Source organism: Bicyclus anynana, chromosome 12 (assembly GCF_947172395.1).
Source record: "Bicyclus anynana chromosome 12, ilBicAnyn1.1, whole genome shotgun sequence".
Taxonomy (NCBI): Eukaryota; Metazoa; Arthropoda; class Insecta; order Lepidoptera; family Nymphalidae; genus Bicyclus; species Bicyclus anynana.
In genome coordinates, this window is record NC_069094.1 from 9327737 (window position 1) to 9399825 (window position 72089).

The 72089-nt window shown below is 35.8% G+C and overlaps 1 protein-coding gene across 2 annotated transcripts; it reads right to left on the reverse strand.

Annotated features, from left to right (window-relative positions):
• Nucleotides 1-3439: 3439 nt before the first annotated feature.
• On the reverse strand, nt 3440-55955 carry LOC112053715 (disks large homolog 2). Of its 2 annotated transcripts, none has more exons than XM_024093232.2 (11): nt 55747-55955; nt 46429-46929; nt 27409-27485; nt 25508-25705; nt 21902-21982; nt 20909-21106; nt 17377-17518; nt 15335-15404; nt 14403-14646; nt 12626-12789; nt 3440-11322 (listed from the first exon to the last, which is right to left on the reverse strand). In XM_024093232.2, exons 2-11 carry the CDS (start codon nt 46757-46759, stop codon nt 11319-11321), a joined length of 1509 nt encoding a protein of 502 aa, XP_023949000.1. In that variant the 5' UTR covers nt 46760-46929; nt 55747-55955; the 3' UTR covers nt 3440-11318. The 2 variants fall into 2 exon arrangements, with proteins under 2 accessions (XP_023949000.1, XP_023948992.1); XM_024093224.2 differs by having other exon boundaries at nt 12626-12792.
• Between the last annotated feature and the right edge of the window lie 16134 nt (nt 55956-72089).

The following is a 72089-nucleotide window of genomic DNA, read 5'->3' on the forward strand; positions in this document are numbered from 1 at the left end:
TAGTAGCAAATATTTGCAATGCATATAAATATTATTACGGATTCTTCATGGTCTTGCAGTAAAGCAATTAATATTAATAATAACAAGAACATGCGAAAATACTACCAGCATGTATAAATACGGTTATTCATTCTGCCAAAACTTCATAAAAATTCTGATGAAAATTACAAAGATTTTTCTTTTATTTAAAAATATTGGATCGTTCGATGTCTGCGAATGATGAATTTTATGATAGTCGGCACAGTTGATGAAAACTATAAATTGTATATACGATCAATTAGCTGGATTAATAACTGTTGTCTATATACACGGAGTGAGTGATGACAGAGCGCGGGTCCCCTCGTATATAACAAATGTTGGTTTTGTGCCAATGATTTATCGCTGCGCAAATGTTTTGTGTGTAATAAGTAATTTCCTTTTACACATTGTACCCATTTTAAAAAATGTATTTATTTCACAAATCCATGCAATTAATAAAACCCTTTTGTTTCTCTGTATAAAATTAAATTGAATTGAATTCAGAAAACAAATTCCTGTAGGTGTAATTGCTATAATATTTTCCTTTGCTCATAACAAGCTATAATAATTAGCTGAGGAAAAAATTATGTGGAAAAGGTAAGATCATTTTCAGCTTTGCTTTTCTTTATTCAAAGGACGTCTTAATTGCCAGCTATTAATAGAAAGAATAGATAAGTAGCTACCTATCTAGGTGGGCAGACGGTAAGGTAGCCCGTACTTTTTATTTTTTTCAATTTACCATCTAATTTGTTCAAGAATAAAAATAAGTGTAGAAAAATTTCATTCGAGAAAACGTAGTCTAGTTCTAGTCGTACAGAATCGGAATCGTCTACTAGTTGTTTACATCTCTATTTCTTTTAGAGTGTGTATTTGCTATCATGAGTAAGAAGGCAGCTTCACTCTTGCAGCTTCTTTGCGATAGAAACAACAGCATCCTAGGGTCAATACAGGAGGCTGAGCTACCCAATAGTGGCACGTTAGATAGCAGTGGCCATAGGCCATATTTGTAAGTAGAGTAATATAACTCTATATGTTTAGGTTCACGAAACATAGTTTTTAAGATAAAAATTGTTACTAATCTTCTAGATTAATTTTCAATTCTATGGTGTAAACCGAAATAAAAAGTTATTTATTTACAGGCAACCTTCCTAATCGCAAAGCTGCATCGGGGGTATAGACGACCGTGGAAATTGTGCTAATTTAAATTTTGATCCGTGACTCTCTATAGGTTGGACCTGTTGGGCATTTCCTAAAAGACTCAGACCTCCGCTCGCAGTGACATTTGAACCGATGATGAGTAGGTTCTAAGGCCCCTGTAGTGACTGTATTTTTTATCTAATGCATGATGTTAAGTACGGTACATATCCTCTACGAGTAACATCGCAAGTGAGTACTGCTTTTATCAATTACTGAATTTGCAATAAATTCAGAAAATATGAATTATTCATATTATATAGTCGATAGTACGAGTAAGTCTCTGAACTCTAAACATTTATTTAATGTGATTTTGTGATTCAGTGCCGTCTGCTCCCAAAACTTTTTATTGAATATTAACGTTAGACGATTTACGACTCGGAAAACTTATGGGAAATATGACAGCATTTTCTTCGTAGAACTATCTAAAAGTTGGATCAAGTAGTTCTAAGCGATAGCTCCTTGCATACAAGTAGAGATGTGTGACCAAGTTAGAAACAGCCAATAAGAAAATTGATAAAATTTATTTAGTACATAGATTTCACGACTGTCTCGTTGCTTGGCTGATCCTATGGCTGTATGGCTGCAGATCATGATATCTTGGGTTGTGTGTCTTGGATTGGCCAATAAAATACAAGTTTTTCTTCGGGCTTTGAAGAGCACGTCAAGAGTCGCTAAGCTCTTAGCTTCAAATCCTCTCTTCTAAGGAATGAGTCATTACCTTTACATTATCATCATTAACAGCCAATAGTTGTCCACAGCTGGACAAGGCCATGCAACATGGCCTTCCAAACATCATGGTCTCGAGCCGCCAGCATCCCCCACTTCATGTCCTCTGTCCACTTAATGGTCCTTGAGAGGGCTAAAAATAGTTGATGATCAGTAAAAAAACTTTTTAGTTAAAATAACTGTCTGTCCACCTATTGGTTCTTGAGTGGGCTAAAAATAGTTGATGATGAGTAAAAAAACTTTTTAGTTAAAAAAAGGATTTGTACCTTATCATTCTAAATGTTTCAAATTGGGGATAAATCCTCAAAATGTGCAATAATATACCCAAATTGGTATCGCTTACGCGAGCTTCATTAGTACCAATCGCCTATTTAGTGGAATGATGCATCGACCGATACGGTATACTGAATATGTTTGAATTAGTAGTTGTTATTTTGCCTAATAAATAGATCTTATATGTGGTATAGAAATTTATAATATGTTAAACTTATCTAAAAATACAGACTTCTTTTTTCGTACTTTGTATTTAGTTAGTACAATAGAAAAAATATAAGATGACGGCCGCGTGGCGCTGTTGGTAGTGACCCTGCTTTCTGCATCCACGGTCGTAGGTTCGATTCCCACAACTGGAAAATATTTGTGTGATGAGCATGGGTGTTTTCCAGTGTCTGTGTGTATTTATACATTATATAAGTGTTTATATGTAGTATATAATTGTATATTAATATTATAATATCAACTATCTTAGCAACCATAACACAAGCTACTCTGTATGGTTACTTTGGTGCTAGATAGTGATGTGTATTGTTTAAGTATATTTATTTATTTAAAAAAAAAGATCAAGTTTTACACCACCACAGTATGGACTGATTTGATTGAATTAGTTTGATCGATATTTTCGTTGATGCGCCAGGCCTCACACACATAAACGCATCTGTCAAACGTTTGTCTGTATTGTACGAATTACAAATTAATCTATACTAATATTATAAAGAGAAAAACTTTGTTCGTATGTTTGTTTGTTTGTAATAAATAGGCTCAAAAACTACTGGACTGATTTTAAAAATTCTTTCACCATTCGAAAGCTACATTATCCACAAGTAATATAGGCTAAATTTTATTTAGGAAAAAATAGGGTTCCGTAGGATATTTGGGTTTTTTGGACACAAGGTGTAAAAAATCAACTAGAAAAGTAACTTATTTTGCGTACGCTGCATAAACTATAAAAGATAAAACCATAAAATGTTCTTATTAATTGTAGATCTTATAAATATCTACAAAAAAGTCCGCGACACACTATACCTATCTATGTCGAGTGAGGCACAACAATCATTTTTTTATTTAAAAATTTTGATTTTTTTTGGACTATATTTAAACGCATAAATACGGGTAGAGGTAGGGTAGGGGTAGTTGAAAGTTTACATCGAGTTTCACGCGGACGAAGTCGCGGGCGTCCGCTAGTTACAAATAAATTGGGATGGAAAAGAAACACAATATATTAATCCATGTATATTAACTTCCACTGTGTCATAATAATAATTACAATTAAATTTAATATCACAGTTCAAAATCTTTATCAGTAAGTACATCAATACATTAAATAGAGTTAGTTACATTTAACTTATTACTAAGACACTGGTCTGAAAAACCAAAGAATTCAGTTTCTAATTTTGATACGGTTTTAATGTTGGTTACGTTGTTATTATTTTGAATTATGTGCCTTTTTGATACAATATTACACAAAGATTTGGTTATTCACACCAATGTAGCTAAAGAATGTCTTAAGACTAAGATAAATGAAAAGTAAAATACATAGTTGTCATTAAAATAACAATGCATGATAAGAGAGGTCATTCAAGCGAGGTCACATCACTAATGGTTTATTTTTAAAACATTTTTTTTTAATTGTTACAAGTTAGCCCTTGACTACAATCTCACCTGAATGGTAAGCGATGATGCAGTCTAAGATGGAAGCGGGCTAACTTGTTAGGAGGAGGATGAAAATCCCCTTTCGGTTTCTACACCGTACCGTACCGAAACGCTAAATTATTGGCGGTATGTCTTTGCCGCTAGGGTGGTAAATAGCCGCAGCCGAAGCCTCCCACCAGCCAAGTTAACATCCATATAACAACTACTTTTGGAATTGGGAAGTATGCACCAATTTATATGAGCAGACACAAATACTTTTTTTAATATTGATGCAATAAACTTCTACCATATATACTGAAAAACGAATTAAGCACGATCATGAAGTGTCAATTAATTAAAATTATTCAAATCATAATTTGCTGCTTTGTGATTTATAACTGAGTGACCGTCCGCATGAAATTCATGTTTTCACAAATCCCGCGGGAAGTACAGATTTCCCGGGATATAAAATATTCTATGTGGTAGCATGTCTCCATTCCAAAGTTCAGGTTCAATTTCACCTTAATAATATTAATGTGATGACTGTCTCTATCGTCGCTCCCATATATGTTATGAGACTCTATTTTTCTGTAAATAATACATTCCCATAGTTATTTTCATGACCATTCTTCAAATAACTCAGTTAAGGTATGAGATATGCATGAAATTGGCCTTATTATTATGCATATGTCATAAAATATCTCAAAAATTTCTATTGAAACCCGGTGGCCCTTTCAAAGCATTTTGGGAGCGTCCTTTTAGGCGTGTCTGATCAAAATACTAAATGCGGACGTATGTGATTAGGTACCGTATAAATTTATGAGTTTCTATTTACATTTAACCATTTCCTTTGGTTTAATTTTTTTATACACAAGTTACGGCCTAAATGACTGACTACGAGAGCAAACCTTGCTATTTCTGAGAGCGAGGGGTTAGCAAAACCAAATTTATATCACAAAGCACACAGAGCAAAACACACATAGAAACACATAGCACATAATATCTATAAGGTAAAGAGCACAATTTGTAACCAATTCACTCATTTAAAATCTTACTTATATTCAAATGAATGAAACAAGAAGTGCTTGTTCGTAATCAGTTTTTAACGGTACCTACCTATTTATTTCAAAAAATCTAAAACGGCTTTACCAATTTTGACAGGTCATTCGCTGGCAGATATTGTATGGCTAGTTATCTAAATTACTTATGTCTTATGGAGTAACTTATAACTTACTAGCGGACGCCCGCGACTTCGTACGTGTGGAATTGAAAGAGTAACAAACATTCATATCATCTAAATCACCAGTTTTCGCAAATCTCGGGAAACCATGGATTTTTCGGGATAAAAAGTAGCCTATCAGAGACAGAGTAAAATCTATTTCCATTCCAAATTTCAGAAGAAATCGCTTCAGTAGTAACGGCGTTAAAGAGTAACAAACATCCAAACATCCATACAAACTTTCGCGTTTATAATATTAGGATTAGGCTACTTTTATTTTAACAGTGTTTTCCAGGCGGACGAAGTCGTAGGCATCTGCTAGTAATTCATAAATTAATGATGATAATATTAATATTTAATTGAGTTTTTCTATCACAATCGAGTGTTCATTAATTCCACCACATTTTTAATGAACTCTCAACGCCTACGCCTGACATACAAAGCAAAATAGCTCCGCTTGCAGAAAAGCGAAATGAGAAGCGAGTCTATTACGAGCGGTGCAAATTACAGATACCACAGAAGTATAAACCTGCTCATAAGTTTTGCTGGTAATTAGATATTCCGAGAGCTGGTGAATATTTTTGGTTAAGTATTTGGACCAAGTTGAAAACTTATCCTGTATTTCTTCTAGACTTCTCTATAGGTTGGCAACTTCGTTCGTAACACTCCCGATGTTCCGCGCGGGCCAGGGGGCGTGTAGTGATGAATGAAAACCCCACAATTGATGCACGTCACTTCCCCGCATGCACGATTTAACACCCGCGAAGTCTTTCCCCCTGTCGCCCGCATATCATGGGTGTGTTATCAATGAACTTGCCAGACTATAACTCACAACTGGAGACCTAGCTGAGGGGTTTTTTGTATATCCTCTAAGATATTTCTTTTTGTAATTATTCATGTGGTATTTTTATAGGTACTTTAAAATTGAATATTTGAAGAGTAAAAAGAAAATCATATGGCCAGTACGGTTTTTACTTATTTTGCCAGATGCTTGCATATTAACGACCCAACTGAATAATCTGGCTTACTTTATAATACATATATAAAAATTTTTGCAACAAAAAAAAGTCCTCAAGGATATTTTTTGCAAAAAAGAAATCTCACTACAACCCAACCAGGTCTTTAGTTATTTTTAAGGATAGCATAAGAGAAGTAGTGCAAGTTTTCAGGTTGCCTTAAATACCTATTTAAAAATGTTCGCCAGCTCTCAGACCAAGAGTGAATAATAATAATGAATAGAATATCGAGAGTCTGGTGTTGAGAGTTCGTGCATTTATATGCCTATAGTATGCGCGTTATCATCTGAGTCGTCCGGTCATAAAAGTCAAAAAAGATAGGAATGTGCAGCGCGCCTACCTGCGCACCCTAATTATCGATAAACGGCTACCTGCGCACGTGCTAATGATGAGTCAATAATGATTTGGACGATTCTGATTGGTCGGTTTCTAATGTAATTGCATTGCGTATTTTTTTTGCTATAAATGTGTTTACTGCAATTAAATAAATACATTCATGTGTTACTCGTTGCGCACTATGGATACTTTATTTTCTAACGTTGATCTGAAGAAATTACATGGCGATATTAGCCCTCAAGCTCGAACACTGATTCACAACGTATTCCTGTTTCTCAATGAATTGAAAAGTGATCCGAATAAAGTGGCTTCTCTAAATTTCAACAAACCACGTGAAATGGCCGCATTTGTTTGTGGTGTGAGCAGAGCGACAGTGGACCGAATCAAGACGGAAGTATCACAATCAGGCAGTACCTGTATACCAAGAACAAATTTTAAGAAACCACAAACCGTCACTAATATTGACGATTTTGATAAAAGTGTGTTGAAGCGAACTGTAGCTTCATTTTATGAGAATGGAGAGTATCCATCCGTGGCGAAAATTTTAGAAAAATTCCGTGAACAATTACCCGATTTTAAATGCGGCAACACTTCAATGAGAATACTACTGAAGGAGGTTGGGTTCCAGTATAAGAAAAATAGCGAAGGACGTAAATATTTAATGGAAAGAACTGATATTGTTTGTGCTAGAATGGACTTTTTAAGGAAATTGGATTTACTTAGAAGAACTAACGATCAGCGACCACGTTTCTATCTAGACGAAACATGGATTAATCAAAACCATGCAAGAAAGAGGATGTGGCTTGGAAGCAACGATGAAGGAGGTTTCAAGAATCAGCCTGTGGGAAAAGGCCAAAGATTAATAGTTTGCCATGCGGGTTCTGCAAGGACTGGCTTCGTTCCAGATGCGAAGCTAATATTTAAAGCGGTGAAATCAAAGGATGCTGATTACCACACAGAAATGGATGGCGAAACATATATGGCATGGTTTTCCGAATTCCTGAATCTACTTGAAGAGCCCTCAGTTATAATTGTCGATAACGCAAGCTATCATTCGATACAGTTGGAAAAGATACCCACAAGAAACACGAGGAAAGCTGAAATTCAAGAATGGTTGACAAAGAAAAAGATTCCATATTCCAGCAACGAAATTATTGAAGAATTAATAAGAAAAGTAAAAGCCAGTAACCCGCAGAAGGTCTACGCTTTAGACCATCTGGCAAATGAACGAGGTCATGAAGTAATAAGGCTCCCTCCATATCACTGTCAATATAACCCAATAGAATTAATTTGGGCACAAGTAAAGGGAGAAGTTGCGAAGAATAATAATACCTTCAAGATAGCAGATGTCGAAAATCACCTCCACCGAGCTATAGAAAATGTCACACGAGAAGACTGGGCCAAATGTGTTAGGCATGCCGAAGAACTTCAAAACAAAGATTTACAAAAAGCTCTAATTAGAGATCACGCGCCGCTTATAATAAATTTGGCAGAAGACGAAGATTCTGATGATGAAGACTCAGATGAAGATTAATTTTATTTAGTTAATAATTATATAATATGAAATATGTATTATATTAAATCAAATATTGTTAATTTTTTTAATTTTGTGAACAAGATACGATAATAAACTTTACTTATCGATAATATGTCTTTCATTGTTACACCCTTCACTAGACGGCTCCATAAGACCCATAAGTGCAAGCGAGATAGATATAGAGAAATGATTTATGGCCCTAAGACTCAGTTGTTAACGCGCGTACTATAATACGGGGTGATCCGGGGCTATAGCGACCACAGGAACGTGTCAATCCATTCCCCAATTGTTGCCTTTGAAGCATAAATCCACACAAATCACGGAACCATGTTTAGTAGACGCCGCTTGTTCATACAATGGTATACAATTAAGCCGTTTCCACTATGACGTCACGAGTGTTTATCTAGTGATTTCCAAATGTAATGAACATAAAATTTAAATCGACGAATAATTATATTTTAAAAAAAAGTGTTATGCTAGTAAATGCTCTTGTACTCGAGTGTTCAAGAAGATTTAGCCCATATTTGACAGGTTCATGTCTTTTAGTTCAGGAATCCCTATACGTAACAAATAAACAAGAAACCTTTTATACCTATACCATTGTTAACAAATATACCCAAGCAAACCAATAGTTCAATAAACGTCAGGTAATTGGTTTCTATTTTCCTTCCAAAACTTGACTCACTCATATTGACAGGGAAAATTAAATAAAGCCTTGTAAAAATCTAAAATCATTCCTAGCTACGATTCAAAATTCAAACAGATGTAGTATTTTTTTAACCGACTTCCAAAAAGGAGGAGGTTCTACGTTCGGCTGTATGTATGTTTTTTTTTTTTTTTTTTTTTTTTTTTTTTATGTATGTCCAGCGATAATTCCGTCATTTGTGGACCGATTTTGAAAATTCTTTTTTGGTTTTGAAGGGTTTGATTCCAGGGTGGTCCCATTTTTTTCATGTCAGGATCTGATGATGGCATCCTGGAGAAATCGAGGGGAACTTTTGAAAATCGTAGAGACGGCTAGTGCGTTTGTTAGTGTTTCCATAAGGTATTTTAAACCACTACAATTTTATGAAGGTCTGGAGTTGGTCTGATGATGGAGCCGATACACAGACGATGGAACTCGTCAACGATTTACAGCAGGTACCTTTTGTTTGGGCTTAATTTATTTGTATTGATGAGAACTTTCCACCTAGATGGGTTGTGACTATATTAAGGGACTATATGATGATGAAGACGAAGGACAGTGAAGAGAACTCCTCGACGGTTCACAGTAGCTACCTTGTGTTTGGACTTGATAAATTTGTATTGATAAGAACTTTCCACCTAGATGGGTTGTGACTGTATTAGTGGTCTGGTGATGAAGACGAAGGATAGTTAAGGGAACTCCTCGACGGTTCACAGTAGCTACCTTGTGTTTTGACTTGATAATTTTGTATTGATGAGAACTTTCCACCTGGATAGGTTATGACTGTATTAGAGGTCTGGTGATGAAGATGAAGAAGAGTTAAGGGAACTCCTCGACGGTTCACAGTAGCTTTCTTGTGTTTGGACTTGATAAATTTTATATTGATGATAACTTCCACCCATATGGATTGTGACTGCATAGGGGGTCTGGTGATGAAGACGGAGGACAGTCAGTTCACACTCAGTAGGTGTGCTAACACTAAAAATTAAAAAATAAAAATTTTAATAAAAAAAATTCAACCGACTTCCAACTCAAAAATTAACCTAAACTAAAAAGCAAAAAATAACATCTTACCTATGTGCTACCTTCTGATCAGTTTGAAGGCGGTGCCAATCCAGTGTCATGTTTTAATTCAAGCCGTTTCTGAAAGAACCACAGAAGTTGTGTAATTTAAACGGCTTGAATTAAAACATCACTGGCTTGGCACCGCCTTCAAACTGATCAGAAGGTAGCACATAGGTAAGATGTTATTTTTTGCTTTTTAGTTTAGGTTAATTTTTGAGTTGGAAGTCGGTTGAATTTTTTTTATTAAAATTTTTTTTTTGTTTATTTGCCCTTGACTACAATCTCACCTGAATGGTAAGGATGATGCAGTCGAAGATGGAAGCCGGCTAACTTGTTAGGAGGAGGATGAAAATCCACACTTCTTTCGGTTTCTACACGACATCATTAAATCGCTTGGCGGTACGTCTTTGTCGGTAGGGTGGTAACAAGCCGCGGCCAAAGTCTCCCACCCGCTAAGAACTGCTAAAGCTCCAGCTAAGTAAAAAAAGAAATTTCATAAAGGTGCAATGCACAAATATGTCAGGGACGCTTGATTGCACGGTATCTATTTAAATATAGATCTGTGAACCAACCGCTGAATAATTTACAATATTGACGCTTTTCGATAGTAGCGGTAAAATTTATGTAAAACTTGCTGTACGCGACATGTGTTGCCTTGCATGGAAATATTTTGTTTTCGAACCAAAACGTGAGCGTGCTTTTCACAACTCATGAAAGTTTCATCACAATCGGATGAATGAATGATGAACGAACGAACGGATAGAACAGATGACACATATTGATAGATGTTACAAGGTACTGAATATGCAAGGCAAAACTATTATAGAAGCTAAGATACGTAATCGAGACACGCGACAGCGTGTCAGCCAATTTTGAGCAAACGATACACTGTAGCTTGTTGCTGATCACCAAACAAAGCATATATAGCTACCTAGCTATTGAATAATAACAAAAAAACCCGTTTAAGACAAAACCGAGTTACCAGAATTTTATTAATGCAGCTATCGATTTCTTTTATCGGTGAAGTTGACAACCACATATTTTTAATAATAATTTGGTTTTCCACTTTCGTGTTTATTTAAACTGATATTATAAAGCTGAATAGTTTGTTTGTTTGTTTAAACGCGCTAATCTCAGAAACTTATATAGCCTATTTATCGAGGAAGGCTATCTATAGGTTAGATATTATCGCCGAATTCCTACGGGAACGGGAACCTCGCGGGTGAAACCGTGTGGAGTCAGCTAGTGTTTTTATATGAAATACGTATAGAAAGTTCTCAAACTTAATATTTTTTATTAGGGCAGACCATTTAATAAATATGAAACCTGTGTCCAGAGGGTCTCGATAACAATTACAGTTTATAACAGTTGTTATAAATAGTCCTTACAATAAACTCTTATTTAAATAACTTCAAATGATAGATAGTTACAATAAAAACAGAATTTTATCTTATCAGTAAAATTTTACAGTTTTCCATGGAACGTAATTGTTATTTTAACAAATGCTGTAAAATAGAAACGGTTATCATTTAATTTGTAAAATCCACATTGTATGTCCACTAACTACGCTTATAAAATTTTATTACATTCTATTTCGCAGCTGGATCACTGCTACCTGAAACAAAATAGAAATTCAATTTGAACCGAATCCGTTTATTTTGTTTATTTATTGTATATCGGAGAGAAAATATTAGTAAATTCTCAGCGAAATAGAGAAAATACTGCCGTTAGGTTTGAAGGAAGTAGTATTTAATTTTGTTACTTTACTACAGTGCCTGTTTTTATAGTGAAGCGTATGAATTTCTTGTTTAAAACTTTCAAATTCAAAATTCATTTATTTCATGTAGGCTCACTTTACAAGCACTTTTGAAACGTCAGTTTTTATTTTAATTACACATTTTTTTTCTGTAAATCTCTCAACAGTCAATTCTATTATATGGCAAGCAGCCAAATAATTTGGTCTATTTATTCGGTTTTTATAATATATTTATTTTATTTTCGGTACTATTTCAAACCCCCTTTTTTATTTAATTACAAATGTAGACTTTTTAGTTTTTTTTGTTTGTAGTTTATATCCAATGATGTTAGAAGAAAAAAGAGGTAGATAGGTTACATAAACCACATTCGATGTTTACAACAGACACACACAAATTATTTCAGCGGCGTTGTCAACGGCGCGATGACAGTGCGGCGGCTGAGCTCAGGTTTGCTAATTAGCATAGTTTTAACGTGCCACTTGTGGTCCGCGTATAACCTATCTACCTCTTTTTTCTTCTAACATCGTTGTCTATAACGATATTACTTGCCTTTCATAGTTCTAGGTAAGTGGGAAATACCGTTTGAATTTTGATTCCCTTGAGAGTTTAGTAACATGCGTTTTTTGCTGAATAAACGGTTATATCTATTTTAATTTAAGTACGCAAGTTTGATTTACTCACAACTTCATGGAACTGCAGACTTGAGTATTAGGTTTAAATTTCAACTGGATACTCATCGAATTACCAAAATAAAAGGTCTTAACAAATAGACAAATCACAAGCGAACACCAAAGTCTTCAGTCTCGAGTCCGTGATAGTCAAGTGGATATGACCTATACCTCGGTTTCCGGAAGATGTGGTTTCGAATCCGGTGGGGTCCGGGGCATGCACACAACTGAAAAGTTGTGTGCATTTTAAGAAATTAAATATCACGTCTCTCAAACGGTGAAGGAAAACATCGTGAGGAAACCTACTCAGAGAATTTTCTTAATTCTCTGCATGTGTGAAGTCTGCCAATCCGCATTGGGCCAGCGTGGTGGACTATTGGCAAAATCTCTCTCATTCTGAGAGGAGAGTCGAGCTCAACAGTAAGCCGAATATGGGTTGATAACGATTTGCCTCTTGAGGTACGGAATGGTATGATAAAAGAAATTCTAGTACCTCGGATACATGCTATGTACATCGGGACGAACGGGTATGTGTGCGCGCGCGCCTGTGTGCGGCGACATGGCTGCCGCGGCATTGATAGCATGGATGCGCACGCGCAGTCGCTCGTAGTGCTCCGGCTGGTACTGCGCTGCCACCGTCACTGCGTTGCCTGAGTACTGCTTGAAAATTACGACAGCTTTAGCATACTTACAGTAGCGGATCCAGGGAGGAGCAAGCCTGACCCCCCCCCCCCCCTCACCACCAGCAAAGGATCTTAAAAGTTTTATTAAATTACTAGCAGACGCCCGCGACTTCGTTCGCGTGGAATTCAGTTTTTCACAAATCCCGAGTTACCATGGATTTTTCTGGGATGAAAAGTAGCCTATGTGTTAATCCAGAGTAAAATCTATATAAATTCCAAATTTCAGCTAAGTCTCTTCAGTAGCCGCAGCGTAAAAGAGGAACAAACATACTTACACACAAACTTTCTCTCGCCTTTATAATATTAGTGTGGGAAATTCCGTGGGAATTGACGACAAATGAATTCATAATTTTTGGATCTTCATCAGCTGTCAGACGTAGGTACTCGTAGCTCCATTCAAGTGTTCAAATGTTTGAAGCTATAATGTAGCACCGGCATTAGATTTATGTCTAAACCATCAGTAGCAAGTATACAGAAAACAACAGTTAATGACGTATAGTATCCAATCGTAATTGATCGCTTCGTCACGTTAGTCAATATCATCTATTAAACGTATTAGCGCGTCTGAATTCGAGCGCGTATTCACCGCTTCATTTAGTTAGGTATCAAACAAAATCGACATCAAAGCCGATTGACGGAAATTGTCACACACCTTCATGCTACATTAGTCGATTGTACAATTTGATACGATCTCCTAAAAGGCCAATTTTGGTAAATGATACTTACATTTATAGTAAGTCTACATCCATCGTAGAAGAGTTTAAGAAAAACTAACTTTTTTACAATAAGAATTTGTGAGTTGAAAGTTTCTTAGATAAAGAGCAAAGGCCAGCGTGGTGAACTATTTTGAACATTTCATTCTAATAGGAGACTCGTGCTCAACAGTGATCCGAATATGGGTTGACAATGATATAAATGTAAATGATGATGATTCTAAAAATAAAGGCAGCGGCAAAGGCAAGACAAACGCGAGACAAGGGGTGTCAAGAGTCTCTGAAAGAAATTCCGTTGCTATTGGAAGGCCAAGTACAACAGATGCGCAATCAGCAACATCAGGGTGCAATTCAATAATGCGTATCGTATTCTGATATACAAAACGATACGCATTATTGTATATCTGATTCTGAAGTTGCCGCGGTACTGCAGCGCGTCAGGCATGTTCGCAATAGCCAGAGTACCCGATTTCTTTGCGGTCATTCGCAAATTTCTGGTATCGTGTGCGGTCCTCGGACAATGAGATTCTCACCACGCTGGCTTAGTGTCTGGACTGCTCAATCTACAAGCATTGGCTCTCAGTGCACCAGAAGCCTAACAGAAAGTAACTGAGCATACGAGTATATTGGCTTTATATGAATATACTAGATATTAAGCCAATCAATTATTGTAATTTAGCATGTACTATTTTTATATTTATTATTTTTATATTCTATTTCTATATTTTATATTGGGTGTTTTTTACCTTTAAATAAGTGGTTGTCCAGCTGGTAATGATGATGATTATTATTATAATTCAATCACTAAGTTTAAATGACAATTGAATTCGGGGACAGCCAGTTAGCATATCAATTACTCCCACTATACACATACCTTCAAAGCGGCCGCAGCTTGTTCATGTGTTGCCCTTGTAAGATCCCTGCCGTCAACACTCAATATTCGATCGCCCCGATGTAGTAATCCAAACGCCGCCCCTTCTGTCGAGACACCGGACACAAACACACCGCAAGTATCGTCGTCCGGGACGCCGGTTTCGTCTGCCTCCCCGCCTAACCCCCCCACAATGTCCATTCCTAGCCGCGACCCTGTACGCACTAGTCGAACCATCCGCACACATCTGTAAACATAATGTATATTAGAATTGCATCTAGCGTAGATAGTTTTAAATTTACCAATTGTCCAAGCCCTAAATAAAATTTATGTGTAGCTTTGTAGTGGCGTAGGGAATTCAACGCTTAAGTGCTTAAACGCTTACGCTAGACTTTTTAATTGTACGTGATTTAGTTGGACAGATGTGCGGGCTGTCATACGCTATAGCTGTTCTATAATCTGCCGACTAAGTCGGCCAACTAAAAGTTGTAGGTGAGCGGGGGCTCTTAATCTTAAAATCTCGATTTCAGTTAGCGAGGCCGCAAAATATATCCCTACTTTTAACACGAATAAATAACAAATAACAAAAAAAAATAAAGGACCTTAGGTGTACATGTTACTTGTTATATAGCAAGTAGTATTATGTATATATTTAGGTAAATAGAAGTAAGTTTTAGATTTATAATTTAGTGCTAAGCTAGCGAATTAGGTTATACCTGTAAAGCTAGTTTTAAATTATGATAGTAAGTGAATATACAAAATGTGTAAGTATATTAAAATGTAAGAAATAGTGTAATGTTAGAAATACGACGACTTATCAAGTGTGAAAGTCGCAAAAATATAGGAGAAAGAATTTAAACAGAATATTTAAAATATAAAATTGCCTTTATGCTATCTGTCAGGACGTGCTCTGTATTGTAACAGTATTTATGTACCTGGGTATTTTACTCAACTCCTCTTCGGTGAGATCGTGCAGCGTCGAGCATGATGTCGCTTGGGTTCTTGCTGAAAATAACATTTATTTTGAAATACCTCGAAAGCTACGATCTTTCGAAATAGTTTACTGTTAGTTAAATAACAAAAATATCAGAAGTTATATGTATGGCCTAACTAGAAATAGAAATGTCTAGAACAATAAGTACATAGTACACACAGACAAATTGTCAAGTCGTTTTATATTTATTGACAGGTTATACCTAATAAATGATGTTTCTTTTAATTTTTTTATATATAGCGCTTACTAGCCCGTGACTGAGTTGAACTTTATTAAGTAGTCTTAATTTTAGCGTTGACGTAAAGACGAAACTCTTTAAAAGCCTTTATTGGTTATACTTCTTGTTTATTTTGATAATAATTGCTAAGTTTACACTGTATACATAATAGGTGTAAAAAAATTATTGCCAAAAATAAAATTCTATTGATTGAGTGAAATTGATTTAGTTTTATTGGGACTGAATTTATTGTAATAACTTAGCCTATTTATATACGAAGATTACTAGCAAAAATATCTTAAGTCAGCCATTGACCATCAATATGGCTCACAAGCGTGCAGCGCAAACGGTAGCACGCTTGTGAGCCATACTGGTGGGTGCTGCAGAAACGTGGGTATACTTGATTGTCAATGGCCGCTAGCATTGCATAATTTTCTGTATGAATATTATGAGCAGAAAAATCAGCATATACTTATATAATTATTTGATTTATTTATTTGAAGGTTGGTACTCATAACTATATATAATATAGATTCGTGACGGATTCAAGAAGTCAATAATTTCTTAAGTTCTAATTCGCAATAATGTTTGTGTGTTATATTAGATACGAATACGTTTGAAACAGTTTCAAGCTTTAGAAATCTTTGAACTGTGATAGTTTCGGGAGATACTCTCCACGGAATACACTCGTAGTTTCCGCAATCTACTTAGTTATTTCATTTATGTGGATTTTATCAGTATATCACCTAACGACCTTACGATATTATAAGGGAGAACTTTATATACATTATATACAAATTTTAATATTTTCGATACAAAATCTCATTAACTTTTTGTCGTTTTGGAGCTACATGATTCAAAAACTGCGATAAACCTTTCCGTAAATGAAAAAATCGTCATTTTCAGAATTTAAAACATCATCGAATGAGGTTTTCCTGTACTTCCAACGATTTTTCGTAGAAAATTTACTTGGCGGACGAAATAAAAAAGGGAAATATTGGTGTAAAAAAATTTTGGATACAGAAAAGAATATCACAATATATGTCACTTACTAATAAACAGCGGTGTGGGCGGTATGAACCCAGCCGCTGGTAGATCTACAAGTGTCATAATGGTCACCTATTACAGTGCCTATCACCGCTTGCTCCTATTACAGTGGTAATTCTCTTACTGGTACATAACGGTGCGATCCATGCGACGGGTATGATAAACCAAGTGACTGGCAGAACTACAAGCGTAACGCACCGCGCGTAACGCAGCGTGCGTTGCTTCAACTACAGTGTATGTCACTTACTAGTGTAACGCACAGCGCGTAACGCAGCGTGCGTTGCTTTAACTACAGTGTATGTCACTTACTAATATACAGCTGAACTGTCTGTGGGACGGGCGGGATGGATCCATCATCTGGTAGAACTACAAGTGTCACGTGGTCTCCTGTGCTTCTCAACGCAGCGACCGCTGTGGCGTGCGTCGCGTCAACTACAGTGTATGTCACTTACTAGTATACAGCGGTGTAGTCCGTGCGACGGGCGGAATGGACCCAGCGGCTGGTAGAACTACAAGTGTGACGTGGTCTCCTGTGCTTCTTAACGCAGCGACCGTTGTGGCGTGCGTCGCGTCAACTAGTATACAGCGGTGTAGTCCGTGCAACGGGCGGGATGGACCCAGCGGCTGGTAGAACTACAAGTGTCACGTGGTCTCCTGTGCTTCTCAACGCAGCGACCGCTGTGGCGTGCGTCGCGTCAACTACAGTGTATGTCACTTACTAGTATACAGCGGTGCGGTCCGTGCGACTGGCGGGATGGACCCAGCGGCAGGTAGAACTACAAGTGTCACGTGGTCCCCGGTGCTTCGTAACGCAGCGACTGCTGTGGCGTGCGTCGCTCCTATTAGGGATGTTTCTACACCCTGATAAAATGAAAACATTGTCACTGTTAGGCAGATTTTTTTTCTGAATGACAAGTTAGCCCTTGTCGCTAGACTCATTTAGTGATACTACTCAACTGAAGAACTCAGTAATTATTATCAGGTGTTAATAATTAAGACCAGGAAAATTATTTGGCGCGATCTTTAATACATGAGATTGTGTAAAAACTGCTACCAAAAATATGTCGACAGAAAGAAAAACTTAACGTTTCACAGCTTGAGGCAGTACTCAAAAACATGTTCAGTAACCAAATATACCACTGGATAAACGAGATACGAGTAGTATATAAGGTAATTCAGGTTCAGGTTTAATGACATATACCTAAGTATAAAATTATATTGTATATTTGTTCTATTTGCGTTTCTGAATCATTCATCCAATTGCAGAAGCGTCATTACATTGATTGGTGCCCCCCTGCTGGTAAAGGAAAATCTTCACAAGTAATATTCTTAACCATGATTACGATTGATCTCTAACGATACCCTATTATACTATTTATGGACTAGAAGGTATTGAAAATGAGTGGGGAAAATATTGATATCACCCCGTTTATTTCATCTAGTTTTTCATCGAATCTAGATGTTTTGAGGTCCTAAAAAGCTAGACCTTCTATTTTTACCATGATGTCTGTCAGTCTGAATGTGTGTGTGTATTTATGTATTCCTTCTCATTACTTTTGAACAGCTTTATTTGAACAATGGCAGGAAGTTGGCTGAGATAAACTGATGATGGCTGAGTTTCTCTCGTATAAAAACGGAAATAATATATATATTTTATATAGGTATAGCATTCCTCGATAAATAGGTTTTTTTTTTTTATTCTTTACAAGTTAGCCCTTGACTACAATCTCACCTGATGGTAAGTGATGATGTAGTCTTAGATCGAAGCGGGCTAACTTGTTAGGAGGAGGATGAAAATCCACACCCCTTTCGGTTTCTACACGGCATCATACCGGAACGCTAAATCGCTTGGCGGTATGTCTTTGCCGGTAGGGTGTTAACTAGCCACGGCCGAAGCCTCCCACCAGCCAGACCTGGACCAATTAAGAAAATCTCAATCTGCCCAGCCGGGGATTGAACCCAGGACCTCCGTTATGTAAATCCACCGCGCATACCACTGCGCCACGGAGGCCGTCAAAAGGTTATCTAACACTGAAAGATTATTTCAAATCGGACCAGTAAGTATAGTAGTAGTAGCAGCATAGATAGGATTAACTCGATTATTGACTTTAATAATTGTGTATGCGATTTGTATAATTATTATTAGGATAAGTTAGCTTAAGTTCCTTATTGTATTCTCTCTCAATAAAAAATAATAATAATTGTATCAAATTAAAAGTTCATTATACGATAATAGTGTGTATTTTTGGGTAATATTATAAAGAGGTAAGATTTGACTGTTTGTTTGTTACGAATAGGAAAACACTGGACTGATTTACAAATATTTCATGTAAACCTTAATTATATCAGTAAGTAACATTGGATATATTTTATCGCCGCATTCCCACAGAAATAGAAACTACAGTTTCATGAACGATGGTGCCGGTGACTTTTGAAAGTTTGCCGCGATAATAGTACGTACGCTCAGACCAATTATAGAAGGCATCGCACTCATAGTCACGAACAAAATTGTCTGTCATTTTCTGAGGAAAACGAGCTTAGATTTGGTATATATCTTATACTAAACTAGAAGGTTTTGTCCGTTTATTACACCATTTAACTAGATAAAAAGGTATTTTTACGGAGCTTTGTAACCGACGAACACGATTAGAATTATTTAACATCGATTCTATAGAGACAGCTTTTATAATCGCATTAGATCGTTGATCATGTACTTTGACAGAAAAGTGACACCTAGCGAGGCAGGTCCTATATAGTTGGACTGAGGTACGTACTTAATAAGAACGTCATACAGGCGACTGTCAGCGTACCCATGCTATCTGAAAAACACTTTAGTATGCGGTCGAAGCAGCAAACGTTTGCTACTTAAAAATATAGCTAATTATCTTTAAAAATGTTGAAACAAAACAAGATCACTGTGTATAAGCTATCTCATAGCATTGATGAACGTTCAAACAGCACGCTAGTGAATTGGCTACCTGTGCCTACTTGTAACGTTCCCCCTGAGTGCACTTCACTGATTTCATCGATTGCTACCGTACGATGCTGAACGCTGGCCCTTAGTTAGGAAGCGTTGTATTCCCAAAGCGTAATACCAATTGTTAAATAGTCAATGCATTTATAACCAATGAAAGTTATTCGCAATTTTAACAATAGTCAATATTCATTTATTTCAATTAGGCTTAGTTTACAAGCACTTTCGAAACGTCAGCTTTATGATAATTGTATAATTAGTCGAAAACTTAAAATTAAATTAAATAATTAGGGTTCCAAACCGCCTTGGTCTACAACAAACTCAGCCAGGTCTTTTTCTTTTTTAGTTTATCACCATTTAAAAATACTGTTTATTATCTTTGTCTCTTCTTTCTTAATATATAAATGCGAAAAGTCATTCATCACGATATTTCGAAAACCGTTTGACACACAAAGTTTAAATTTGGCAGAGAGGTAGTCCGACGTCCACTATCACCGCTTGCTGATAAGGATGTCTAAGAGCGGACGAAGTCGCGGATGTCCGCTAGTTTGTTATAAAGTAGCCAGTCATGTAATGTCGTTTAAATAGTCATTACTGCAATTACTGCAAACAAAGTACAGCATGGTTGTAATTGAAGGGGTTTCATTATTTTTCTTTTAATAAATTAGGTAGGCTTAAGCTCCATATCCCCTGTCATTTAAAGATGAAAGGCCTGGCCCTGTATTAGGCCGTAAAATAGGCCAATGATAAGGACTGCGTATGTACCTATATACTTGTTTATATAGAGATAAAGAAATATTAAAAGTAGGTAAATGAATGATGTTTTAAAAATCATGTTTATTTCTGTTAATATAGCTTACTAAGTAACAATAATAACAATAGATCCCAGAAAAAATCACGACAACAGAAATTCAGTGAATTGAGAATTCACCTTTGATTAAACAATAATGGTATTCCGTAATAATACTGTTTAATGTAAATAATATTTTTCTCGTTGTATTATAAAAAGGCAAGAAAATAGACTAATAATGCTGATTGTGAACGATTCAAGGTTTCATATAAAATTAAACTGACGCCGCGCGGTTTTACCCGCGTGGTTTCCGTTCCCGTAAGAATACGGGGATAATATATAGCTTATAGCTTTCCTCGATAAATGGGCTATCTAACACTGAAAGAATTTTTCAAATCGGACCAGTAGTTCCTGAGATTAGCGCGTTCAAACAAACAAACTTTTCAGCTTTGTAATATTAGTATAGATAAAAATAGATTATACTTACATTTTCATCGCTAACAGCTAGTATTTTGTCGCCGAGCTTGAGTCTGCCGTCGTGGTGGGCGGCACCGCCTGCGGCAATGTGTGATATGAAGATTCCGTGGCCACCGGCGTCGTCAGCGCCGCCAGCTATGCCCAGGCCTAGACCACGCACGCCTCGACATAGTGTCACTACCATTGGTCTACGTGCTCTTCTGACTCTCTGTTTAAAACATAAACTTATCTTGTAATCAAATTGTTAAATATTTTATTTTATTGTATTGTACGATAGCCAGACATACACCATGAAGGCTGAAGTCTTGTCAGCCTATGCATTTTTTTATTCTTTACAAGTTAGCCCTTGACTAAAATCTCACCTGATGGTAAGTGATGATGCAGTCTAAGATGGAAGCTAACTTGTTAGGAGGAGGATGATCGGTATCATGCATTTTGTATGCGACACATGAAAAGCCATCACGACATATCACATAAGTGTAAACGTTGCCATATAAAATGTTTGATACCGATTCTGTTCTGATTCGTCACGACACGACAGACAAATATAAATCCGACTTAAATCATTTGGCAGTAACGAAAACCGTCTTTGTTGGTAGGTATGATTATGGAGTTTAGAAGTGGAAGGTCAAGTTCGTAAATTGGCTAAGTATAAACGTAGTTTTTTGTATATTTTCAAAGTTATCATGTATCTAGTCGCACATTTAGCTTCGTTAAGCATTTCGCTTGTAATTTGATTTACAACGATGTTTTTCGAAGGGTCCCTGTGATGCTAACTATGCAAATGTTCAGACAAACTTTCAGCCTTCATAAAATGAGGTTTGTCTGGCTATTACAGGTTTACAATTTACTATTGACTTTTAATACCCCATTTCATTTCTTACAAACTCTGAATAACGGCTTTATGGAGACATATACATACAAAAGAGTGGTTTGAATCAGTTCTGTTTTCTATTAGGTCTCATATAATAGTTTAGTTTGTTAGTATAATGGGAATACTCACTAATCTTACGACATTTCCAGCCTTTTGTAATGCATCTACGGCTACAGAATGTGGGGCGCCTTCTACGGAGATGTCGTTGACCTGCGAATGGATGTGTAGCTGTAGTAAATTACAACACATACCAGAAGTGACCTTTTTTTTATCGCTGCTTAAGAATATTGAAAGAAGCCGGTGTAGTATCATCGTCATCAGCCTTTTTTTAAGCTCCCTGATTGGTCATTACCTATAAAAATCCCTTTTAGAAAAGAAGTTTTGCACTCTAAAACTTCACGCTGCTTCAATGGGTCAGCGAGTCTATATTATAAAATTTACTCTGTTTCGATGTTGACTGGGCTTACATTTTGTACAAGACTATGGTGTTGTAAAACCACCGATTTCCAAACTGTGATAATGCTTGAAAAGAAAACTCGGTAATCTGTTCTCCAAACCCTGACTCAAGCCTCGAACCTTGGACGTTTTGGATTTAATAGGTTAACACAGTAGGTTACCAATCAGGCAGTTAGAAGTCCACATCGACATTTAACTGCCTTATTGGTAACTACTGAGTAACAATGATAAAATTTAGTTTGCATAATTATTAAAGTTTCAACGTCCCTTGTACTCAAAATAATTTATATAATTTGTTTTATTTGTTTACATGTTACATGAAGCCCCGTCAGGGCATTGCTAATACTTAACAGAACTTGTAATTATTAATTACATCTATTAAATGTTGTGACGTGTAAGTAATAAATGAGTTTGAAACTACGAGAATGCCAAAAGGGCAGCAGAAAATCCCGCCTCTTGTAGACCTCTAAAAAGAAGCGGGTATTCTTGAGCGATCCCAAGTAAGTAAGATCTTAATCGAGGGTAAACTTCCCCTTGTTAACAATGGTAATTCGCCGAGGAGAGTTACAAGTTTTCGGATTTCAATTAACTCTTTGAGTTAGTGCGGTGCGGAGTTTAAATATTTTGAAAGTAAATTATTGGCTACATTTTCAGCATTTCTATTCTCAATGGTTAATGCTCACTCTTAACAAACAAATCAAGATAATATTGTGATATCTTAGGCGAAGCTTTTGGGTATTTGCCAAATCAGGAGCAGTGGGTTCTTTATTCAAATCAGACAGGTTCTAGAGCACTGTGATAAAGCCATGTTAATTGACTACAATTTCTATTAAACAGTGTGTCGAATATATTTAGGTAGTTAGGCTCCTTTAATTTATTTAACATGTGGGTTTTTAAAAAAATCATCACCAAACAACTTATGTATACAAAAAAATTGCAATATCAGAGCCCATTTTTGCAGGATGGATAAAGAAATATTATATAATTGTGTTGTTTCTGTAATATCGCATGAATATTAGTTAAGTAAAGTTAGATATTTTAGATCCATATGAATATAGATTGCCTTAATATACCAATCAATCATTCAACAGTTCATATATATGTATATATATATACAAATATATTGATTTTGATTTAATATATTATTATCTAAGTGTAATGTATCTTCTACTTTTCTTTTTATGTGTACACCCGTCATTATGCATTATTCCTTGTATTTATTTTCTCTTTTTTTCGATTGGTTGTCTGGAAGAGATCGCTCATTAGCGATAAGGCCGCCAATTGTACATTAGTTTTTAAGTTAATTTCTTGCCTGTTATTATTATTTTTGGTGTACAATAAAGTATATTTCATTCATTCAGTCATTCAAATAAATAGATAGATATTCTTTATTTGCACACCACAAAGACAAATACAAGTGAAATAAAAACATATTAAGATATATACGCGTACAATACAATCAAGTGTATATACGCGTATAATATATTGCATATCAAAATATATAGTATATATGCAGTAGACCCCCGTAATATGCCAAATTGACGGTTAAACGACATCGTACCAAAAACGATAAATCGATTTTGGCTTTGCTGATAGGGTGGCAACTATACGGCGGGAGGCTCGATCCCCTAGAATAGTCATATTAAGAAACAATTTAGAGGAAGGTTCCAATATTGACTTTAGATATATGACTCATAAAACAAGTGTAGGAGTGCTTGAAAGAAATAAAAATCCAGAGAATAGAGTAAGGTAAAGGGTAAAGTTGCTTCTAAGGAAAATACTGTGATCCAATTCCAAACATTTAGGCAAATAGCCCAATGAGAAGGAAGAAAGATCACATGGCAATATTACGTGGTATTTGGCTGTGTATTTATTTCAGAGCTCACAAGTTTTGAATGAAAGTGCTGTGTGCTGTAGCAACGTACAGGAGTTTTCGTAAGCCGGAACTATTGCGGGAACAAAGTTGTCCGAGTACGCAGTCTCGCGTATTCTACTTTTAATTTTGCGTAGGTACCACTTTTTCATTCAACGTTACACAGTTATAGAGCGGTTTCAGACTAGCGTTTTAAACGCGCGTATGATCTCGTTTTTGGAAGCGCATTAAGGCGATTATAGGCGCGCCTTTTGGCACACACTGAACTCGTACGAACTGTCACATCCCTAAATTCTATATTAATAACGCAGAGCTGCGACACAGATATAAATGACCACTCAGCAATATATTTGCTATATAAACCGTAGTTCTGCCTCCAACAGCCAGTTCTTCTGGTAGTTAGCCGAATTGCTGTCCAGCTACGGACCTGGTTTATGCCCGCTGGTCTGGACTAGTATTATGACTAAGACCCTGACAGCATTAGTTGCCTATAGACCCTTTGCAGGTCGCAAAAGAGATCCATAGTAATAGGGAGTGTTTATCGTAGTGAGAATTATAGATATTTATATAATAAACCTAGTTTCAGTTTATAAAGTGTTTTTTTTTTTTATAAACAACGAGAGGCCGAGACTAACAGAACGCTTCTAAGCTCGTATAAGCGCGAGCCGCGAGAGACCTCCCAGAGATACTGACACGAAACCACCAGTTCGAGCGAAGACGCCGAAATATTAAGAAAACCTCAGCCGCAGATCAAACCTATGACCTCCGTCATTTAAAACCACAGCGCATACCACTGCTGAATAATTGTTAACCACAGTCAAAAGATATCATTAGAAGAGACAGAAACCACTTTAGAAATAATAAAATCCTAAGTTGACTCTGTGGAAATCGAACCCTAGACCACGTAAAATAAGGCTTTACCAGTAACTGTTTCGTCCGTAAGTTGGTAACACCACTTTCATAATTAATATTATTAGAAGAGAAAAGGACCGTTATATTTCCTAAACTTTCTTTCATAAAATCAGTTAACCCTTCTATCCGCTTAAATATTTTAGTAACTAAAAACAATGGACCCTAAAGGCAATAAATTACTTGATGTATTTATTTTGCAGATAGCGCTAGGTGAATGTAATTAGTGGCAATGGGCGGGGCACATAGTTCGAAGAACCGATGGACGTTGTGGTCCCAAAGTGCTGGAATGGCGACCCCGCACTAGTAAGCGCAGTGTTGGCCGACCCCCCACCAGGTGGACTGACGACATCAAGCGAGTCGCAGGGATTCGCTGGATGCCGGTGGCTCAGTATCGTGATGTTTGGAAGTCCCTACAAAAGGCCTATGTCCTGCAGTGGACGTCCATCGACTGATATGATGATGATGATGATGATTGTAATTATATTTAAGTTTACCTGAAGCAAAATATCTCCAGTTTGTAAACGACCATCGTTTTTAGCGGCTCCGTTTGGCGCTATCCTGGTAATGCTGACGTCACCACCGCTTTCGCTCCCCGCTATACTCAGTCCAAGACCACTTACTCCTCTCTCCAAGGTTACGTCTGTGGTTTCCCAAACGTCATCAGGATTTGAAGTGCTTTGGTGCATTAGGTACTGGGAACAAAATGGTTTTTATCACACAAGCGCTAAGCGCTGGAACAAACTTATGATCAATGTTATAAAGTACGAGTATATAAAGAAGAGAGTCATGGTCTATAACTGAATATTTACCCCAAAAATCGGGTTGACATCAGAAGTGGATTAAAAGAGCAAAACACAATTATTTAATGGGAATGTATCAGATCTCATAATTCCCACTAAGAATGTTTACTAATAAACCCTCTAGTGGCAGAGAATAACTAAATAATAACAAAGAATAATCCCAGACTTGTGACGGTTGTATGTAGGGTTAAAGACGTCCTACGTCGACGTTAAAACTAGTTAACACTCAAGTCATTCTCCCCGCCTATCGCAAAATAATCCACGAAGGATTATCCAACAAAATTCAATTTTAAATTTAACGAATTTTACTGCCCATATTTTTTTATACCGGGGACTATATATTAGAATCGATTCTTAAGGAGTAAACTCCAAAAATCGCATTAATTTTGGACTCGAACCCAGGACCTCGTGATCCAACGCTACATTGGCTAACCATTGGACTTGCGAGGAAGAAACCTACATAGAACTATGCGTAATATATGCAAGAGAACGTTAACACTGGAAATGGGAAAAAGAAACTACCGCCTTCACATTTATCAAAATAAAAGAAGTACCTAGTCTGTTTTATATAGGAATGCAATGCAAATGAACGTACATTCATGAACCATAAACATAGCACAGAATGCTGAAATCATAACTCTTCCGTATTCTGGTCATTAATATTCATACCTTGCTTTATAATTTAATCATGTTATGATATCACGGATACAATTCATTAGTTGAACAAATTTACATTAATTTAACAGAGATAATAATATATGTAGCTATAATAAAAAGCTAGCGAATGCTCGCGACTTCGTTTGCGTGAAATTCCGTTTTTCATAAGACCCATAGGAATCAAGGATTTCTTTGGGGATAAAAAGTAGCCCCTGATTCAGTATTGTGCTTCTAGATCTCTTCGTACTAAAATTAACAAAATAAATATTATACCTACGGACAAAGATCTACCTTATAAAAATTTGTCACCGTACGTTATGTTGTTACTTAGGCTGGTTTTAGAGTCACACTGACCGGACGCTGACCGTCGGCGCTCAGCGCGTAGCACGCCGACGCTCAATAGTGCTAGCCAAAAACAGTCAATTATTCTCACGTTTCTGTAGCACCCACGACTTTAATTGATCGTGTGTTGGTCACTGCGTACATGGCGGCTCGACTTGAGCCACGTGGGTGCTGCCGTTTTCACTGCAGAAACGTGAGAATAATTCACCGTCAATGGGGCCCATAGGAGTTCATACATTTCGTCTGTCAGCGCCGACGGTCAGCGTCTTGTCAGCGTGACTCTAAAACCAGCCTTATATGTGGAACCTAGGATTTGGTTTGACAAAGAATATACATTATACATAAACTTCGTGTACCTAACACAAGCAACCAATCGCAAGAAAGGTATCGGCAACCAACGGAGGTTTAGTACCTTATAAATAAGATGTAATTATTTCATTATTAGATTTTAAATAAGCTTTTAAAACAATGCATTATTTAGTCGAATTTTATATACTTGTTTTTTTCTTTTCATTTAAAGCAGTATTTTTTTTTTGTTTTTGTAATAATAATTTTTGATCAGGCTATAAAATAAAAAAAAATGTTTTACGTTTTACCTGAAAACTCCCTGTCATCTGCTCTGGACTGTGCATCATATTTTGTTCTCGACCGCTGTCATAATTACTCACGTTCGCTGCCAACAAAAAATATTATGTAAAATACTGTTAAAATAAATATCGCTTGGAAATAACTACTACATACTCGTAATAGGTATATTCTTCTCTTCGTATTACATAATGGCTAACCACGAAAACATCACCGTTTTTGATTTACGGCCGTGCAATGTTTAGCCAAATTGGCTATTTTACAATGCAGTGGCTAACCATTAGGCGAATTGTAATCATTGTGTTTTAAAATGATACAGATAAAATGTATCTAGTTCAGCAAAGTATTTAACTCTAAAGGACGCCCAAACCTTTGTTCGCATGTTTCAGCAGACTCAGAAGTGATTACAAAAATAAAAAAAAACTAGAAAGAAAAGAAAAATGTCGAACAAAGGTGATTCACAACATTTGTCAGGACAACTTAATTTACAAATCAAACTGTAACCAAAATAAGACCCTAGAATGGCAGAGAATGATTAAGTGAAGTCGCGCACTTGTGAACGATGTGTGTAGGGTTAAAGGATTCTTTGACTGTTAACAAACACACCCCTTTTGCACTCAAGTCACTCTCTCCGCCTATCCCAAGTAACCCATAAAGAATTACACAACAAGAGATGTGGACGGCTCGAACGCCACGAGCACACTGAAGCCGTCCGTACCGCAAGTCGTTGCAACGGGGCGATAACACATGAAACTGTGTTTTGACAAACCCTGCGTGAACCATAGCCTGTATATTAATCGAGGCTATTATATAATCTATCTTTATTTTAAATTTAAGCCAAATCGGTTCAGTAGTAGCGGCTTGAAGAAGTAACAAACATACACTTACACAGAAACTTCGTCTTAATAATATAGTCTCACCTTTATTAAATTAGTCTGATATGATTAATTCTGACGAAGTAGTAAATAAACGCGGTTTTTAAGAAATAAAAAATGTTTATTTTAAATTCTCAGTATAGAATTACAATGCCGTCCTTTAATCGATTAAAAAAGAACAGAAGTTATTAGGAGATTCGAGCTCAGCAGTGGCTGAGCTCGAGTCTCCTCTCAGAGTAAGAGGTGTTAGGCCAATAGTACACAATACGGTCCCAATGCGGATTGTAAATTTAATTTTAAGTTTTCGACTAATTATTATCACCATTATCTTATAATATTACTACCTGACCTTTCGAAAGTGCTTGTAACCTAAGCCTAATTGAAATATATGAATATTGACTATTGGCAGACTTCAAACACGTAGAGTATAAAAAAATCTCTGGTATGCAGGTTTCCTCACGATGTTTTCCTTCATCGTTTAAGACACGTGGTATTTAATTTCGTAAGTATCACGTGTCTGAAACCTACTGTTATAAAAATACCAGTAATGCAAATCTACTGTTCTATATCTAGCCTTATTTAATTTCATGATTTTCGAATAAATCGCATCTTATAAATCAATACTTAATATTATAAAGCTGAAGAGTTGTTTGTTTGAACGCGCTAATCTCAGGAACGACTGGTCCGGTTTGAAAAATTCTTTTAGTGTTATATAGCCCATTTATTAGAGGTATTCCTATGGGGACGAGAACCAGGCACGTAAAACCACGCGGCGTCAGCTAGTTATTCATAAAGATTGCTTAAATCTACACCAGCATAGACCTAAAGCTAGAACAAGAGCATTATTTCTTGATCTTTTAATGAAAACGAAAGCTTGTTCTTAGCGTTCAAGGCGGGTTTTAGTCTATAATTTATAATTCTACAATATATAGAGGTAAAGTTTGTGTGTTGTAGAAGGTAATCACTGGATCTACTGAACCAAATTTAAAAATTCTATTACTAACAATAATGGCAAAAAGCCACGTTATTTGTGAGTGTCATAGGTTATATTTTATACCCATATTCTCACGGGAACAGGAACAATGCGAGTGAAACCACGGGGTGTCAGCTAGCAACTTATTATAACAACAGTCAATCAATTAATTTTATTTCACATTTAAGATCTTTGGTTCTTCAATAGTGTCATGAAATTTTAAATACGGCATAATATTTCAATTCCCAAAAATAGATAAAGAGTGAATAGAATTTTAATTAATAATACTCAATAAATACATAATTACGATTAAAATTGAAGTGTCTGTCTGTGATTTGAAGATAACTCTGTATTTTTGGTACTAATAGTTATTTACACGACACAAACAAGCTTTTTAAAGTTTTTGTTAGTCTTTCTGTTAGTCTGGGCTAGTCTATGGAATGGCTAAAACAATTTTAACAGGACTTTCATTGGAAGAGGTTATGGAGCAACATATATATAATCGAAATTTTCTTAGACCCATCCTTGCTTTCATAGACAATCTTGCGTTACGAAATATCAAATTGCCGTAGGTAATCGTAGTTAAGATGTGCCAATTAATCTCGTTCTGATTTTGTTTTTGAGAAAATAAATGTGATTAAATCGTAAATTCGGTGTAGTTTTTGGTGTAATTCGTACTGTAGGCATATAACAAAGGATTTAGACATTTCATTATTTTGAAAATACGTTTAACTTAAATGAAATATGTGTTTTTTGTGACAAGACGGGTTTGTTATGATAATAAGAAATCTGAAGAAACTCCGAGTATAGGCTAATTTTTATCCCGAAATAATCCATGGTTCCCGCGGAATTTGTGAAAACAAAATACGCGTACGAAGTCGCGGGCGTCCGCTATGCAATGAATACATTTAAATCACGTTCCTCATTGATATAACCGCAGTAATATTCGAATGAACACAACATCGATTCTATTTATTTGTGGAAACATTATACGCACTGATTGTGTCGTTACATATTATTGTTAGTTAGAATTAACATTTGAAATTGCTACATATGCAAATAATGTGTTATTCTGCTGTAATAATAGAAGCTTAATTTAATGATACTTAATGTATTTAATAAATACGAGTACATAATAATGCAAAATAACTGGTCTTTGTTAAGAAGTTATAATACAAATAATTTTAATAATATTAAATAACTATTATAGAAATAAAATAATTTAAATTTGAATTTGAAATTTGGTTCTAGTAAAACTCCTTGTAACATAGCTAGTTCGGGAAGTAAAAGTATAGTACTTCTTGATATAGCTCTGTCACATCAGGTAATCATTTACCCTGACAGATAAGTTGAACCTAACTGACAGTTGTCTGCGTACAAATAAAATAGTTAAGGCGGATTTTAATTTGTCTGACGTGTCGTGTTGTGAGGCATCAAAACAGAATCGTGTTGAATTCGAATTGCGTCACGACACAACACGTCAGACAAATATAAATCCGGCATTAGACGTATGTGTCAGAGACGGGTTGACATTAGAAGCGGCTTTAAAGAACAAAACACGATTATTGATTGGGGACCTATCAGGTCTAACAATTCCTACTAAGAATGTTACTAATAAACCTTTGAGTGGCAGAGAATAACCTTAAGTGAAGTCCCGGACTTGTGACCCATGGATGTAGGGTTAAAAACGTCTTTTAAAACTAGTTAACACTCCTCTTCTCCACTCAAGTCATTCTCCCCGTCTATCCCAAAATTATCCATGAAGTATTATCCAACAAAAGGTGTGGACGGATCGAACGTCTCGACAAGAATGAGCTAGTCGCCTATATCGCCAGCACTCGGTCTCCCACTACTTCCCACCTAACTTTAACTTCGTACTATCTTGGCTCGTGTCGTCACGATCACCGATCTGAAGTCCTCGCGCCGAACGTGCTCTCCGAGGCACCTTCAACTAAACATTTGGGATGCTACTAGGATTTTTTAGAAGAAATAAAAACTGAGTAGTTTTTTTACTTGGACCCAGATACTCATATTTCAAAGCATAGTCTAACCATGGAAGGAGTCAATGACGGGCATAAAAAAGCTTATAGCTTACTAAGCAACATTTCAGAATCATATTTAAATTTTATTTGTTCAGTTGAGACTGGAGAATTTATTTCTCTATGGTTACGTGCTGAAAAATGTTCATATTTTAGAATTTAAACTATCGTGAGTGTAACGGAATCTTCACTCCCCACCACTCAACCTCTCTCCCAGCGCGCAATGCGAGCAATAGCGCGTCGCGCAGCCGCTTCGCAGTTTGGATCGTGCCGCGATGCAAGAACCAGCTCATGACTAAGGACCCCGTATGGGTTCGAAACTAGTCGGGCATACTCCGACCTAATATCACGTGAGTTTTAGCCGTGTTTCATAATCAATTAATGTTCATATTATCTGTAATAGGTATATCTATAAGGTTTTGAACGAGGCAGTAACATTTTTATGCTGATATTCCTATAGTAATTCCAGTGAGTAGAGAGAAAGTAATTACAGCTTTAATTACTAGTTCGTCGTAGCCAACGCGATATTAATCTTGCCCTCGGTCATATATCACAAAATTGCTTCTTAGGGTCCCCATAATTGAATGGATAGAACGAGGCTCGTATACTTTACTGGCTTTTTTTCATGACTTTATCCGTGTCTTTTTTACTTCGGATACTATTTTTTCTGTGTGGTGTTCCAAACTAGAAATTCGTTTTAACCGACTTCAAAAAAAAGGAGGAGGTTTCTCAATTCGACCGTATATATATATTATGTGTGTTTATAAGTCAATGTCAAAACTGTGAACTTACGTTCATTTTGAATCGCTATTAATACTTATGTTTATTCCAATCAGCTGGCCTTTTCACTATGTTGGTCTTTACTATCAACCAATTAAAATAAACACCAAATCAATTGAGATGGACATTCTGGTCATCTACCTACTGTATGATATTCACCCGTAGGCACCGGATGACATTTATTTCATTTTCGCCTAAGTCAAGTAACATACGCCAAAGATAGTGAATTAGCCTGCAGAAAGCTAATTCACTAACTTTGATGTATGTTAGGTTGATATATATTATAAGAAATTGAGATTCTATGTAACAAATGTCTTGAGACAACCCTAAGCTAATTCACTTACTTTGACGTAGGTATGTTGACATAATACCTACCTATACGAAATTGAGATTATCGGTAACAAATGACAACCCTAGTGACTATGACAGATGACATTTCTCAGTTGGTTTGAAGTTTATTTTAATAAGTTGTTAATAAAAACCTAATTAGTGACTAGGGCAGCAGAAAACCAAATCACTAACTTTGACGTTTGTGGATATACGAAATTTACCAATTAGATATTGTCAGTAATTCTCAAGTCACGTGATTTCGTATTCACTGTTTATTTAATGCTAGTTCTGATCAAAATTCAGATTATAGAAAAAAAATATCATTATTGTCAACTGACAACCCTTCATAGATATCATAGAGTATTGAATTGAATGGCAGAGCAATTAGTTATTTTACTGCGCGATACAGTAAAAAGAGGCTAGCCAACAATCAAGCTACAAGAATAATTTACGTTCTCAAATGTATCCGAAATTGCTGAAAAAATATTCTGGCATTGAAAATTCCAAGCATAAATTCGCAAAAGTTGTAGTTCGGTTTTTCACATCCGATAGTTTATATCCGCAATACGGCACTACGCATTACGACCGCAGATGCCGTTGACAACTTTTTGTTACTTTTATTGTTCGGCGGGAGATTGCAGACTGAATTTGTATCTCTGTATTGTAGGCTCCGACTGTGGCAACATTGTGATAAGATAAATTTTATTAAAATACTAGCCAAATGCTTGCTACTTGAAAGAAATATTTATGTATGCATATACTAAATCCATACTCAATGAAAATACATTTGATTAGTTATACTTACAATATTTTGTATAATCTATACTAATATACTTATACTAATATTATAAGAGGTAAAGCTTGTAAGTTTGTAAGTTTGTCACATTCTTTGAATGGGGTAATCTTCGGAACTACTGGTCTGATTTTAAAAATTCTTTCACCAGTAGAATGCTACATTATCGGGGAGTGCTGTAGGCTATATTTTATATTGGTGTCATATATATTAGCAGAGTTATCACAGTTTTTGTCATACAGGTCGGACTGAAAATCCTCTTAAACAGACTTATTCGCATGCGCTGCCTTAACTATTGTGTAAAATTGAAATTAATGTATAGAGACTTTACGTTCTTCAAAAAAGTTCTACAAAAAAGTCCGCGACACCATGTATCTGTCTTCTATATATTAGCAGATTTAGTACCTTTTGTGTTTTAAAAATTATTAATTTTATATACTTAGGTTTACGTCATTATTTATACAACTAAACTTTAATCCTTATTAAAATAAATTATTTAATAATCACAAGGATATTATGGAGATAAGATTTGCCCTTTACAGTATGTTAATTAGTTAAATAGTTTCGGAGATAGTACAAAATTTCTAAAAGACGCAGAAATTCCGCAATATGACGCCCGGCGCTTTCATTTACGTAGTTCCCGTTCCCGTGTGAATATGGGGATCAAACATAGCCTATGACACTCGCGGGTGTAGGTAAGGTAGGGGTAGGGTAGGGGTAGGTTTGGGGTAGGGTAGGGGTAGGGTGGGGTAGGGTTGGGGTAGTCGTAGGGTAGGGGTAGGGTAGGGAATATGGCTTTAGTATGGTTAAAAATATTAAACATTTTTATATACTTACATTTATTTATTTATTAAAATATAGTATACTATTTCTCTAAGCCAAATATATTAATAATTTCTTATTAATTTCAGAAAAAGAACCGTTGACTTACTTAAGATCGTAACATTAAAGATAATAGTATAAAAGGTCACAATTATTAAATTTACAGTTGCTCTGTTAGTTGGTAAGTCCGACATTCACGTACGCTATTCATATGGGAAATATGTATAAGTACGAGATAAAGTTATGAAAACTGAAATGAAGAAATTTTCTCCCCACTCAACCACTGGGGAAAACAAAAGCAATTCATCCACGTCTCGTTGTATTGTTATCAAAACTGGGAACTTTGAATATTTGAAATTCACCGTAAAGCGTTCCAGATAAAGACATCATTCCAATTTTAGCTTGCATTTCACAAGTGGTTCAAAGAAATTGTTTGTAAATGAAAAGAATATACTTTATAAGTATATTTTTTCAACTAGCGACCCTACCAGGCTTTGCATGTGTACTACGTAGATACTAATATTCATCATCATCATCATCAGCCGATAGACGTCTACTGTTGGACACAAGCCTCTTGCATCCACAAACACAGCTGTCTCAAGCCGCCAGCATTCAACCGCACCATACAACTCGATTGATATCCTCGGTCCACAGGGTCGACCAACAATGTGCTTTCCGGTGCGGAATCGCCATTCCAGCACCTTGGGACTTCAACGCCCATCGGCTCTTCGAACTACGTGGCCTGCCCATTGCCACTTCAGCTTCGTGACTCGCTGAACTATGTTTGTGTCATAAAGTTTTTTGTTTAACATCCCAACATCAACCCCTTTTTCATCTACCTACGAATTTTTTTTTTTTATTATTTTTTTTTTTTTTATTATTTACAAGTTAGCCCTTGACTACAATCTCACCTGATGGTGATGATGCAGTCTAAGATGGAAACGGGCTAACTTGTTAGGAGGAGGATGAAAATCCACACTCCTTTCGGTTTCTACACGACATCATACCGGAACGCTAAATCGCTTGGCGGTACGTCTTTGCCGGTAGGGTGGTAACTAGCCACGGCCGAAGCCTCCCACCAGTCAGACCTGGACCAATTAAGAAAATCTCAATCTGCCCAGCCGGGGATCGAACCCAGGACCTCCGTATTGTAAATCCACCGCGCATACCACTGCGCCACGGAGGCCGTCATATAGAATCAACGAAAGAAAATAGAAACTCCCAAATTAAACTAAGCTTAGAGTCAACCCTTAGTCAAAGGCCGCAAGCCGGGCTATGTTTGTGTGAGAACTACTCTTTAATCATTCAGGAACTGGCTCTGTGCAAATAGCTCTGTGCAAACTCGACAATGACCGGGCTGTGCTAAATCGGCACTTATATATTCAGTTCATGTGTCAGTGTATGGGTTTCATTAAGTAGTAATGTGGGTTAACGTCAGGTGTTTGCGGTGATAACTGACGTCTTCAAGCACGGGTAGGAATTTATATGTAAATACGCCGGGACGGGCTTAACGTCTTAACTTAAGCATAGTTTCTGAAACTCATTTTGCATTCTGCTAAATATTGAAATATAAAAATGTTTTTCAAATCTTAAAATACATTTTAATTTAAAACAATAATTTTGATAGGTTACTAGAAAAATACACCTTATTAAATTATACTTAATTATAAATAAAATAAATAAATAAAATCTTTATTCACCAAAAAAATATACATAAAACCATAACATTGCCTGTGGTCTCCACACTAGATTGATCTGTATCGTGGAGACCAGGTAGGATTTTCTAATGCTTTCCGTTGGACTAGGACTAATTACAAAAATTACAATAAATAGGACTACATTACAAAAAGAAAAACATTACAAAAAAGAAAAGTAAAGTAAAACAGTAAGCAGAAACATTAGATGGTGTACACAATTATTTTAGCTTATTTCATATTTGCATTGAGTAATTCTTCAGTGTCTGTATAAGTTAAACTTTTTAACCAATTAGTTATTGTTAGACTTGCCTGATTTACTGAGAGGTTGCAAAGATCACAGGACCTTGCAACAAAGTTGTAGACTTTTGCATCGACATATGGTGTGAATCGTCGAGCGAACTCAGTTTTCGCAATTGGGAGATTGACCTTGACTATTCTTTTTCCAAATACCTTTTTTACATTTGGGGATTGTAGCAATTGTCTATGTTTTGACAAAGCTGCTTTTAATATAAAGAGTTGACGAACTGTAAGCACCCCACTATCTTTATGTAGTAGTGCGGTTGAATATTTGTATGGTTTTTTTAGCATTACTTTTAATACTGATCGTTGAGCTCTCTCTAGATCTATTAAAATTGTCTTTGCTGCACTTCCCCAAGATAGAATGCAATAGTTAAGAAGCGACTGGCATAATGAAGTGTATACTAATGTTAGGGTTGACGCGTTCGCTATATCGCGTATTTTTTTCATTATACCGATGATTTTTCTGACTCGTTTAGAAAGGAAAGCAATGTGTGGTCTGAAGGAGAGCTTATTATCGATCTGGATCCCAAGATATTTAATGACGTCGACCTGACCAATTTCATCACAAGCACACTGAGCCGTTATGTGGCGTTTTGCATTTGTTACGCCACAACTGTGGATCTTAAGGCCATTGTTTCGTTTTTTGGGAGCGGAAGCTGCAGTTTTATGAAAGCACAGGTATTTTGTTTTGTCTATATTCAGCGTCAGTAAATTGTGGCTAAGCCAATTCGATAAAGCAGATATTCCCGACTGTGCATTTCGATAAGTTTCTTCCCAAGTTATACCATGGAATAGTAAGGCAGTATCATCGGCGTAACAGATGATGTCAGCGTTCTTGAGTGGTATACTGTGTATATCGTTAATATATAATATAAATAGCGTCGGTCCGATTATGCTACCTTGAGGTACACCAAAATTGATACTTTGCACGTCACTTTTTAAATTAGATATTTTTGTACACTGCTTTCTGTTGGTTAAGTAACTTTTAAACCACTCAAGTGGTATGCCTCTTATACTGTTGCATTCGAGTTTTCTTAGTAAAACCGGGATGGACACAGTATCAAAGGCCTTTGCCAAGTCCAGGAATAAACCTATGCAACCTTTTTGCTGGTCGAGATGGGCAGATACAGTAGATGTTAGAAGACGGACAGCATCCTCCGCAGATTTATTATGCCTAAACCCAAATTGCCTCCCTGATAGTATGTTATGGGACTCTAAGTAAGACATAAGTCTCTTGTTAACTATTTTTTCCAACAATTTGGAGAAGGTTCCAAGCAATGATATGGGTCGATAGTTTTCAGGCTTGTCTTTGGGGCCAGCTTTATATATTGGGCTTACCAATGCTATTTTCCACTCTTCGGGAAATACACCTGTGCTTAAGCTTAAGTTAAAAATGGTAGTTAGTGGGTCAATTATTTCTTTAGCCGTTTGTTTAACAAGTTCGTTGTTTATTTCGTCATAGCCTGAAGCTTTCCCATTCTGGAGTTGTGAAATAAGTGCTTCTACTTCATAATTGTCTGTAGGGGTCATAAAAAAGGAATCACGTGTAGAGTGATTTTGTTTTATGTTAGTTGCTATAGACTCTTCGGTTTCACCAATATTTGATAGTATATTATTTGCTAAATGTTGTCCTAATGTTGAGAAATAGTTATTACATGAGTTGAGAGATTGTGTTTTTTGTGTGGTTCCGAGAAGTTCATCTATTTTAGTGTGAGAATTTTTGGAATTGCATATATTTTTTATAGATTTCCATAACTTTTTGGAGCTCTTAGAGCTTTTTTCTAGTTCTTTCCTTTCGTATTCAGTTTTAAGTTTCCGTAAAAGGCTATTACAAAAATTTCGGTACCTCTTGTATGTAATTTTTAAAATCTCATTGTCCGAGTCTGCTCTAAACTGCAAATGCAACTTGTCTCGGTGTTTCATGCACTTTAACAGACCATGCGTTATCCAAGGCTTTAGGTTGAACCTTGACCTAGTTATAGTGACTATTTCTGTATGGCGATTTATGATGTTTAGCAGTCGAGACATGAAGGAGTTTACTGCCAAGTTCACATCACGGCTTTCGTTAATAGATGACCAGTCTTCACTTCCCAAGTCTAGTTTTATAGCTTCAATATTTCGTTTTAGTCTCTTCCTTGGTAACCTGTCAGAATTCAATTTTAGTGAGAACCCAGTAATGGCTATATCATGATCTGTTATGTCTGAAGTGCAGACTATACCAGTTGCTTTCCCAGTTGTTCGGGTCATTATGTGGTCTAAACAAGCATCTCCTCTTGTCGGCAAAGTTATGCTAGGCAGTAATCCATGCTCGGCGATTAAGCAGAGATATTCAGTATAGCTAACATTATTTACAGATTTCAATATATTTATATTGATATCTCCACAGACAATTAAATTGGCGTACTGTTTTAATTCGTCGAGTAGATTGTCCAGTGACTGAAGGAAAAGGTCTGCATTTTTTCCAGATGGTGAGCGGTAGATACCAACTATTGTTACTAAGTTTTTTAATTGTATCAGAATACAGTCTGATTCACTCAATTGAGGTTCTTTTAAGGTAACACTGTGGGAGTTTTCCACATATACAACCACACCTCCATTTTGATTTCTTATTCTCTCAGTTTTATAAGATGAGTATCCTGGTATATGGGGTATAATTGGATTACCACTTAGCCAACATTCACATAAAACAATGACATCAATTTTTGAATTCAAACGCCTAAAAGTCAAATAGAAATTGTCAAAATTTTTTTCTATACTTCGTATGTTGAAAGTTAGCACTTTGAAATTGTATCCTGAAGAAAGTGTATTGTTACACTGTTCTGGATAGCTTATTGAGACGCATTCAATTTGCATTTCGTCTATCTCACTACCCAGGTCGTCTGGGTTCATAGTGAAGTATATAATTGTTTTTTCCTAAAGGTACTTTATGAAATTTAAAATGTGAGTATGTAGTTACCCTAGCGGAGTGGTAGTGTAGTATATATAGAGTAAGTATTAATTGGGTGATTGTGTTGGCATGCAACATGTAAGCCAAGATAACTATGTCAAAGTATCCTAAATGTAGCTCACTTTTTACATACAGAAAAAGTTTACATAAGAGAATATACAATAATAACAGAATAAGAATAGCAAGGAAAATCAGAATTACAAAGCCCAAGCAATGACACTTAACAACACATTGTAGTAGACTAAAGAAGACTATAAAATTATCTTCACCTAAGCAATTTAACAATGTTTTAGTAGGTAGTAGGAAATATCTCAAGAAAGTAACAATCCCACACAGATAATAATATTTCTCTTGTGTTTTTTTAAGATAGTGTGACAAGTTAATTTGCATTTTACAACAATCCATTAATATTATAGTTATACAATACATATTTAAATAAATAATTCTAGTATAATAAAGATTTGTTTTCTTTCCCTGAAATCTAAAAAAGTAATATTTATTTTGCATTTTACAACAATACATTAATATTATAGTTTTACAATACATTTTTAAATGAATAATTTTAGTATAATAAAGATTTGTTTTATTTCCTTGAAATCTGAAAAAGTAATATTTATTTTGCATTTTACAACAATACATTAATATTATAGTTTTACAATACATTTTTAAATGAATAGTTTTAGTATAATAAAGATTTGTTTTATTTCCTTGAAATCTGAAAAAGTAATATTTATTTTGCATTTTACAACAATACATTAATATTATAGTTTTACAATACATTTTTAAATGAATAATTTTAGTATAATAAAGATTTGTTTTATTTCCTTGAAATCTGAAAAAGTAATATTTATTTTGCATTTTACAACAGTACATTAATACTATACTTTTACAATACATTTTTAAAGAAATAATTCTAGTATAATAAAGATTTGCTTTCTTTCCTTGAGATCTGGAAAAGTAGTATTTATTTTGCATTTTACAACAATACATTAACATTATAGTTTTACAATACATTTTTAAATAAACTATTTTAATATAGTAAAGATTTGTTTTATTTCTTTGAGATCTGAAAAAGTAGTATTTATTTGGCGTTTTACAACAATTTAATGTAATTTTACACAACATTTTTAAAATATATATTTTTACAATGATAAAAATTAGGTTTGTTTCCTTGTGATCTGATAAAATAATAGTTATTTTAATTTTACAGCGATATAATACAATTTTACAAAACATTATTAAAAATGAAATTTTATAATAATAAAGATATGGTTGTCTTTCTTTAAATCTGGAAATATAATAGGTTAGTCTAGTTATAGGACAAAAATTAAATATGTTTAGGAGGTTATAACATTGATGTATTATTTGGTGTTGTTTTATTTTTATTGATAAGTCGCTCCAGATCTCCTTGATTGCGCATAACAATAGCAGGTTTCCCTTCGCGCTCTCGGACATAAATAGTCCCGTTATTGCACCAGCAGAAGGCATATCCCATTTCTTTTGCTTTAGAACGACACTCACGAAAAAATTGCCTGTTTCTCTGTGTAAGTCGCTCGTTTATGAAAACTTTCTGTGAAGGACCGGGAAGGCTCAAGTCGATGCTTGTTATATTTCGACGTGATTTTGACGCTTTGAGTAGTTCGTCCCGCTTAGTGCGCCGTAATAACCGTACAACGATCGGGCGGGGGTACTTTCTCGCGTTACCCGTGGCGTTAACAGCCGAAAGGACGCGAGGGCCCGCTCGAGCAGACCAGTCTATATCATGATCGGATACTTCCACACCAACTTTTCTCGCCATGACTAAGGCTAAATGTGTTGTATTCTCGTTGGGGCATTCGGGGATGCCACATAGCTCAATCTCGTTTTTAAGATGACTCTGAGCCTGTATATTAATTTCCATCTGTAACTCACCAATAGTACATTTCAAAAGGTCAATTTCCTCGTTGCGGCGCTCGAGTGCGCAAAGTCGCACTTCGTTGGTGGCCACGGTACCCGCTAGAACGTCGAGTCTCTCATGACAACGGTTCAATGATGCTGTAGCCTCCTCTAAACTCTCTTTGAGGCATGATATCTCGCCTGTGAGGATTCTTACTGCTGACAAAAGACTTTGTACATCGGACGTGTCACCGTTATTTGAGGTCTCAGCTGATTTCTCCGGTCTCTTACGAAGCGTTATGTTAGGAGCGTCTGCACTTTGCCTTACCGGGGTCGAGCTGTTGTCTACACCTTTCTTATCTTGTGCACTGCACTCAGGGCATAGCCACTTATTTACACGGTCAGGTGTAAGTGAATTGAGGTTAATGCATCCACTGCAAAAATATCTCTTACAATCTGGTGCACTGCATCCGATAGACGAGGTTCCTTTAATGATTTTTAAACACCCGGCACACTTCATTTTTACTCGCAATAGGTAAATTAAATAGTATACGCGTCAGTCAGCTGACAGTTCAATGGCTTTACGCGCGGTCGGTACAGTGCGCGGTCTGTGACATTTTGTTTAAATTGACTATTTACGATGTACTTTTGAGGATTTGACACAATCACTGTTTGCACTGTATACAATGGATTATTTTAAATGTGTACTTTACTTTGCACAGTTGGATAAACTTGTAGAAAATGTAAATATAGTACGGAGCAAATTCAAAACGATGTTACCGGTACCTAGTCCAGTGGCGCCAATTTTCTCCGACAATTCGGACCACTTTTTTTTATTTAATTTCATTTCGTTTGAATGAAGTCGGCAAAATTTTTAAACATTATATATTCTACAATGTATTGTACAGTCCGTCAACCCGCGTTGGAGTATCGTGGTGGGCCTAAACCCTGTGTTTTACTAATTTCCCCTCAGTTTTATCTCTCCCTGTGAACCTTCCTTTTTCGTTCGTTCGTTCGTTATCAACCAATATTTGTCTCACTGCTGAGCTCGAGTCTCGTTCCAGAATGAGAGGGGTTAAGCCAAGCTGGCCCAATGTAGATTGGCAGACTTCATACCCGCAGAGAATTAAGAAAATTCTCAGGTATGATGGTTTCCTGCACCGTTTGAGACACGTGATATTTAATTTCTTAAAATGCACACAATTGAAAAGTTGGAGGTGCATGCCCCAGACCGGATTCAAACCCACACCCTCCAGAATCGGAGACAGAGGTCATATTGGGCTATTACGACTCGTACCTTCCTAGTACCTTAACGAATATGTAAAAAAATACGAATTGTTACCGAGTTTTGCGCTTAGCTACTTATTTAGCTGTGATTTATATTTATATTATATTATAGAATAATACTACTTCATCGATAATAATAAATATTATAGTGGGTCCTTAAATATCATATTTTCCCAATAAAATCTACTAACTTTCAATACCTACACACAAACATGAATTATTCCTTACTTTGGAAAAGATTGGTATTAACAGACTGACTGACTTAAAATATAATATTAACAACAACAACGCGATCTCAATAAGGCTTACAATTTGAAGGTGAGAGGTTTCTGAGAACGGCATGAATTTTCCCTTAAGTCACTACCTACAAGCTTTCTCATAAAATTATATTGAAATAATACATCTTAACATAGCAGGATAGCAGGTATCTACCTGATAAATATTTAAAATAATAATTTGCATGATAATATTGCTGTTTACAGTTTGGGCTGTGCTGAGGTCTTTGCAGAGATGCCGGATCGACTACAGGTACATCCAAGTGTTGAAGTGTTTGTATGAAAGCGCCACTATGTCAGTCCGTATACAGGATCAGACTACGAGACCAATCCAATTGCAGCGAGGAGTACGGCAGGGAGATGTCATCTCCCCGAAGCTATTTACCGCCGCATTGGAAGACGTCTTTAAGCTTCTGGACTGGAACGGATTTGGCATCAACATCAATGGTGAGTATATCACTCAACTACGGTTCGCCGACGATGTGGTCATTATGGCAGAGACTCTGGAAGACCTTAGTACCATGCTCAATGACCTCAGCAGAGTTTCTCAACGACTGGGTCTTAAAATGAACATGAGTAAGACGAAGATCATGTCTAATGCTCATGTACCGCTTCACCCAGTTATTGTTGAGGACTCTGCGCTCGAAATTATAGACGAATATATATACCTAGGACACACAGTCCAGTTAGGTAGGTCCAATTTCGAGAAAGAGGTGAATCGCCGAATCCAGCTCGGCTGGGCAGCGTTTGGGAAACTTCGCGACATCTTTTCGTCCGAAATTCCTCAGTGCCTGAAGACGAACAGTGCGTGTTACCAGTGATGACTTACGGATCCGAGACTTGGTCGCTAACTATGGGCCTTATAAGAAGGCTCAAAGTCACTCAGCGGGCGATGGAGCGTGTTATGCTTGGGATTTCTCTGCGTGATCGAATCAGAAATGAGGAGATCCGCAGACGAACTAAAGTCACTGACATAGCTCAGCGAGTCGCGAAGCTGAAGTGGCAGTGGGCAGGCCACATAGTTCGAAGAGCCGATGGACGTTGGGGTCCCAAGGTGCTGGAATGGCGACCCCGCACCGGAAAGCGCAGTGTTGGTCGACCCCCCACTAGGTGGACCGAAGACATCAAGCGGGTTGCACGGAGCCGCTGGATGCTGGCGGCTCGAGACCGTTTTGTTTGGAAGTCCATGCAAGAGGCCTATGTCCAGCAGTGGACGTCCATCGGCTGTCAATGATGATGAATGATGACATTTTCCATATCTTTTAAATGATTGTGTCAATGTTCCCAGCCAGTCGGAAAGACTGTGGGGTACGACAATAATCCCTGACGGGGATCGAACCCAAGATCTCTTGTTTTGAGCCCATTTTGACGTGGACGGGCATAAATAGCGGACGCCCGCGAATTCGTCCTCCCTTATAACGTAAGTATCGCAAAATCTGTTCTTAGCGGACGTTCGCATCATCATCAACAGCCGATGGACGTCCACTGCTGCATATAGGCCCTTGCATGGACTTCCAAACAAACGGTCTCGAGCCGCGAGCATCCAACGACTCCCTGCAATGCGCTTTACGGTCTCGGTCCACCTAGTGGGGTCAGCAAACACTGCGCTTTCCAGTGCGGGGTCGCCATTCCAGCACCTTGGGACACCAATATCCATCGGCTCTTCGAACTATATGGCCTGCCCATTGCCACTTCAGCTTCGCGACTCGCTGAGCTATATGTGACCGGACGTTCTAATAACTATAAAAAAATACCTAAATGCTAAATTTCATCTCTGAAAGACAATTAGTGGTTTTCGAGATTTCGTGTTGAAATTAAATAATTACTAGCGGACGCCCGCAATTTCATCCGCGTGGAATTCAGTTTTTCACAAATCCCGCGGGAACGTTGCCTATGTGTTAATCCAGAGTAAAGTCTATTTCCATTCCAAATTTCAGCCAAATCGCTTCAGTAACCGCAGCGTAAAAGATGAACAAACATACTTACACAATTACACACAAACTTTGGCCTTTATAATATTAGAGAGAGGTGTGATTACGATATTATCCAGTAGCTACAAACAAGAACTTTATTGTAATTAAGATAAATAAAGCATCATATTATTATGAACGATCATATAATTTTGTTGATTATCCTTACGAATTCATGTTATCAAATATTCGAAGCGAAGACGTGGCATTTTTTACCAAATGAATAATAGGATAAAGTAGCAAGAATATTCTGACGCAAATTTTTCAGATTCTGATGTATAATGCAAAGGACTTGTGAGAAATGAGCAAACATTATGAAGAAGGCAAATGGTGGTATGAATAAAGTATATAGATTTAAACCATTGTTGTTACAATCATTTAAGGAATGTTGTTTGTCTTGTTATTTGTTTTGTCATGAAATTTAATTGGTTTTTTCGGGGTTCTGTATTTGTAAAATGAGAGAAAATCCTACTTGTATTACTTCGCTCTCCATCTCTTTGGCTGTTATAGTCTATGAAAATATTTTTAGCAACGCGTGGAAATATCAAGTTAATATGAATACCAAATATTAGGAATTTCAGACACTTGGAGAGGTTGAAAATCAAGTTTCTACGTCAAGTTTGCTTAAAAGATATTACAGCATTAATATTTTATGAGCTTTAGTAGCTTTATTTTATGTACAGAACCTTTCAGTAGGTACAGTTTGCTTTTTTTACTAGTTTCTAGTCGCCAGTCATTCCAACTCTTAGAATAACAACCGTTAAGATTATAGTTCAAGGTTCTTTAGCAAAGGGTTTCACGAAACTAACTATCTGATAACTTGCAGCATAATATTATCCCGTAGAATTCATGTCAGCCGTTCTCTCTAATTCGGCTAAAGCACTTCCGTGCGTCTTAATAAAAAAAATACACATTGTTTTAACCACAAGCCTTTCAAAACCGCTTTGGTTCAAACAATATTTGCTTGCCATACCATAAGTTTTCAGCTTTTATAAAATAGCAAAGGTCTGGCTTAGACTCTTTCTTATATTCGTAAAATAGATTGTAATTTTTCGTTTTAAAATAACAAAAAATGTTATGATGCATTCATTTCCACAAAAACCAACTCCAATATTTTCATACACTGTATTGACCGCGCTGCCAAAATAGCATTGGGAACTGGGAATTTTATTCCATCGTTTTATTCGCGTTAAATTTGGTAATCTTTTGTATTTTTTTGGTCTATAAAGAAACACTTTTTAACACAAAAGACGCTTTTGTTCCTTTTGTATTTTATTAACGAAGTTTGAAGGTTGGGATACTCATTTCTTTTTCTTTGAATCATTCTTTGTTGTAATTAGTTGATACTTACCCCATTGTTGTGAGCCTCATTAAAAATGAACTTTGATCTGATAATGAATAGGTATAATACATGAATATTTCATATATATAATACATAGATATACACGAAAAGTTGTATAACATAAATTAAAATATACAGGATGTCCCGTAAATATTACGACATACTTTACAGGATAGCTGACATCAGGGCCTACTAAAATAGCGTTAAGGTTATATTGATTTAACTTAAAAACCGTAAAATGTAGTCTAACATATTATATTGCGTTATTTAAATAGACCTTGATGTCAGCCTATCACCCTGTAGAGTACTATTTACGGGACACCTGTATATATATATAGTACAATAGTACCACAATACGCAACGCACTTGGTATGTCCAGATAAATTGTTAATAAAACCACAAACACCGTAATCCTTGGTTATCACTATTGCCACTATTCTAATACTTAACATCCTCCAGTATCTCAGAGGCCGTTACGAAACTAAGTTATTTTTTATCAAAATGTGTTTTCTCAATTTAGCTTCTTAACATATCGAAACCCACATAATATAGTGCATATTATAAAAACTATTATTAAGCGTACATAACTAGTTTACTTTGTATCGTCGTTATCAATGGAGTCGTGAGGCCTTAGATGTCAATAAATTATTTTAGATAGATCTAGGCTGGCTTGATGACTCAGTTGATAACGCGTTTACTATAATAGTGAATAGGATATTGACTTACATTCTTCAGTAATTTGCAGCTCGATCTTATCCAAGTCCTCGACCTCGTCGTCGTCGAAGTCTGTCTGGACTGTGACGTCACGAGTGTACTGCTGCAGGGCGATCACGTCGAACGCTGCGCGCTCTTGCGGACTCGGCGCTCGCTCGGCTTTCGCTTGCTCGTCCGGGCACGCCGTGCTTGTGCGTGCTCGGCACTGGTCCTGCGTGTCCTGGCGAGCACGCTTGCAGGCAGTGCACCCGCATAGGGACCCGCGTACACGCAGCAGCCACACAAGCCCGAAGAGCGCCATCCACCTGCTCATACTGTGTATACCACCACCATCACATTTCATTGACACTTGCACATGTTCTTAAATATCTTTGGTCGCACACTCAATTTGTAATTAATTCATATTAGAAGGTCTTTGTAAAAGTTTTGACAAGTCGAGCGGTTTCATTTCATTACGTTATAATATTATTAGTCAAAGCTTACATTTTTCACGATAAGTTAACACTTTGTTATCTAAAAATGAATTTAAAATTAAATTGTTGTTTTTGTACTATATTTTCTTAGTATTTTGTTTTAGGAAAGTAGTTTGTAGACTTAGTTTCAAACCGGCCAATAGGGATACTAGAAGTTCTAGACGGTAAAAGTTCGGCACTAGCTTACCTAACTATTCTGTCCTCTTTGAAGTTTTCTTTTTCTTAGTATTTTAAAATTTAAAGCAATTTATCCATTAAGAACATACTAGGGACGATACTTGGTAATAAGACGGGCTTACATAGTTTATGAGACAGGATTTTGCGACCTAGATTTTCCATATACATAATTCATCCATTATTTATTTTCTTCTGAATAAAACGATATTGGGAGGGTAGATAAAAATTTAATCAAAAAGAGTTGCAAAAAGTCTATAATTTGCAGTGATACAAACGACGAGGATGTCTCTATAAAATGATAAATGGCACCTATAAATTGTAACTCGGTTATACCGATGGCAGCACTTAAAGTGGGAAGAACCGGAAAAAATATAATTTTGTTGCCAGCGATCGCCGAAGTTCTCCCCAGAGTGCGAATTAATCCTAAAAATATCTCGAGTTATTGGCGCGGCCTTCACGAAATATCATATTTAAAAATCTCGAGGGGTAGCCTTTTTTGACGCGTATTTAGATTTTATAAATTTGATGGAAATGAGAAACCCGGAAATCTGATTGAAAAAATCATCAATATCATTTATTGATAAATGATAAATGAGTTAATATATCAAGAATGCATTCTATTTTTATTTCGCATGGTAAATGTTGAACGTAATTTATTTAGGTAGGCGATAAACTGCGTATCGAGATATACCTATACTCGAAAGTTCAGTGAAAAAAAAGTTAGAGAAAAAATAAGTATAAATATAAAAAAAAAACAAGGTGTAAAAAAACAACACAAAAAAATAGGTGTTCGTAATTTTTCTACGCAAAAAAATGTGCTCAGATTTTGGTAAAACTTTACAAAATTCGTGATATTGAAGAGCCGTGATAGCCCAGTGGATATGACCTCTGCCTCCGATTCCGGAGGGTGTGGGTTCGAATCCGGTCCGGGGCATGCACCTCCAACTTTTCAGTTGTGTGCACTTTAAGAAATTAAATATCACGTGTCTCAATCGGTGAAGGAAAAACATCGTGAGGAAACCTGCATACCAGAGAATTATCTTAATTCTCTGCGTGTGTGAAGTCTACCAATCCGCATTGGGCCAGCGTGGTGGACTATTGGCCTTACCCCTCTCATTCTGAGAGGAGACTCGAGCTCAGCAGTGAGCCGAATATGGGTTGATGACGATTACAAAATTCACGACCAAGATAAACTCGGGACTTATGTCACGGTTAAGCCCTATTTAAATTATAAATTGTATTCTCATTAGTACACTATTTAAATTAAATAAATCCGAGGTTTCTAAGGGTAGTAAATTTTGTTAACAATTTCTCTTGCAACACGGTTTTCAACAGCTTACAAAGTTTGCATCTAATTTGCATATCTTGAATTCGAGAAGGAATTATTTGTATCAAAGTAAGTTAAGTTGACAACAGTATCTTTTTTGGCCAGAAACGGTATATTTTGTTTTGTATTTTGATTTAGTATTTCTTGATATCTCCACATCAAATTTTACTTATACTGCAACATTCTATACCAGGATTAAAATATGCCTTTCAAAATTACCAATTTTAATTTTTACAAATAAGATTCTAAAAAAGCATACCTATAAAAAGTATTATAATTGCGAAAGTTTAAATTAATGTGGAGGTTACTCATTCACGCCAGAAATGGCTGAATAGCTTTAGATGAAATTTGGCGCAGAGCTTGTTTTTTTTTCACAAAAGCTACTTTTATCCCGATATATCCACATGAACAAGAATCTTCGCGAATAAAACAGCAGAGTACAGATAGTACTGCATATAAATTCTATCAAGATATAAAAAATATATAAAACATCGTGAGGAAACCTACAATATTCTTAATTATCTACGAGTGTGAGGTCTGCAAATCCGCATTGTTCTAGCGTGGTGGCCTATTGGCCTAACCTCGTTCATTCTGAGAGGAGACTCGTGCTCGACAATAAGCCGAATAAGGGTTGATAATAATGAATAATGATGAGAAAGAAATAAAATTTATTCATAGTAAACAGATAAAAATTGGTAGAATGAAAGCCAACAGATTAAGCCATTGTTTGGCTCGGAATGGGAACTGAAAAAGAACTAATAGAAAAGAATACTGAAACTAAAGCAACATTAAGTGAACAGAACTGTTGGTGTGCTTCAATCTCATGCTTGACGAAAAGATAGAGCAAATGCGGAAACTAGCTCAATGTAAGGCTGCCTGTCTACCAGATCGGGGCGAGGGAGCGTAGCGGAGAATGCGGAGCGGAGTTGCGTAATGTGTCTGTCCACCGTAGCGGAGTTGCAGACTATGTTAAATAAATAAATGTTAAATTTAAATTATTTGACTCTGCTCCGTTTCCCCACTCCGCTAACCGGTTTTATATGAATTTTTAAACTAGTTCGCAAGTCTCTGTCCACATAAGAGGAGCGGAGATTTTGTGCAATCCTCTTGCTTAATATTTCTCCGTTTCTCGGCTCCGGTGCCTAGCTCCGCGTCGGTGGACTAGCAGCCTAAGAGAGCTCTTGAGGAATGCTAGTTTATCTGATTGCCTTTCTGATCCTTTACAGACACAGTAAGAAAATACAAACTCTTACATTGTTAAGTGATTTGAAAACGTGTTCTAATCTACAATAATGATTTTTTGTTTGCTTATAACGTATAGGATGAAATTAATTGGACTGTTTTTAAAAATTCTTTTACCAAAAACACATTATTCGCGAGTATCATAGGCTATTAGTTCACATATTTGTACAAAATCAGAAAATTATTACCTATTACGTTACAAAAAAAAACTACTAATTAAAAAAATAAAACACTTTTACAAGTGGTAGCTTCAAAGTAGGTTAACACTTTTAATTATAACTTCTAAAGAAGATAGGAAAGTTCACCAAATTAAAATATTAATGACATAATTGGTCCAAATTCTGTTCCGGGTTAACGAGCTACACTGGAACTTATAAGAGATTCTTGTACAGCTTTTAATTAAAGTCTGATGTTAACAATATTTTGCACTCTGCATAGCGGTGTAGCTATCAAAATGTTTTCGGAGATAGTACCTAATGCTTTTGTTAATAGTTTGAACAGTTCAATTCACATTTTCTTCCATTATCCAGGTACCCACGGTGTGCTAGTAATACTGAATTGTACATTTTATGCTTTTTTCATAATAGTATGGCAAAATTTCAAGCTTTCTAAGAAAATTAATAAGGATTTGTCTTCCCATGCGAAGATGAGTAATTAAGCTTGAGAAGCTTTAAAATCTAAATCATTCAACCGGTCGTTCTATAATATTGCCTATAAGACAGATGTCATCTCATGTCACTGCTTCGATCCACAATCATAGTATTACAATTTTACCAACTCTTATCACTGTTATTACGAATAGAATAGGAAATATTGGTTATATTAAAATTAAAAACATAGCTTATAAAAAATAACATGTCCTATGTTTTTAATAGAATATTAGGGTTATATTTCGGGTTATATAGTATTCGTGGGTTCATGTTATTAAGCTAATTTAATTTAATAACGAAAAATTCAAATTCATAACATAAACGTAAAAGAGAAACTTAAAGGCTTTTCTGACAAGTAATAAAATTAGGTAAGAGTATATGAACCAGAATTCCCAAAACACTGTGGATTATATATACTCGTAAATCTTCAATAATTCAACAAAGAGTCCATCACAATTCCATTAATCTTGCCACAAAGAAAAGGGATGAAATTGCTTTTTACAAATTAAAAAGACTCAAGCCTCCAATCAAAAACTTTAACAATCATCCACTTATTTTTTGTACAACTTATTTTCATACGCTTTTATTAACGACGGCTTTCCACGGATGGGAATTGATTGATTTCTGATAGAGGATCGACAATGTAATTAAATGGACTGAAATATGTCAGGCATCTCTCACATAAAAACTTTATTAAAACCGTAAATAATTAAACCAACAAAAATGACTAAACTAAGTTTGGGTAGTTAAAATCAACTAAATAAAGGATTCAGTTCCTTTCATATAAAAGAATAGACTGATAATAATGACAAAATAGAATATATAGAAACACTAGCTGACGCCGCGTGGTTCCCGTTCCCGTAGGAATATGGGCATTCACCGATAAATGGGCTATCTAACACTGAAATAATTTTTCAAATCAAACCAGTACTGCCTGAGGATAGCGCGTTCAATCAAACAAACAAACTCTTCAGCTTTATAATATTAGTATAGATTAGTATAGATAGATGTATGAGATCTATAAAAACCTTGGAAAACTGTCACGATGTTTGTGGTTTGGACTACTACTACAAGTTTATACAAGGACTTCTAAAAAGGATGTTTCCCTGTTAAATGGATCAGTTGAAAGTGCAAAATGCTCGATCCATAAAATATTTCAATCAAAGCAAATTGAAAAACGTCATCTTGGCGAACGCTCATAACTCTTGAAAAATATTCTTGAACGTTCCCGACTTGATTTAACATTCATTTCTGTAGAACGGGAATTGATTTGAATTAATAACGTATGCTTTTTCCTGCTTTTCCATGTTTTTTATAAAGGTTATTACAGATTATACATTTTTGCAGTCTAGTTATCTAAATCTATACTAATATTAGAAAGATTTGATTGTTTGTTTGTTTGAATTGAATTGAATAGGCTTTTCGGCGGTCTCCGTGGCGCGCAGTGGACTTACAAGACGGAGGTCCTGGGTTCGATCCTCGGCTGGACCAATTGAGGTTTTCTTAATTGGTCCAGGTCTGGCTGATGGGTGGCTAGTTAACACCCTACTGACAAAGACGTACCGCCAAGCGATTTAGCGTTCCGGTACGACGTCGTGTACAAACCGATAGGGGTGTGCATTTCATCATTTTACTAAGAAGTTAGCCCGATTCCATCTTTGACTATTGTAGTCAAGGGCTTAGTTGTAAAAAATAATTTTAAAAAAAACTATTAAACTGATTTCAAAAATTCTTTCACTGTTGGGGAGCTACACTATCCCCGGGTGCTATAGGCTACATATTATCCCCATACTTCTACGGGAACGGGAACCACACGGGTGAAACCGTGCGGCGTCTGCGAATCGTAAATAAATTTAATCCCTCCTAAATTCTTGAATCGAACTTTAATAATAAATGTTGGTTGGCGGGATACGTACAGAATGTTAAATTCTTTAACGAACATAATTAGCTGACGGTAATGATAATTACCGGGACCGATGGCTTAACATGCTCTACGAGGCAAGAGTGTTCGAGCCACCAACAAGTAACATCACCGTCTCCGGGTTTATTTTGTACTAAAAATTTCTTACAAGAAAGAAAAGCTTAACACTTATCAGCCCGAATATCAGCGGCAGATTATCAGCCCGAACTCGAATCCAGTGCCTCGTGATCGAAGCTACTAACTAATTACTGTACCATCAGGCAGTTAGTTTAAGTAGTAGTGTCTTTAAAATCATTATAAGTTTACTTATCAAGCGTATACTTCCTGAAATACACAAAATTTGTAAGAAAAGATCCGTAATTTGTTCAAAAATTAAATGACGTGCCACGAAAAACTAAACGGCACGTGCGTGTACTCAACTTAGTACAGCCAATAGCCATAAAATGTGCATTCAAGTATATAATAAATTACCACAACTTATTAAAGTTAAATAAAAAGGAAAATATTAATGAGTTTTTGATATCATTAAAAAACTTTTGGCCTTTAAAAGTTTACTAAAAAATAAATGACTTTTGTGACCGAAAAATAATAAATCCGCCTCTCTACTAGTTATAACACGGGTTCCATTGCAAAAATTGACATTTAATATAAGACATGTTTTTGATATAATGGAAATAATTAAACGTATATGAAATAAATGTAAATCCTTAAAATTGAGAATGTAATATTTATATTTCATTCGCAATTTTATAGAGCAAACGTACCTATGTCAGTAAAAACGCTCTTAGTATAGCGGCAGTTAAACAAAATATTGATAGCCATATAAAATATACAGTATTACTTTTACAGCCCTGGTATAGCATTTAAGCTGACGTGGCTCTATTCTAAATGCAAATGTAATGTTCGGCATATGATAATAAGACACATTGGGTCGGTTCCGATCGAGTTTTGTCAAAATATAGCAGGAATTCTATATATGTGGGAATATCAGCCTATTTTAATGGTCCACTACAGTCAGTTCTCTTCCTTATAGGAGAGAGGATTTGGATATAAAACCCACCATGATACTTCAATGCGGGTATTCGGGTTAGAGCACAGAACAGAAAACGCTAGAGGGTTTTGGGTTAGAGTGATAATGAGCTTGTTTGTGGGCTCATCTCGGACCGAAGCGTATTTGGGACCCTCGTAACTTTAATTTTAAGTTTTCAACTTTAATTACTGCCATTAAATCATGACATAACTTGACTTATCAAAAGTGCTCCTAAGCTAAGTCTAATTGAAAAAAAAGAAATTTGAATTTGAATGTGACATAGTAACGATTACTATAATTACAAGGACTGGCACTCATTGAGACTTTCCAACACTAACTTCCCAAACACGTTCTGCTTCTCTTCTAACATATACTTTTTAAAAAAAAAAAAATATCAATATTTCTTTGAAATAAATAAGACTATTTGAAATAAAGATTGATAAGAAAATCATACCAAATTGTTCAAATGCTGTAAATTATGGTAATACTTCGCTCACGACTAAAAGTTTTGTCTTTCGGGAACAGTAATTTCTTTCTATCGGTACACTGGAATACCAGCCTGTGATAGCCTGACTAGCCTCATTTTATGAAGGCCTGAATTGTTTTCAGTCTATACCAGGTAATACAGAGGCCAGATAAGAAGTCTAGACTATGGCGACTTTCGAAGCAGGTTTTAAGGGTCCAGACCCACGATTGTCCTGAGTATTAAGCGTTTTTTTTAAATCTGTATATTATGTAATGGAGTGTGCATGGTTGGGTATTCAGGGTATGTACTTTGGCGCTGATACAGAGCACAAATTAAAGATGTAAGTAGTTTTAGTTAAATAAATGTTTATTCTTATGCCTAACATTGTTAGGTCCTATAATAGTATAACCATCACAGGTACAGGGTAAGCAGAACTTATATGTCTCTATGGAATGCACGCCATTGCCTTGGAAAGAGAATCTACATGCTACTTGGTTACGGGGGCAGGTTTTGAACCTCGTGATCCGAATCCACATCCACATAATAGGCTTACCACTGGATCAACGCAGCCTGTCTGGTTTTTAATGATAAAAATATATAGTCGTTACATCGAATACGTACTTCAAAGAAATACTCCGTTTCGTGCTCAATCAATAAATCGTTTAATCCGGATCTCGCTCCAGCTAGAAACAATTTCATTCTTCGTCCAATTCTGACGAAATCCGGCGCTAAAGGACTACGAAGCAAAATGTTTATCTTTTACATACAGAGTGAATATTTATAGGGATCGCATGACCCAATGAAAGCGACAACGAGGACCCTAACTCCTAATAAAATGTTATGAGTATTGCTTTGTTGGATTTTTTGTTATTTCCTTTTGACAACATTAGCCACTGGTGTTAATTCTATAATCCGGTTGAGAGGTTCTCTAAAGTAAAACAATTATCACAATATCTCAAAACTGTTGTACAAGAGATCTCAATCTAATACCCAATTAAGAAAACCTCAATCGGTCTAGTGGGAGACGAACCCAGGACCACCGTCTTGTAAATCCATCGCGCATACAGAGGCCGTCAGATTCTTAAAATACATCATTTTTAGGGTTCCGTAGTCCACAAGGAACCCTTATAGTTATGCCATGTCTGGCTGTCTGTCCGTCTGTCCGCGGTTTAGCGCAGAGACTGTTACTATTAGGTAGCAAGTTACAATTATTGATATTCAATTTACGAATAGTTTTGTACCAGAACTTACCGAAATTAATTCAACGGCTTTCTGTGAAAATGTTACAGACATAACTACAGACAGACTTACTACATTTTAAAACATTGAATAAGATTATTTAAGTAATCTAAAATAATTAAAAGTAAATCTACCTGCTTATGTACCTACTTATTTCTCGTATGTAGATAAAAAATACATAACCTTTTTATGTATTTTTATTGCTGTTATTTTCAAAATTTTACGAATATGTATTATCGTCGTCATCAACCCATATTCGGCTCACTGCTGAGCTCGAGTCTCCTCTCAGAATGAGGGGGGTTAGACCAATAGTCCACCACGCTGGCCCAATGCGGATTGGCAGACTTCACACATGCAGAGAATTAAGAAATTCTCTGGCATGCAGGTTTCCTCACGATGTTTTCCTTCACCGATTGAGACACGTGATATTTAATTTCTTAAAATGCACACAACTGAAAAGTTGGAGGTGCATGCCCCGGGCCGGATTTGAACCCACACCCTCCGGAATCGGAGGCAGAGGTCATATCCACTGGGCTATCACGGCTCTCTATATAAATATGTATTATAATAATTGGTAAATATTCTGCATTACAATTAGATTTGATTATATTTGCTTGAAGGTTAAAAGTTTAAAGTTAAATATTTGTTAATATTGATAATAAGCTTCGTAATTCTATTTATTTTGACAGTTAGACACTCTTTTTGAATTTTCAGCCGTATCAACTTAATGATAGCACATACCTAATTAAACAGAGTAAGAAAATTTTAATAATTTGTTGAATTAAACATACTATCAAGTACGTACTTAACTGATTGACTATTGCTTAAAAAAAGTTATTTTTATAAAGATTTGTGATTTTAAATTTTTAATCCACTCTCAATATTAGAACACTCGTAATTATTTTAACACTAACACTCTTTGCACTTTCACAGTTCGCACGAGTAAAGGACGATACGCGAACGCGACGACTTACTCGTAACCGTTTTATGTGGACGTCCCGCCACTTTGGTAACAACGATGGAACTGAATTTCTGATAGTAGATTGCTTTACGCATGCGAATCGCCATGCCTTAAGCCGTGATGAGAGAACGGATGTTTCATAATTAAAACCAACAGTTACGCGATTAAGGGGTAGCGAGTTTTCACATTACCTACCTTTATTACTCCTTCTTTTTTTTCATTACATGGAAATTAGTTACCTTTATTTCATGTAAGGTTTCGAGTAATTTTAATCACATATCATTATTTGACTTATCTATGATTTGATGCGCATAACTGCATAGTTAGAAGAGCCGATAGACGTTGGTGTATTAAGGTGGTAGAGTGACGAACCCGCACCGAAAAGCGCAGTGTTGATCGACCCCTGCTAAGTGAACTGACGACATTAGCCGTATCGCAGGGAAAGAAACCGTTGTGTCTTAAAGTCCCTATAAAAGGCCTTTTTGGCAGTGGACTTCCATTCAGATTGACAGACATTCCAGTTGTCACTGTTTGTAAAAGAGTAAGAATTGAGTTACATTGTGACAGATTTCCTAATAGTAGTATGTTTCTTTGAGATATATTGTTTTAAATAAAAATTGTCACACCCCTTCTTGGTCTCCTCTACTTATATAACTCAATTTGCTTAACCAAAAAAATATATTTTTATATTCATCCAATTTTCATTTCATTTCATCGAATATAGGTACATACTTTTACAAATTCTAAAAAATAAAACAATTCGATACTATAATTCCATTTTCAAGAAAATATCTTTGAAGTCCGAACATGACTGAACGTAGATGTGAACAAAATAACATAATGCCGAGTTAGTTAAATCTACTGTAAAGCAAGCGATGCCATGGCAAGAGACAAGAGAGAGTATTGGTATTATATAAATTCGCACTTTGCGTAAAACTTACATACAGGAAAGAAGAAGTGATCCATCATCGAAAGTAACTTAAGGAAAGTGTGTTATCGTCAAATATTTTCCAAATATTCTTATATTATATAATAACTACTAGCGAATGCCTGTGACTTTGTCTTTGATATTGACCCTCAAAGGAGATGGTCCATTTCAGGTCCACTCTTGTACCCCGTATCATTAAAATTTAAAAAATACAGGGTATTTGTTAAAATAAGTGAATAAATCTAACTAAATACAAAGAAATAAATAAAATTAAAACCCAAGTTTTTGAGTTATATCAAGATGGCGCCCATAAAGTAACTATGACATGACAATTGAAACATGACAAACGTCAAAACGACTACTGCATTTAAAACGTCATCAATCTGCCATTACTATCCATATTAGTGTTGCATTTCTTGGGAGAGAATGAATATTATTTCGAAAGAATTTAAGTAAATTGGTAGATTTGTATAATCGAAAATAGTAAAACTAAATATTTTTTTTATTACCGCCAGGGTAGAATGACTGATCTTGGGCTCCATACAATTTCAGACCATTTCCTTTGTACAAAAACTTTGACAAATTATACACCCAAACCATAGATTGATCAAAACCGCATAGAAACACGTTTAGAAACTCAAAGATTAAAGTTTATCTAAAACAGACACACAGACTGAGAGGACTTTGTTTTATATGTATACTTAGGTACTAGCGGAGGACCGCAACTTTGTCCGCATGCAACACGGTTATTTACTAAATCTCGTGGGATATTTGGACTTTTTCAATAATAAGAATGGCCCATGTAAATTTAAGGTATAATCTATTTTTGTTAAAAATTTGACCCAAATTAGGTATGTAGTTTCGTCGTAAAAGAGTAAACAAACATTCATACATCGATCCATGCAAACTTTTGCGTTTATATTAACAGCAAGATTATGAATATTTTTTCAACTGCCTATAAGAAGGCTTTATCGACTCCTCTGTATCTCATTAATAATTTACACATACACACGTATACGTTTAAGAACCCCATGAATGTTATTATACGCGTTTAATATTTTATCTCGATTTATGGGTGGGCAGTCGTATTAAGTTAAGTAAAGCACTACAGAAAATTAAAACTTGTATGAATATTTCATTCAAATGCGCTGGCGGGCTAAAAATGCGTGAGCGTGTGAATATTATATTATTATCTTGATTAAAGTACCTGTCTGACGAAGACGCGTCCGCCATCATGAAAATGGGAATAATCTATATGTACTTATAATAAAACTGAACAGGTCAAATTCTGTACATTGAAGATATTTTGAAAATTTTTATTGCAGGATATACAATCGATACTGAAGCCAAAAATATTTTTTTCGATTTCTTGTCTGTCTGTCTGTCTCTCTGTTTTTGTTTTTTTTATTGACCGGGAATTACGCTGTGACTACTGAATGAATTCAAATAAAACTTGAGACCATAATACGGAGCAGGTTATAAGATATTTTTTATAAAAAAAATTAAATCAGAAGACGTAAAATAGGGGTTGAAAGTTTGTATGGAAAGTCCTCCATGAAAGGGTTAGAAATTTCTGTAATTAAAAATCTAATATTCAAGTCATATTTGAGAAAAATCATCTACAAACGGTAGGCTTAACATGAAATAAAACGTGTAAAAAAGAAATTCGAAAATTTCCACCCTGTGATGTTAAATTTTTTTTAAGTCCGTCATTTCTCAAATTCTGTTCACGGTAACAGATAACATTGACTATCGATAGAATGTGAAATACAATGGGAATATAAATTCAACCCCCAAAGGGTGGAAAGTGCTACAAACTTGAAATTTGGCAAGAAGGTAGTTTATAGTTTTTAGACGAAATCTACAAATCTTTTTTGCGACAGAGTCGGATTGAGGAGGTCTAAAGGCTCTCGCATCTCGGAAATTTAGTCAAAGTCAAAGTCAAAATTCATTTATTTCAAATAGGCTTAGTTTACAAGCTCTTTCGAAACGTCAGGTAATAATATTAAACAGATACACAGGTACAGGTAGCAGATAATGGTGATAATAATTAAATTAAATAAATAATTATTCGAAAACTTAAAATTAAAGTTACGAGGGTTCCAAACGCGCCGCAAATTTAAAAGCAAGTCTTTCATCTTTCAAGCTACAAACATGAAATTTAACAGAAAGATAATTTATGGTTGGTGAATATCTTTTACATACCAATTTTGCAACAGGGCCGAATTAAGGAGGTATAAAAACTCACACATGTTTGAAAGAAAGTCCTTCATCTTTCATGCTACAAACTTGAAATTTGGCATTATACCGAAAAAATTCATCTCGATCGGTTCAGCCGTTTAGTCGTGAAAAGGTAATAGACAGACAGACTTACTTTCGCATTTATAAATAATTATATCGACTTCGTTACGGTCTATTTTAATACATAGATAATAATGGGTACTATTATTTATCTCTTAATCAGAGGGAGGAAGCAGGAGACCAGAATTCCTGATAGTATCGATAATTGAATTAAGCGGTTGAGCAGTTCTGTCAGAGCCATGTGCACTTAATGAGGAGATTACGGCGTGCCTATCAGGAAGTTTTGGATTTTCCTCATAATTAATTATTTATTGCTACGAAAATTTATAAGTAAATTAATGTAATTAAAAAATACATAGTTAACTTTATTCCCGCACCTAATAAATATTTAACATAAATAAAAAAAAAAACTTAATATTCTATTATAATAATATAATTATACATTGTTTATTAAATATCTATACTAATATATATCTATACTAATATTACAAAGCTGAAGAGTTTGTATATTTGTTTATTTATTTTAACGCTATAGGTTATTTATTATTCCCGTATTCCTACGGGAACGGGAACCACACGGGTGAAACCGCGTGGCGTCAGCTAGTAATTATATATTATTAAGAAATTATATTATAAGTAAAATTTCACAGGTCTCAAACGGTGAAGGAAAAACATCGTGAGGAAACCTGCATACCAGAGAATATCTTAATTCTCTGCGTGTGTGAAGTCTGCCAATACTCATTGGGACAGCATGGTGGACTATTGGCCTAACCCCTTGCATTCTGAGAGGATACTTGAGCTCAGCAGAGAGCCGAATATGGGTTGTTTTTGAAGATGACATTTTTTATAAGACGGGTCAAATGCGAGTTAAACACCCGCGTGAAGAGGGTCCTTTTAAAAAAGTAAGTTGGTACGCACAATATTGAGTGTTTTACCATGTTTTGGTTTTCCAATAAGTAAGTAGTTTCTGATTTTTCTTTCAAAATTGTTGCTTCAATAGTTTCCGAGATAAAAGAGAGAATGACAATATTTGCTTATCTTATTCAATAACTTTGAAACTACTAAAAACATATAAAAAAAATTAAAACTGTATTTTATGTCAAATTATAGGTTATATACATTAAATAATAAGTATATACATAGTAAAAATGTAATAAATTTGTCTTAATCCTATTATAATAGTAAAAGTTATTTTTAAAAAACTATTATAATACTTTAAGCTTGCAGATGGACACCAAGATCAAATCTTTGTAATTTTTGTGGTTGTCGGTTTAATTTACCTTTTTATGTTTAGTAATTTTTAATAAATAAATAAAAAAAAACAAGTTTAATTTTAATAGCTCTAGTAGATTCGGTGAATGCCAATGAAGGTTGAATGGACACGAGTAATAATTGGGATCTTTTAATTCAGACGTATAGACTCAAAAAGTACGCTTGAGAAACTAAAAAAAAAAACAAATTAAAATAATCAACGAATTTATTAAGACGCCGGTGAGAGTGCAATAATGATACACGTATTCTTAAAGAAGAATTCTATTCGTTGAATTGTATTCTAGTTTTTGCTACTACAAATGATAGAAAATGAAAATGTGAAATGAAAACGTGACTTAGTTACTTTAATGATGATAAGTTACTTTTTTGCTATTTTATTAAGTGTAATTTTATTTTCATTTCTAACCTGAGTAATACTGCTATAAAATGGGCCTTGCGATTAAACTTTTACACTTATTTATTTAAAACATTTTTCATCGAATTACTTTATTCTGTTATTAAAAAAATATATAAAAACCAAATATTAATTAAAATTTTAACTGAGTTCTGATATTACGCCTACACAAAGTAAGTTAGCAATATTAATTATGCTTAACATTTTTTACCTGACTGTTATATTTAGTACCTGAATGAGTTTTATAAATCGTGTTTTCTAAAAACAAAATCTAGTTGCCATCTCTATCATTTTTAAGTCTAATTATAGAGAAAGGATAGAATTAAAAAAAAACATACATACGTAGAACTTTTTGGAAGTCGGTTAAAAAGTGATTAAAGATATAGTTAGAGACATTTTGTTAAGACTATTTAAAAACAATGGTGTACAATAAAAATGTTTTAGACCCTAAACTATCGTTAAACAAGGCTGAAATTTACGTGATTATTACCGAAGTATGCCAGACTAGTTTCGAACCCAAACGGGGACTTTAGCCATGAGCTTGTTCATGAATAATCACGGGTTTCAGTTTTTTATTTATATTTAATACAATAATATTTGTTTTATAAGCAAAAAACAACGAAAAATAATACAACACTCGTATTTTACACGCATTATCCGCCGGTTTAACATAAAGTTTCTTTCAGTGAAACTTCCTTATTTAGGCTTGATAACCTCATTAGGCAGCTGTTGCGAACAATACCCACGGGGGCCATGTGTTCTCAACGATCATATCGCGGGAGATGTGATGATCATTCGGGAGGTCGGGACACAGGCCCCATTCACACTGATTACCGCTAATTAAGTTGCGTGCCGCGTAAAATTATAAGCATTTATTTACAAGTTACTGTCTATTGAAGCTTCAATATGTCTACGGTTTGATTCCAGCCCGCTGGACTATTGTCGGACCCATTCCTAATAGTTCCTGAAAATAGTCATCATCATCATCATCATTTTCAACCCATATTCGGCTCACGGCAACTGAAAAGTTGGAGGTGCATGCCCCGGACCGGATTCAAACCCACATCCTCCGGAAGGTATTTTAGGTAGCACTGCGAAATTTCCGAAAAACTGATTGGTATGAACTCTTTTACGCAAAAACTACTGTCTGGACTTGGCTGATAATTTGAAACAATTTGCGTAACCCTAATTTCAGGCGGACGAAGTTGCGGGTATCAGCTAGTTTACAATATTAGTGTAAATAACGAGATTCTGAGTTGTTGAGCAAGTTATTTAGTTTTGTTGGTAGCTAAATAAATAAATTAATTAACAAAGAGAAACAAGTAGCACCGAAATAATACACGTACTCGTAGATTCTAATATAGCTACTTAATAACTTCTCACCCAAAGTTTTGCGCGTCGGAGTAAGTTAAATTAAAAGCAATAAAAGCTTCGTAAAATAAAAACGACTCTAACGACACCTAAGTTACATTTGCTGTCAGAATGTTACAGAAACAGGCTTTTAGTTGTAAGAAAATAGAAAAATTGCACCATAAATTCCGCAGAACTACCGCATTGAACAATACATGTCAGCCTTTTTAAGGGCATACTACAGAACCAGATATGCCACCGTATTCGTACTATTATTATAAAGCTGAAGAGTTTGTTTGTTTGCTTGAACGCGCTAATCTCAGGAACTACTGGTCTGATTTGAAAGATTCTTTCAGTGTTAAATAGCCCATTAATCGAGGAAGGCTATAGGAGCCACGCGACGTCAGCTAGTAGAAGATATGGGGCTTAAACCTACCACGCTGCTACAATGTGGATTGGTGGGCTTAGTGATAACATTAAATTCTTTAAGACCACTAATTTTAGGGACTGGACCCGATAGCGTACCGTGCTCTCGTATTCACTGGGATCTGATACGTGCTCACGGATTGAATTTTTACTAAAAATTTCCACTTGCCCGATCCAGAACTCGAACCTAGGAACTCGAGAACTGATGCCATAAGGTAACCACTGAACCACCGAGGTATTTATGTCATACAGTATAGCTTGGCTACTTCGTTCATAACACTCCCGATGGTCCGTACGGGCCGGGGGGCGTATAGCGAATGTGAATGAAAAACCCACAACTGATGCACCTCACTTCCCCGCTAGCACGACTTCACACCCGCGCAGTTTTTCTCCCCGTCGCAGTCTATAGATATGAAACGAAATAATTTATACGCCAGTAAATCCCAACGTGATAATGTCAAAACAGTTTTGTGTGCGAATGGGTGTAAGTTTTTAGTTTTTATGAATAACATTGGTTTTAAATTGGTGTTAAAAAGAATAAGTTCAATACAAATTGCCACTTAAACAACATATTCAAAACGATATTTCGATAAAAGTACATTTAAATTCAGGAACATTCGCATTTCAATTGTTATTTGGATTTGACTGGCTTCAAGTCTAGACTATTGAATATGTACCAGACAAAATGTTTTCCTGAACAGAAAAATCAAATTTTGTTTCGCTACCATGTTATCGATAAAAGCATCAAACGGCTCGAACAATGCCCAGCAGGGCCATGTGCAGTAAACGATCTAGCGAAAGATTGTTGGAATGCTGAAAGAGCTCTCCGCTTTTATAGACACTAGAGCCAGTAGCGTGGCCAGATAACGCTGCTCGGTTGCTTGCGGTTATTTACAGAGAGTTCCAGTCACTTATTCATCAATACATATAAATAAAATTGAAGTGTGTGTCTATATCAAAACAAAACAACTGTTGTCTTAAATAATTATAGTTATTTTGACGGCCTCCGTGGCGCAGTGGTATGCGAGGTGGATTTACAAACCGGAGGTCCTGGGTTCAATCCCCGGCTGGGCAGATTGAGATTTTCTTAATTGGTCCAGGTCTGGCTGGTGGGAGGCTTCGGCCGTGGCTAGTTACCACCCTACCGGCAAAGACGTACCGCCAAGCGATTTAGCGTTCCGGTACGATGTCGTGTAGAAACCGAAAGGGGTGTGTATTTTCGTCCTCCTCCTTACAAGTTAGCCCGCTTCCCTCTAAGACTACACTTACCATCAGGTGAGATTGTAGTCAAGGGCTAACTCGTAAACTAAAAAAAAAAAAAAAAATTACAAGATACTAAAACATAGTCTAGTTTTTTTTTATTAGATAGTATGTTATGTTTGTTTGTCTGGGCTTATCGTTGGAGTAGACAGATTTTAATGGGGCTCACTGGAAGATATTATAGGTTATTGAGCAACATATAGGCTTCATTTCATCCCGAAAAATCCATGGACTCCGCGGGATTTGTTGCATTTCACGCGGACGAAGTCTTTGGCGTATACTAATATTATAATGTAATTATCTCTCTTATTTATTGACATGTTAAGTTTATGCTGTGATCTCACTAATAACTAACTTTGACATAGGTTAGTGGACATATCATACAGTAGGTAGAGAACATTTCTCAGTTGATTTGATGTTTATTTTAATAGGTGTTAATAAAGACCAAATTAGTGAATATATTACGATTAGTTTCTTCGCGACTACGTTATTTTGAAAATATCACGTTTTTCTCAATTGTATAGGTTTGATAGTCTTGCTGTTATTTGTTTATTATGTCTGACTCAGTGGACTATCTTTTTTTTATATGTGTACCTTCTGCGACATGGCAATCTGCTCATAGGCAATAAGCCATTCACGTAGCATCATTATATCATTCAAGGATTTCGTCCAGAGCTAGTTTGCTACAGATTCCCTGTCAGCAGCTACCCTTTGGCTTGTCATGGAATAGTGGACTATCAAACATTTGATAATGTTATATGTTATAAAGTGTACTTCAAAACTTCGTAAGCGATAATTTTGATACTTAACAACCATCTTCTTATTACCCAAAATCAACTGTTTCAATTTTTGACAAAAGTAAAAAACATTTTTTTATACTTGCATTTTAACTTTTTGCACTTGTACATTTTGTTATTGTTAGTTTTAGCGAGCGTACGGGTAGTCCCAATTGTCAACAATAAATCCATTTTCATTATTCGGTCACGTTGTTTGTTGCAAACATCCCGTTAGCGTCCGTATAAATAAAAATACAAAGATACAATTGAGCAAATTATTTCAATTATTCACTCTAGCTTTAGAGTTTGACACGTGAATAAATCAACAAGCCTTTTAATAAAGGCTTTTAAAAAACCTTTATTACATAAATGTTTGGAAAGCAAAAAAAAAACATGGGATATATTTCTACTGGATTTCTAACCATTGCACCAACATGTTTTTTTTCTGTTTTATAGTGTGTCCTGGCGTAGTGACCGTTAAACGCCACAGTATGAAAGAAAGAAAGAAAAGCCATTAATTTCAAAAAGTGTGCTACATTACTATAGTAAGGTGTTACCTTACTATTGTAGTGCCTGATATCCAGACTACTTAGTCAAGTTAAAAACTAAAGTAGTCCAAGCATCAGAACATCACTATGTCATATTTGGCACAACCTTGAAGGAAAGGAAAGGAAAAGAAAGGAAAGGATCCCGCTCAGCATTGTGCCTACCAAGCAAGTATTCGACAAACAGCGCTGATTTTCAGCTGATCACCTTGAACCAGGTGACACCACGGAAATGCGTAGTCACAAAGCGACAAAACGAAACTAAAAGCAAAGCCAAATTAAGCATAAATGATACACGATATGAATCAACTAAAATTAATAATTAAAATAAAATTAAAAAAAAAAAGAAATCGATTGTCTGTAAAGTCGGTTTACTGACGACAGTTTAACGTGACAACGTCATAAGAAAATGCTGATGGAATGGTTGCATTTTTCAAAAGAAAATGTTCGTTTTTCTAAAATACAGTTTAATAATCTTCATAGACCAGAATATACTTTATTAAAGTAAGTAAAAAAAGTTGGCAACCCTAGAACGAGGGAACGACGCCGGCTTCATACTTTCACGTCAAAAATAAAATAATGAAATGGTTCGGAAAGCAAATAATATAAAACTTTCTATACATTTCCACTAGATTTCTAACCAACGTCAGTTTTTGTACTAAAAAGTATACAAAGATAAGGTATTAAATTCAATGGCTATTAAATTTAAATTATTTTAATACTCCACTGTTGCCCAAAGTCATCAAAAGTTCTCTGTAAATGTCTTTGGACTGAGTCCAACTATTTACGTGAGCTGTAGTTGCCTGGGGGATAATTATTCGTTTAACGACATTCATTTTAAATTTAAGGATGCGTTTATTTTAAATTCTTATATTATACTTGTAGAAAGCGCATGTAACATCACATACACTGATTCCAATTAAAAAGATGAAAAAATAACGCATTTATCTAGATTTTTGGCAAAAAATATATTTTATCTTTTCCATGCTATAATATTATTTGTTCAAAAGTTCACCTAACAGTAAGTAATTCATCTATAATTAAAGAAATATATAAGTGATCTTATAAAACAGAATATTTTGATGCCCACTGTATGACCAAGCCTCTCTTATTAGTAACTAGCCGACGCCGACGCCCTGCATAGTTCTCGTTCCCGTAAGAATACAGGGATAAAATATAGCCTAATACAATCACAAATAACTTAGCCTTCTAATGGTATTCGAATCAGCTCACTAGATCCAGAGATTACCCCCTACAATACCACGAACTTTACCTCTATAAATATATTAGTCAACTAAAATAAACAATTAATTTTATGGATTGCTCCATAGTACTTTTATATGTTATATAGGCTTGCGCTCGACTACGATCGTGTCTGATAGAAAGCAATGATGAGGCTTTTGATGACCCTTGCCTATAGTATAGTAAATATTATAAAAAAGCTATTATAGCCTTTAACACCCTTCTGTGATAATCGAGTGATACGATTATGGGTGAAGGCTATTTAGCTACTCGTACAGTGTCATATTATATGGCTACCCTATCTATCCTCTAATAAATCTCGTACCTCATATGAGTATGTTGGGCCCGATCCCTATCATTTTCTCTAATTTAACTTGTAACGATAATTTTCTTGATTGTCATAGGTACAATCACAAGTATCATCACCACTTGCTAATGCACATTAGAGCCTTGTATATCTGTTCTTCTTGGTAAGTTCTTAAATCTCGTCCCCTAAAAACGAGACGTGTGCTCTTCCTCAGAACTTGAATAAAGGCTTGATTAGTTAGATAAGTAGATTATTTAAAATAGGCTAGTCACATAGACAGGTTGGTGTTTGCTATTTATTTAGCTTAGATACTAGACAGTCTTATTTCTATCTTAATCTTAACAATAGCTCGGTCTAGGTATTATGAGATAAATAAGACTAATTGCTGTCATAAATAGTTAATGAATACAGGCGGCTCATGACCTTGTTAATGGGAGTCCCTACAACGGGAACCTTTGTCCAGCGATGGACAGCCAACAAGTGGTATTATTGTATTGATGATATAAGATAAACCATAATTATCATCGTTACAACATCTATATTACAAATATGGTCCCAAGGTGCTAGAATGGCGACCCCGCACCGGAAAGTGCAGTTGGACCAGTGTTGGTCAGCCCCCATTAGGTGGACTGAGGATATCGGGTAGCAGGGAGCCGCTGGATGCTGGCGGCTCGAGACTGTTGTGCTTGGAGGTCCATAGAAGAGGCCTATGTCCTGCAGTCAAGTGGACGTCTATCGGTTGCTAAGGAGGGTATAGATCATCATTTATTTTATTTTTATTATTATTATTAGTGTTAAAATTAATTATATTTTAAACACGATATCCCATTTATCTGTCTGTTAGCTACCTCTTCACGGCTAATTGCTCAACAGATTTTGGGGATTTTTGGTATAGAGATAAGTTGAACCTTGGAGCAGACCATACCCTTGTTTTAGTTCAAACACAAAGTAAGATGTTTTTTTTTTATTGTATTTATTTTGTAAATCAATCAATACTAAGTTTTTTATGTACTGCATAACTCCGGATACGCGAAAATCGTTTGCGTGAAGAGTTCATATAAATCATTATCTCAACACACCCTCATTTGATTTATCGACTTTCCACGTAGGGAGAGTCACCAACATCCTCCCGGTGCCTTTACATTATTTATGGTCTATTATTCTAATATTATTTACCTGCTTGATTTTTCTACTAAATAGAATATATTCCTCGCAGTAAAGTTTAAGCCGATGTACTAAATGGATGGAAATTATATTTTGTACAATAATTATATACTAACTGACGCCGGTTCCCGTTCCCGTAAAAATATGGGGATAATATACAGCCTATAGCCTTCCTCGATAAATGGGCTATCTAACACTGACAGAATTTTTCAAATTGAACCAGTAGTTCCTGAGATTTGCGCGTTCAATCAAACAAACAAACGAACTCTTCAGCTTTATAATTTTAGTATAGATTGATACTAAAATTTGATTATATTAAAATATATCATTGTAAGTTAATCTCTTTAATAACGTTGAACTTGAAAAGTAGGTAACCTTGTCTTGGCACTAATGAAGCCTAATTACGACGAATCAGCAGCGCTAGAATTCCGTTCCCCTTTTATAGCAGAGTCTCGTAATATAAGCGAATTTTTATACCACATTAACTTCTATAAATGTAGCCTACATTTAGTCCTATAAATATTCAGTGAAAATATTCAGCTTTAGCTCGGATCTATGTTTCCTGACAAGTTTATTTCCGTAAAAAGAGTTATGTGCCCGTTGTAAGCCGATACAAATCTGCTGCACAACTGTGTTTGCTTCCGGTGCTTTTTTATTTTATTAATATTTCTTTAGTGTTTTAATGCAACACTTTTATCCTTTGTAACACTGTTCGTATATTTTTAGGATAGGAAAAGGAAAAAACCACGAGCGCTGAAGTGGTGACGCGTGTTGTCAAGATGTCGTAATCCACCTGCAGGCTTATTCACTATCTTTGACGTATGCTAGTTGACTACGTAATTGAGATTCTATGTAACAAATGTCATCTGCCTACCTGGTGGATATCATACAGTACGTGGATGACATTTTTCAATTGATTTGATATTGATTTTATTCATCATCATTAACAGCCGATGGACGTCCACTACTGTAGATAGGCCGCTTGCATGGACTTCCAAACAAAACGGTCTCGAGCCACGAGCATCCAGCGGCTCTCTGCAACCCGCTTGATGTCCTCGGTCCACCTAGTGCGGGGTCGACCAACACTGCGCTTTCCGGTGCGAGGTCGCCATTCCAGCGCCTTCGAACTATGTGGCATGTCCATTGCCACTTCAGCTTCGCGACTAGCTGAGCTATGTCAGTGACTTTGGTTCTTCGGCGGATCTCCTCATTTCTGATTCGATCACGCAGAGAAACCCCAAGCGAATTATTAATTTTAACAGGTTGATAATAAAGACAAAATAGTGAATAGGCCACCTGGTTAACAAATCCCGGTATAATGCTTAGAGTTATTTTCTCTGCCCCACGATGAATCCAGTATCTACGAAAATATATTTTATATTTTAAATGTTATTGTTGTTGTATATTTTAATTTTAGTAGTTTTCTTTTTTACCAAATCTAAGTGATTTCCATGTCACCAGTTTGGTTATACGAAATATTGGAGGAAAAAGGCAACCTAGCCTTTTTGTAATTAGTACATTAAACAAAATATTTTGTAGTATTTATGTTATGGAAAATCATGATTACTGTCTTAAAAGTTTGTTGGCCACAATTTGATTAAAGCAATCGAATTAGCGAATCACCGCAAAAAGTGATCCGAATTTAGTTAGTTCACTGAGTGCTAACATTTGTGTTTAGTTGGGTTATATATATATGTATTAAATAGTTGTACAGTTGCTAAACACACAACTCGACATTGTAGACAATATTTAGGTGATATTTGTTTAAATAACTTATGTTGTTTAATACGCGACTAAATGAAATTACGACAATTAGCCGCCATTGTTTGCCTCAGTTTCGACGCGCTAGTGATATAGGTATATGTATATTCGTGTATAAAAAAAATCTGTAAATAAAATATTTATAATACTATGCCTAAAATACTTAGATCCCCATTATAAATTTACACACTTATCTATAACAAAATTAAATTATAACGTAAAAGATGTGTACCTGTAACATGAAAACAATATTCTAACACCAATTTAAAGATCGAACCTTTTTGAATATCTACGATAACGATGAAAAGCTTCTACCTCAGGCGCCCTAATAGATAGATTACCATAACTCAGTTTTGAAACCGTTGCAAGTTGAGATATTCAAGACGGAAGTGCAATATTGGAATTTATAATGCAACTACTATCATAAAGCATTTAAAATGAAGTTTATGCTTGTTGAATTATTGATGCAGTGTACTGCAAGAAGGCAGAAGCTCATGAGCTAGAGAGCATGCTGGATGTTGGCATCATGTCAAGTTGGCATGGGGGCTTAAGCCGTTCACTCGATTGTTCGAGATTATTTGAGAAAAATTGAAATGATTATGCTTTTATTTGTTTGAATTGAACCACCATTTTACAATAATAGCAATTGTATTTTTAAGGTAAAATAATTTGTTTGAATCAATTAACAATTTCTGTTATAATTATTGTAGAACTAGTAGTAACTAGTAGATGCCGCGCGGTTTCACCGGCGTGGTTCCCGTTCCCGTATGATTACATTGATAAAATAGAGCCTATAGCCTTCCTCGATAAATGTGCTATCTAACACTGAAAGAATTTTTCAAATCGGACTAGTGGTTCCTGAGATTAGCGCGTTCAATCAAACAAACAAACAAACTCTTTATGATATTAGTATAGATTCGCAGTACCAAGAAAGGGTTTATAGCGAAAGAGATATTATTATTTATTTATTATCTTTACTTAAAAACTTACAGGAAAAACCGAATTCGCTGGCTTTTCACTATACTCGTATAATAATTCTAAAACTTAATTCTATTGAAATTGGTTCATCTGTGCCACCGACAGACTGTCAAACAGACAGACCACACACACCCCTTTTTTGGGGGTTAATAAATATTTCCGTTTATTGCCGGCTCTTTTCAGAACGTGCCTTACGAACCGGTGGTTATCTAAATTATTCATAAGTCAATAATTAAAATCCTCAATAGCTCAACGATAAGAGCGGTCGGACTCATCACCAAAAGGTGGTGGTTCGATCCCCGCCCCGTTGGTCTATTGTCGTACCCACACCTAGCACAGTCTTTCCCGACTAGTTGGAGGGGAATGGAAATATTGGTCATATTATAAAAAATATGGCAAATATTCTTTTAAAAAAAAAAAAAAATTGTTACTATACGAACCAACTAAGGTCAAAAGCCCTCAGTTGTTGCATATTGCGATAAACTTGACAGTTTATATGCCACAAGCGGTTGTCGGCGACTTGGCTCGCGTACAATTTCTGATTTCCCATGAGATTAAGACCGCATTTCCCGTATTATTTCATATAATCACAAAGTATGTCAACGATATATTTAAAATATTAATATTTATGGTAATATTTTAAAAACTTCTTTTTTAATCCCAAATAATTTGCCAGTTTGGTTGAAAGTATCGTTAATTAATTAACGTACAGTTTATGAGGCACTGGTAATGCAGGTTTCTTGACGGTTATTTCCTTCACCGTTAGAAACACGTGATTTTTTAATGCACACAATACCATACCATATCAGAGAATACCATGCATAACAGAGAGTTTTCTTAATTCTCTGCGTGTGTGAAAACTGCCAATCCGCATTGGTCCAGCGTATTGGCCTAACCCCTCTCACTCTGTGAGGAGACTCGAGCTCTGCAGTGAACCTAATTTGGGTTGATACCGAATAAGAGACGCTGAGGTAATTTTTATCATACGGTTTTTACAGGTGATATCTAAATGCATATATATCGTTCATCTATTCTTAATATTTTATAGAGGTTAAGTTTGTGGTAGTATAAGGATCTCTGGATCTACTGAACCGATTTTTAAAATTCTTTTACTACTAGAAAGCCACGTTATTTGTAAATGTCAAAGCTTATATTTTGTCCCCGTATTCTCACAGGAACGGGAACTACGCGGGTGAAATCACGGGGCGTCGGCTAGTAGGTAATGAAACATTGTTCGTGTTTTTTTCAAACGAACTTACTATATAATTTTCCTTATCAGGTTATTTCTTCTTTGCAAACGTACTTTTAATTTTCGTTATCAGACTATTTACCATTTTCCCTAAACATTAGGTACATAATTATATACCTAAGACTGCACAGCATAGACTAGATCGATAAAATTAGACAGGAGCAAGGTGCGTAAAGCGTTTACCTACTGATTCACTATTGTTTACAAATCCGATCTAGATACTAGATCCTTGAT

Bases quoted from the DNA above. Each gene is read 5' to 3' on its own strand.
- LOC112053715 (XM_024093224.2), bottom strand. From the start codon at position 46,759: ATGAAATGTGATGGTGGTGGTATACACAGTATGAGCAGGTGGATGGCG. The intron at 21,983-25,507 runs GTAAACTTAAAT...ATCCATTCGCAG, and splicing joins CTGGAGATATTTTGCTTCAG to GTCAACGACATCTCCGTAGA. The intron at 14,647-15,334 runs GTACATAAATAC...TTATGTTTACAG, and splicing joins GAGTTGAGTAAAATACCCAG to ATGTGTGCGGATGGTTCGAC.